Genomic DNA, 60,948 nt, shown 5'->3' on the forward strand with positions numbered 1-60,948 from the left:
TTTCAAAATCGGATCCGGTGTTTGTTTCAAGTGGAAAAATTACGTATGCATCATGAACTGTGTCTAAAAATGCAACTGCTTCAAAGACTGCTCCAAAGACTGTATTTGTGAAAGATTGTGGTGCAAAACTTTCTGAATTTCAAAATGCACCAAGACGAGTTTTTCGACCTGTTTGCCATCATTTTGGTGTTGTTGGGTATATAAGGTCAAGGTGTTTTAGATTGTTGAGGGAAAGGAGTCGAATGGAGAATATTTATGATATTAGAGTTCATGGTCCTACATGTTATCATTGTGGAGTTCAAAGACATATTAAAAGGAATTGTTTTAGATTATTTGAGAGTTTAAACATGGAGGCTAGGTCTAAAGCACAGCAAGATTTGGGTTAAAAAATATGAGTTCTATGGAGATGATGTATTAGGCTATCAACCGCATATTGCAAAGCGGGGAGAATTTCCAATTAGTTTTGACCATGTTGTGACTCATTCACGGGGAGAATGAAGATGTGTTTGGTGATGTTTTTAAGAGTTTGGACTGATGAGTTTACAAGCATAGTCAAAAAGGGGGAGAATGAAGATGTATTGGTCTGTCTGATGTAGTGTCTGTGTGATACAAGAAGTGATAAATGATTGTTATTTTTTGTTTGTGTATAAAGATTCTAGAAGGTTTGAGAAGGCAAGATTGAAGGAGGGTTTGAGGATGAATCAAAGAGGAAAGTTACTATTTTATTGGTTGATGAAAGTGGAGTTTAACAAAGAAACAAAAAGTGTAAAAGGAAAATTACTTTTCCTTATGAAATATGGAAATATGGAAATATGGAAATCTTCTCCTAAGGTGATTAGGGAATTGTGTTGGCTATACAAGAAGTAGTTGGACACATCCTTGAGAGACAAGAGAGCTGAGGCATAAAGGATAAAAACCCTAGAGAGCTTTCTCATTTTGTGCGGCTTAGTTTTGCGGTTTGGTGCTTGTGTGATCAAGCTTCTTTGTTTGTCGGTGTAACGTGTGTGTGAAGGTTGTTCCAGAGACTTGGAGAGCTGAAGTCTAGGCTCAGGGGGAGTTTAGCCCAAGGTTATGTTATCTTGGTTTAAATCTAAGGCTCGATGTGAGTTTAGTTAAGGGTAGAGATCTATCCTTAAGATTTCATGTTATAGAACATAGTGGTGAATTAAGAGGATTGTGCTTGATTTACACGTTTGCGAATAGTTTATATTTGCTTTCTTGTTTTAGTAAAATCGAAATCTGGACGTGGTCCCGATGAGTATGAAAAACCGAACCTCGTTAATAAAATTCTTGTGTTTTTTACTTTCTGCACTTTATTATTTGTACCTCATCCGCATTAATAGTCACAAGTTTGTCAAGCGGAGAAGAAGTCACGATACGATCATGTCGTGTGCCATGTTTCCAAGTCACCATATATATCAGCACAAATTTGCGGTAGTGGTGCTGTGAGAATATTGTCAATGATCTTACGGATAAGAGTTATATGACTATTCCTGCTGCGATAAAATCCCCAAATACCACTTATCGAAACGTCCGAAACCATATCTCCCCGAGAGACACAACGTTCATGGTACCTCTTTCACCTATCACATCAATTAATATCTCCATTGGCAGCCATAAATCAGACCACATCAGAGTATTTATCCTTCTCTTGATTTCTACTTTAATAAATTTAATAGCCCGTTGACCAAAATTTAAGAAGTTTAGGCCATGCCCAAAAGGCCATGAGTCTGGATTGGTCCGTAAGACCACTTCCGAAGCTAGTATATAATCTAAGGGTTTTAACAATATTTTAATTATAAATTGTGTACTTTTTAAAATTAAGAATGTTTTAAGATTAATTAAAATTATATACCTCTAATGGTAAAATTCTAATTGGGTTCTTAAGAATAAAAACAAAAAAAAATTAATTTTGTAAAACAATAGTATGTGTTTTGTGTTAAAACAAAGAAGATGTACAATCATTCATATGGTTCTCAATCATTCAAGAAGAAAATGTACAACCAAAACAGAAAATTAGTTACAAGAATGTGAGAAGATGATATGTTTGACACAGAGAGTCCAACTCCATTTCCAAACCTGAAAAGCTGAGAAGATGCTATGGTTAACACAGACAAACATGTGATGACAAAGTCTCGCTAATCGTAGAACTGAAATTGACATAAACCACATATCTGCTTTTAGAAAAGCCGGATGTAAGACAGAGGACCTTTTACCAACTTTCTCTAGAAGCTCCGAAGCCAAGACTTTACCAGTTGCTGAAATAATAAAAACAAAGAGAATAAACCAGCCAAGACTGTAACATTATATGTACGACCACTCATCCATTCTATTGGCTTGATGGATGCAAACACATAAAAAATATATGAACATTGATAAGGGAATGTCACGGAGAAAAATATAGGTTGGCTCAATAATAATTCATGATCTCATAACCTAAATATGATCATAGATGCTCTATAATTCATGGAAACAAACTATGGCAAGGGTTACAGGGCACATGATCCATAGTTTCACAAACCAAGCACATACCTAAATAATATAGCTTCCAAACAGTGAAACAAAACAACCAAAGTATTAGAGCAAAGAAGTCGAGCTACATGAGAAATTGTTAGGACAGAGGATATTTTCTATATCTTAGGCAGAATATATTATATAAATATTCTATACTTGTGCATCAAGTCTTGTGTAAACTATATATATTATAGGTTCATGAATAATAAAGACAACAATTTTCCTCTAAGATTTACATGGTATCAGAGCCAGTAAACAAAACCCTAATTTTCTATTTTTCTTAGCCGGTCTCTCTTCTACCCTAAGAACACACGTTCTTTATTTTTTCTCTACAAATCTTCTACTACCTAAACTATGAGTAATACTTCATCTGCCCTTTCTACTACTTCTTCCACCACTAAGGACTCCATCACGTCCTCTCCTTACTACCTCTCTTCTAACGATCAACCACATCATGTTCTCACTCCTTTTCTTCTTACCGGCGAAAACTATGAAAAGTGGTCTAAGATCGCCCGAAATAACTTAGCAGCCAAGCATAAACTTGGTCTGGTTGATGGATCTCTACTCAAACCCGATGTTAGTTCTTCTGATTACCAAAGATGGGTTCAGGTTAACTCGATGTTGTGTGGTTGGCTATATGCAAGTTTGGATCCCAAGGTTCAGAAGGTAATCTCGTTCGTCGATAATGCCAAAGTCTTATGGGATAATCTCCGGGTTCGGTACTCTATCGGGAATGCTTCTCGGATTCATCAAATTAAAACCTCTATTGCTAGCTGTGCTCAAGACGGACAAAGTGTTGCTGACTATTTCGGCAAGCTCAAGGTTATGTGGGACGACCTTGATGATTTTGAGCCTTTCATTGATTGCTGTTGCAGCTCTCCGTCTTGTCCTCAACGTCTTAAGCAGCAACTCCGCCGAGATCTCGAGCGTATCCATCAATTTCTCATGGGTCTTGACGCCTCTCGTTTTGGAACTACACGCACTAATATTCTTGGTCGTCTCAACCGAGATGGCGACATGACCCTTGATCAAGTTTACTCTGAAGTCATTGCTGAAGAAAGACATCTTATCGTTGCTCGCTCCAAAGAAGAACGACTAGATGCAGTTGGCTTTGCCGTCAAAACAAGGGTCAATGCTATTGCCTCCGTTACTCGTGTCAACCACGGACCGTGCACACATTGCGGTCATACTAATCATTCGGTTGATACCTGTTTTGAACTTCATGGGCTTCCAGATTGGTGGATCGAGAAGCATGGTGATTCCAGAGGAGGCTCTCGTTTTGACTCTACTCGTGGTTGTGGTCGTGGTTCTAACCGCGGTCGTGGTCGTGGTTGCTCCTTCCCTTCTTTCCGAGCTAACAATGCTCAAGCTGCTCCTGAAGCTGAGTTTCCTGATCTTCCTGGTGTTACAAAGGAGACGTGGTCCGCAATTGTCAACAAGTTGAAATCTGATCAATCAACTAGTCATGACAAACTATCTGGTAAGAGTTCTTGCGTTGAGTTTTTACTTAACTCCGGTGCATCACACCACATGACCGGAGCCGATGATCTTCTTGTGGATGTCCATGACATTCCTCGCAGTATTATTGTTCTTCCTAATGGGAAACACACGTTTGCCACAAAAGAAGGAACGATGATCCTTGGTGATCATGTTCGCCTCCACCGTGTGCTTTACGTTCCCGATCTCTCTTGCACCCTTATCTCGTTAGCATGTCTTTTACGCGAGATGTCGTGTTTTGCTTTGTTCACTGACACGGTTTGTGTTCTACAGGACCGCACTTCGAAGATGCTGATTGGCGCAGGTGAAGAGAGAGATGGGGTTTATCATTTTCGAGGTGCAGTTTCAGCAAAGGTTCACAATGTCAAGAAATCTACCAAGACTCTATGGCATGAGCGTTTGGGGCATCCATCTACGAAACTTCTATCAAGTTTTTTATCTACTTTACAAGATTTTGAACACAATACTAGTGATAGCAATGATTTTTGCGAAGTTTGTATTCAAGCTAAACAAACAAGATTGGTTTTTCTCGAAAGTACTAATAAAGCAGAAACAGTTTTCTCTTTGATACATTGCGATGTTTAGAGACCATACAAACTTGCTTCTACTTGTGGAGCACAATATTTTCTTACTATTGTGGATGATCATTCTAGAGCCGTGTGGACTTATCTTCTTCTCGCCAAAAGTGAAGTTGCTTCTCATCTCAAACAATTTGTGGCCATGGCTCTTCAACAGTTTGGTAAAAAGATCAAAGTTGTTCGCAGTGACAATGGGAGTGAGTTTCTTGCTCTCCGTACTTTCTTCAAAGATCATGGCACTCTCCATCAAACCTCTTGCGTTTATACACCGCAGCAAAATGGAAGAGTTGAGCGTAAACACAGACATATTCTCAACATGGCCCGTTCTTTGCTCTTCCAAGCTAACTTACCACTTAAATTTTGGGGAGAAAGTGTACTCACCGCGGCATATTTTATAAATCGTACGCCTACTCCTCTCCTTCACGGCAAAACTCCGTATGAGGTTCTCCACTCTACATCACCATCCTTTGATCATCTCCGCGTCTTTGGTTGTTTATGTTTTGCTAAACGACACACGGCTCATCATGACAAATTTCAAGAGCGCGGACGTAAATGCATTTTCCTTGGTTATCCTCACACTCAAAAGGGTTGGTGTGTTTATGACTTGGAGAGTCATGATATCTTTGTTTCTCGTGATGTCCTGTTTCATGAAGCCATGTTTCCATACTCTCCGGCTGTTGCTTCTACTCCCGCGCACGATACTTCTCCGATTGTGTTGCCGGTTCATGGTTCCGATGACGAGTTCGTTGCTGAGCTTTCACCTCCGCCTCTCGAAAACAGGGGGAGTTCAACATCTGATTCCTCTGTTGTAAGTTCCCCTGTTTTGTCTCCTTCTCCTGATTCTGCTCCTACCAATGATTCCGCTGCTCCTACTACTGATTCTGCTACTACTATCGACTCTGCTTCGACTGAGACTGACGGTATCTTCGATCTTGGTACTGAACCACTTGGTCGAGGTTGTCGCAAGAAAACAAAATCTACTCGCTTAGAACCTTATGTTACTTATTCTGCACGTCATGATGAAACCCTCATCTCTCTCAAGCCTACGACCTCTTCATCATCTTCTGGTACGTGTTTCTATCCTCTAACACATTATGTATCGGCTGACAAGTTTAGTACTGCACATCAGAAGTTTCTTGCAGCTGTGACTATGGTCGATGAACCTGTCACTTATAACCAAGCTGTTAAAATTCTCGAATGGCGTGATGCGATGCGGAAAGAGATTGATGCTTTGGAACTGAACGAGACCTGGACTCTTGAACATCTTCCACCAGGTGTCAAAGCTCTCGGTTCTAAATGGGTTTTTCGCCTCAAGTTTAATGCGGATGGTACGCTTGAACAGTATAAGGCACGTTTGGTTGCACTTGGTAATCATCAAAAAGAGGGAGTTGATTTCTCTGACACATTCGCACCCGTTGCCAAGTTACCAACGGTTCGTACTCTGCTTGGTGTGGCTGCCATTAAGAATTGGGAACTTCACCAAATGGATGTTCACAACGCCTTCTTACATGGTGATCTTGATGAAGATATCTACATGAAACCACCTCCGGGCTTTCTTCCTGCAGACCCGTCTCTTGTTTGCAAGCTCAAGAAATCCATCTATGGTCTACGTCAGGCCCCGCGTTGCTGGTTTTCCAAGTTGTCTACAGCTTTACTTGACTATGGGTTTATCCGATCTCACAAAGATAACTCTCTCTTTACATATCGGCGCGGCAAGATCTTTCTTCATGTTCTCGTCTATGTTGACGATTTAATCGTCTGTGGTGATGACTCGGTTGTTCTTCAATCTTTTAAATCTTATCTGAGTCATTGCTTCAAGATGAAAGATCTCGGTATGTTAAAGTATTTTCTTGGTATTGAAGTGGCTCGCGGACCTGATGGCATATTTCTCTCTCAACGAAAGTATTGTCTTGACATTATTGATGAATGTGGTCTCTCTAGTTCATGTCCGGCTGAGTCTCCTTTAGAACAGAACCATACATTGTTGTCTTCTAAGAGTGCTCCGTATTCTGCTCCGGACCAGTATCGTCGTCTAGTGGGGCGACTTGTCTATCTCACGCACACTCGGCCTGAACTGAGTTATGCTGTTAACATTCTCGCTCAGTTTGTGCAGAAACCACTTGTGGATCATTGGGAGGCGGCTCAACATGTTGTCCGTTACTTAAAGTCTTCACCCGGACAAGGTATTGTTTTATCGTCTACGGCCTCACTCCAAGTTAATGCCTATTGTGACTCTGATTACAATACATGTCCTGCTTCTCGGCGATCCTTAACTGGTTATATGGTTATGCTTGGCAATTCTCCTCTACATTGGAAGACAAAGAAGCAGAAGCGTGTCTCTCTTTCTTCCGCAGAATCTGAATATCGCGCTATGGTTATGACTTGTACGGAACTTCTTTGGCTTAAGGAGATTTTACAGTTTCTTGGTGTCGACCACAGTCATCCTATGCGTTTGTTTTGCGACAATGAGGCTGCTCTGCATATCGCCGCCAATTCCGTCTTCCATGAACGCACGAAGTATATCGAGAGTGACTGACACTTCATTCGTGATGAGATTACTTCTGGTACTATTGCCACTGCTTATATCAACACTCATGAACAACCCGCTGACATTTTCACAAAAGCTTTGGGTCGTGATCAATTTCAGTACTTATACTCCAAGCTGGGCGTTCTCAACTTACACGCTCCATCTTGAGGGGGAGTGTTAGGACAGAGGATATTTTCTATATCTTAGGCAAAATATATTATGTAAATATTCTATATTTGTGCATCAAGTCTTGTGTAAACTATATATATTATAGGTTCATGAATAATAAAGACAACACTTTTTCTCTAAGATTTACAGAAATCACCACTTAATACAGATGGAAGCCGATGAAAATCAGGTCCTTAATTCATATCACACAAACAAACTCATGATTATCGTTATCAAAGCCAAACATTCATCCAATCATGGCGGAAGAAATCACAATCTACCGAAGATATCTATTGCTCATAGGCCATAGCTAAAAAAAAACTATCGCAATTCAACAAACTCCAAAATTCAAAATTGAGGAGAGAAGATGAGACAAACTTCCTGCGATTGTTACAGCCGGCAACAGCACGACCCAACCAACTCGTGACAGGTATCTAATAAGAGCTGGTTCAGAAAAACACTAAATAAGAATTGTTTCTTGTATATTTTGCATCAATTCTGATACTCGGTAAATGCACTAAAACGCATTCACACCATAGTAAGTAGTAACCTATTAATAAATTTAAATTTGAGCAAGAATGGTGACGTGGCAGTCATTCGTAATTATTTCAGTAACAGAGCAACACCTGTGGAAAAAAGAGAAATACTGAAACGCAGGTGTAATAAGTCTGAGTGAGTGAGCAAAGCACTCGATCGTCGCCTTCTTTTTCTGTAGTAAATATTGTATTGTCTTCTTCACGAGTCTTGTTCCCATTCCCGAGACATTTTTTTTATTCCTCTTTGTGACTCCTCAGTTTCTCAGAAGCCAAAGGGAAAGGACTCTTGATCCTCTTTCTTCCCTTATCTTTTTTTATATGGCAGCTGCACCGGTTGAGCCGGCGGTGACGACGATGTTCCCTGGCTTCAAATTCTCGCCGACGGACATCGAGCTTATTTCTTATTACTTGAAGAGGAAGATGGATGGTTTGGAGAGGTCTGTTGAGATTATACCTGAGGTTGAGATTTACAACTTCGAACCTTGGGATTTACCTGGTTCGTTTTCTTTACCCTTCTTCTTACAAAGTTAATCTTCTTGTTCTGTAATTTTGTTTTCCTCAAGTTCGGTATACTAGGAATAATTAGGTTATATATTCTTGTCGGAAGAAAAACAAAAACAAAAAGAGTGGACCTTACTATTTTCGGATCATGGGAATTTCGTTATAAAATACGACCACTAGACTAGGTTTGCTTAAAAGGGGATCTCGGGTTACAAATTTGGTATTAATTGTAGCATTTTCATGTGAATTTCCATTGAATCTCGAGTTCCATGTGAACTTAAAGTGGTATGTCAACTTTTGAAGTTTAGCCGTTTAGGTGACATGTTTGATAGGTTTCATCCTCTTTAATAGTACTTTTTTCTTGATTTTGTATATGATTGTACAAGTTTCCTGGATTGTGAAGGTTGCTTATTATACCCATGTGTCTATGTCCATATATTCGGTTGAATCTCTAGTCATGTGGTTAGTTTCTACAAATTTTGTGGAAATCAGTGTATCAGAGCAGAAGTTAAAGAGTTAAGAATGTAATTTTTTTATAAATATGAACTTCTTTCTCCTCTTGAAATTGAGGTTACATTATTTGGTATAATATTTATTTTTAATTTGTTGAAACACCAACTAAGGAAAACGTTGGATTGGTTTGAAGATGTGATAGCTTGGCTTGTGTTGGTAGCTTGTTTAAGTATAATATTATCACATTAGTTAAATGCATCTACGTATGAAAATACCTTTGTGTTTCAACGTATGCTTGATGTCTGCCCCTGATTTGCTCCTACTTGTAGTTATCTCTTTTGTGGGTTGAACCGCTACGAACTGCTTTCATTTTGTAAGTATTGACATGGAATGAAATTTTATATTTGCATAAACAAGTTCGGGCCTATGAAAATTGAGGTACTTGTTGGCTTTGTTCAACGAAATCTTCATGTTCATTGTCGGAGAAAAGTTTATGTTTCATCGTCCTTTTTATTTTCTCGTCTTGAAAATATAACAAGATTTTCGAAATGTTTTTTTCGCAGACAAGTCCATTGTAAAATCTGACAGCGAATGGTTCTTCTTCTGTGCTCGTGGTAAGAAGTATCCCCACGGTTCGCAGAACAGAAGAGCAACCAGGATGGGATATTGGAAAGCCACAGGAAAAGAACGTAATGTGAAGTCAGGTTCTGAGGTGATTGGAACAAAGAGAACGCTTGTATTCCACATTGGTCGTGCGCCAAAAGGCGGAAGGACCGAATGGATTATGCATGAGTACTGCATGATTGGAGTATCACTGGTAAACTATTTTCTGATTCTTGATGTTTTTCTTGGCCACATAAGAGTATATTGTAACACAAGGTGTTACAAAAACAGGATATTGTTATGGTTATTGAATATCTCAAGTGTTATATAGGATGCTCTAGTTATTTGCCGACTTAGGAAGAATACCGAATTTCAAGGAGCTACAATTCAAAAGGCACCACAGCCAAGTATATTACCTGACAAGCACGTAGACACTACAAGAAAACATGGATTTTACGACTACAATTGGCGACTATATATGTAGTCGTCATTTTTGGCGACTAAGTAGTGACTATTTAGCGACTATTTTACGACTACAAATATTTGGTCATATATTAGTCATTTTTTAACGACTGCATATGTTAGTCGCTAGTTTAGTCGTAATTTAGCGACTATTTTATGACTATATTGCACACCAAAATATGTAGTTGCTAAATAGTCACCAATTTAGCGACTAATATGCGACTTATAGTAAACGGTCGCTAAGAAGTCGCATATCAGTCGCTATTTAAGAAAATCATAATTTTCAAAATTTAATCCCAAACCCTTAACCAAACCCCAAGACCTAAATCATAAACTCTAAATCTTAGAAATTAATTCATAATTCATAAATTCAAAACTTAACCCCAAATCATAAACCTATACACCAAACCCTGTACTTTAAACCTTATATCTTAAATTTTAAACTTTTATAATGTATAGTATATAGAAATTAAATTATAAACCATTTAACCAAAATATAACCATTATGTGTATAAAATTAAATCTAATCTAAAACTATTTAGTGTATATATATAATTTAATACTTCCAAAAACTATTTACTTATAAAATTTATTAAATTAGTCATTGTAAAATCTGAAACTAATTGTTGATAAAAAAAAAACATAAAACTATATCATTTAGTCTGGGCTTTGAGAGGCTTTTGTACCACTTTGGATTTTGATATGAATTGAAAATTGGCCAACAAAAAAAAGAAATAAAAATCAACAAACAAAGAAACCTTCACCAACCTGTGCCTCTATTCCTCACACTACACTTAGAAAAAAAAAATCATCATCACTCTCGAAACTCTTTCGGAGAAACTCTCACTCTCATTTCTTCGAATCGCGATGACTCTGTCCGGCCAAACCTCCGACCGTATCTCCAGATCTAGAAGGGAAACTGGTTTCCGTGGGAGAAGGTTAGTTTGTTCTATCTCTATTTCCCCCTTTAAATCTGATTTTGGGATTAGGGTTTCTGGTCTACGTTTGTAATGACCTTAATCTTCGAATTGGTTTGAAGACGACATATAAGAAGCAGAAGCTGAGAGGTGAAGCGGAGGAAGACGGCATAGAAGACGAAAAAGCTAAGCCGTGGATTTATCGACGAAATTAGAAGTTGGGATCTCAAAACCGGGAAAGATCTGCTTCGATTCAAGTCGTGTGCTTCTCCGGCGCACAGCCGAAAACTTGGGTCGACTAAAGAATCAATTTTTCTATCAAGCAACAATGGGTCAAGTTCTCTTTTGCTCTCACACCTATCCTCTCCGACGTTCTTGAAGGCTTAGTAGTTGCTTTCATTTGTTATCCCTTTTTTTTTTTTTTTTTTCTTGTTCCGCTGTAGGAGCATAGATTTTCACTTTGATTCTGCTGAAAACGAGTTTGATTTATCTGCTTGATATCGGTAGCCAATGCTGATGTGATCCACTTAGTTGCCTTTTCGCGTTTCTCATCCCCTGTGTGATTGCAGATGAGGGAGGATAAGAAGTAGAAGAATGATGAAGGAGAAGTGAGGGAAGGAGTAGCGCATCAATAGCTTTGTTGCCACGCGGGTATATCTCTTGTCATTTCTTTCAAATGTCTAGCTCCATCTGTTTTGGTCTCCATGGAGGTGGGTTTCTTTTCTTTCAAAAATCCTGGAACTGCTTTGTTATTTCATCTTTTCAGAATTCTTGAGTACTTATGTGCAAAATTGTTTTGTTTTTTTTTTGCTTTCTTTGGTGGGTTTCTCTCAGATCAAGTGTCAGCTGTTTTGGTTGAGTCTTGTGGCTTAAAGAACTTAAGGCTCAACTCGGCTCTCCTCAGTGTCACCAAAGTCACCGAAGGTACTCAAACTAAGCTCTCTAAAAGCATATCACTTCTTTCACAGAGTCACCTCAGTTTTGGTGATTTTATATGATAAAATCTGGTATGTGTGTGTGTTGGTGTTTGTGTTTGTGTCTTTGAAGCTTATGGTTTGAACATGTGATTTTTGTTTACTATATTATTTTGTTGTTTGTGATCAATAGACTGGATTTGGAGAAGCTTGAAAGCGGTTGGCTGGAAGAAGATAGGTAAAACCCTTATGTTTATTTTATTACTCTTGTATTACTCTTCAATTCTTTGAAGTCACATTGTTGCATGCGTAAACCATCTGATTCAGTGTCCTATTGTTCTTAGGTCGAAGATGATGTTTGGCTTACAGAGAAAGCCACAGCCAAGCACACTCTTAGACAGAGCTCATGATGTACAACTTTATTTCAGAGCGTAAGGTAAACTTTCATTGGTTAAGACATTTTCTTATCCTATTGTATCTTTCGCTATTAAGGTACAATATATATACTTTGCTACTTATTGTTGTGAGACTTTTATTAAATCTGTCAAAGAGTCATTTGTTTAGAAGCCTCTGTTGTAATTTTTGTGAGGCTTTTTGTTGAATTTGTCAAGAGTTATTTGGTAATACCGATCTCTAGACACCTGTTTTATATGCACTCTTTAACTTGAGTCACCATTGTCGATCTTCTTACTCACACTCACGTTTTTAAGCTAGAAGACATGTTAGTTATAGTGAATTGCTTGTCCCGATTGTTTCTCATTTCTAGTCTCGATTTTGAAATTGTGTTATATTGATAATGGGAAATGAGTCCCCATGATACATTTTTTGTTTGTTTGTTCTGAAGAAATGAGTTGCTCTTGGAACATTAATGGGAACTACCTAGGCTTCAATGATGGAATACAAAGCAATTGAGAATGTGCTACAAACCATTTATTATGTAGTTTTTCATCTATTCTTATTTTTAGTTATGATTTTTAATTTTATTTTGTAATACAATTTTTTTGTAATCATGGTTTATAATAATAAATATAGTACTCAAAAAATAATGTTTTAAAACATTATTCATAATTTAAATATATTTAAAACAATTAATAAAATATATGTAATTTGTATAAATACTGTATAAATACAATAATGTATAAATACTTGAATACAACTATAGTCAGTAATTAGTCGTTAATTAGTCACTAAATTTGGTGACTACATTATGACTATTTTGCGTTGTCGTAAAATAGTCGTAACGTGGTCGCTAAATTTAGTGACTATATTATGACTAAATTTACGACTACGCAAAATAGTCGTAATGTAGTCGCTATTTGGCGACTAATTTTACGACTATTTATTTTAGCGACTCTCGATTTACGACTACTAGTTTTAGTCGCTATTTAGTCGTAACACACCGTTTAGCGACTAAATAGTGACTAATAGTGCAGTCGCTATTTGCCTGTTTTCTTGTAGTGAGACACGAATAACGCTATTTCAGAAAGTATATCTGGTTGGGAAAATATGGTTGACTTTTACTTATCAAGTGAGTCAGGGCAGGAACTACTGAGTGAAATAGCAGAATCTTCACAATCTTCACAAAATCCACAGGTTGGTCCTCTTTTATTTAGTTCTATATATATATATATATATATATATATATATATATATATATATCTTATATAATATGAGAAGGTTTTCTCCTAATTTGATGACACGACGACATTTGGCAGCGTATATTTTCGACACATGTCTTCACTTCTCAATTATTAAATTCTTTTAGTTCATTTTTCTCAAATTACATACATTATTTTTCATATGCACTAATTTTAAATGATATTTCTGTACTAAAATAATATATTGACATTTATATATGCAATGTCCTTTTTGTAATTATATATAGATATCATTTATCAATATATTATATAATTACCATAACATAATAATTTTGCAAATAAGAAAGAATTTAATATTAATATTATAATTTTGGACAAAATATTTTCAAAAATTAAATATTTAAATATTAATATCATAATTTTGGAACAATATAATGTCATAGTTATTAAATTCTTTACTAAATTCAAGCTATACAAATATTATAATATTATATTAATTATTTGTTGATAAAAAATCATATTATTTTTTCACAGTTTTTGTGCTAAAATATTTTAAAGATATAAAACAATATGATATATATATATATATATATTTTTAATAGTAATCATTAACACAATTTATTGCATATTAATTCTTTAAAATGTAACTCCCATGATGTTTGAATTTTTTTTTAAACAAATCTTTCATCATATGAATACACTTTAATGTATTAATTGCATTACAATTTGTGTTTTACGAAAAAAGAGAAAAAACACAGACAAAACCTATAGTATATTTATTCTTTCTAATGTAACTATAACTTCTATGATGTTGGCCCAAAAAAAACGGAAAAACCTCTCATACTACTACAAATTTATATATAAATAGCTAGACAAAGTCTTCATCAAACATCATATTCTACTTCTCTCATAATTTTCAACATTTTGTAATATTTAACTTTTTCTTTATATAACATTTGTAGGTTTTGAAATACATAAGTTGAGTCAAAATTTTGGAGAATATATAGAAGTGAACATGTGAAATGTGATTATTCATTAGAAAGATTTAGATGAAGAAGGTTTTAGGCACATAATGCATTCTCACTTGTATATATATATTTTCTGTTTGTTAACATTGTTTTATACGGGTATGTTGCGAGTTGACATGATCTGATTCCCATAAATTTATCCATATTTTAAGGTTCCTAGTGAAGAAGATTTCTATGCGGATATACTGAGGGATGAAATAGTGAAGCTAGATGATCCGGCGGTCTCCGGTAATACACTTATCAATGTACCGAGGCTTCAAACAGAGTCCAACACCACAAGAGTACTTCCTTTACCCAACATGGTAGACAAACAAATGCAATCATTGCTACAGAAACTGCCATTACAAAATGACACTGGAGAAGAAAACAACATATCCATGTCAAATTGCTTTATCGGTATATACTCGATTAAGTCTATAAACCGAGCGCGGTGGGACGTCGTTGTTTGGGCGCTTGTTATGATAGCCGTGTTGGTATTTTATCTAGTGTGATGCCATAGAAGACTTTTTCTAGGCAGTTTGCATGGTTATGTCTTAATGTTGAGAGAGATCTTGTAACTGTTAGGCTTAGTTTACGTTATCATTCTCTCCATTATATATTAAGAATTGTATTGTAGTGTCTATGTGTACCAAGAATATGATTCTATGAATATGAGGCTCTCGAGAGATATGTAATTCTGTTTCACGCAGATTTTATGTTTTTATAAATTCATTTTCAACCCACAATAGCAATGCTATTGCAATTATAGTGTCTCATTTTACTTGTAAATCTAACGTGATCTTGTGCTTTATGTATGAACATGTCTCTTTCCACTAGTCCAAAACAACATCTTCTTTAGGTATTTTCACTTCTACTGTTAGTATACCAATGATCACTTGGTGAATCTGATTGTTCCATTCCTCTAAAACCAACAAAACTATCCTTATCTTCTTCGTTTGTGGCATTATCTTCTTCTTAAGTAACCTCGACAGATATATTTTGTCTGCCATAAAATTTAATAGTTTTCCCAATAATACATCGAGCTTTCTTGAGTGCACTTCTTCACCTCGAGTTGCTTCCCATGGCTGGCGTAGTATTCTGGTGGGTAGAGACCTCCTTAGAAAAGGCATTGGATGGACGGTGGGAAATGGTGAGGATATTAACGTCTGGAACGACCCATGGCTCTCTCTCACGTCCCCAAGGGCGCCTTTTGGTCCTCCTACTGCCTCCTCTGCTGACTTACGGGTACAGGATCTACTTTGCCCAACTTCAAATGAATGGAACTTGGACGTCATTCGTCAAACTTTACCTCAGTATGAGGAAGATATAAGGAAAATAATTACCAGTGTGGGGCCCTCTTTGGACTCTCTGGTTTGGTTGCCTGAAAAATCAAGATTGTACTCGACTAAATCGGGTTATGCTCTAGCTAAGGAGTTCCCTGTTCACAAGGACTGCAACTCCTTTGACTGGCTCAAGTTTGTGTGGAATCCCAAAATTTCACCAAAACTGAAAATGTTCCTTTGGAAAGCAAAAGCTGGGGCCCTTTCTTTGAGTTCAAACCTGTCTAGGAGGGGTATCCCAAATGTGGCAGGTTGCAAAAGATGTGGTGCTCTTGAAGATGAACTTCATTTATTTTGGAACTGTGACTTTGCAGGTGAAGTATGGAACTTGGTACCGTTCGCATCCCAACCAAATTCTTCCCAGATCACGTCCCTGCAAGAGTGTTTACAAGAAGTGGGAAAATTGGGATGCCTCCCCCCGGCTGGTATAGTTTCAACTCCAATTGCCCCCTGGATTATGTGGAACCTATGGACTGCTAGGAACTCTCTCCTCTTCGAAGACCGCCACTTCTCTGCAAAGGAAGTCTACGTCAAAACAGTTACTGAAGCACGAATTTGGCAAAATGCTCAACTAGACATCCACAAACCGTCTCCGCTGCGCCCACCACCTCAAGTCCCTCCTTCCTCTCCTCTAGAAACTTTCACTTGCCATGTGGATGCAGCATGGAATCCAGATACAGGATTGAGTGGAGCTGGCTGGATTATTAAGGATCCCTCCGGGTTTCCCCTGTCCCAGTCGTCTTCCTCTCGTCCTTTTGTGCCGTCTGCACTCGTTGCAGAAGCGTTAGCGATCCCAAGTGCTATGCTCGACATCACCTCAATCGCTCATTCTATTCCAATCCGATCTTTATTGATCTTCTCTGACTCCCAAGTCCTCATCAAGCTGCTCAAGACTGATGGATGCCTTAAGGAGTTGAAAAGCGTTCTTCATGACATCTTTTGTCTTTCAAACGCTTTCACATCTATCTGTTTTAACTTTATTCCTCGTTCAAATAATTCAGAGGCAGATGCTCTTGCTAAATCTGCTCTCTGGTCTGCTTCTTCTGTAGTCTCTTCTCCCATCTGTGGAGTTGGACTCTGTTATTTTTTTTAATATAAGCGGTTTGATCAAAAAAAAAACAAGATGAAAACTTGGGTTCTAAAGATTTCTTTTTTTTTTTTTTTATTAAAGTGGATTCCTACAAATTTCAAATTGACATAAGCACTTCAGATTCCCCCTTTGTTTTGTCACGTTTTGTGACATGATCTTTTGTTCTCAAACATCATTTCATAATTCACCTTTTCTTTGCTAATTTACTAATATTGGATCCTTGATTTTAATGGATTTAGAAATCCAAATTAAATCATGTGTTATTCAATCATTCCTTTTAAAATCTTTATTAAAATTCTGTGTTATTGGATCTATGAATTATAAATCCTAATTAAAATCACCCCTTATTCATTATTAAAGATTTGAGTATGGATTTGATTTCATATTGGATTTGGATGGATTTGAAAAGATGTTTTACTTGTAAATATAGGAATTGGAAATCCTTGGTCTCCACCTAGTTATTTGGGTGGATTTGGAAAAAAAAAAAAAAACACCCCCTACGTATAATAGCAAACATACAGAACTATCATAATAGCAAACATATTTTTCCTCTCTACATTATCGTTATATTGATTTTAAGCCATTTATCTACACAGTCTACATGGAAGACATGTGCGCATGGCAGCTCTCTTACATCTTCGTCATCTCCATATCTAGTCAAGCAGATGCAACAGCTCTGCAAAACCAAATGCAGACAATTGTTAATAATTGAAGATAAGGACATTGTACGCCTATATACAATTGACGTAATATTAAACCAACGATAATGAAACGTAATAGCATACAGATCATGAAACGTAATATTAAACATAATATTATCGTAATATTAAATGTAATATTTCTGCATTATTGTAATAGCAAACCAACGACAAAAAGATCATGAAACACCTAGTAAAAATAATTTAACCTATAAGACCAGACATAACGATACCGAGAGAAAGAAATTCTTTAATGAGAAAGCAGAAAATGTGTTCCTCGGCCAGTGGTAGTCAGTAATAATAATTAGCACTATCACGTTACGCTTAATCCAACCATAACGTTCATCAGTGGACATGCTAACAAAGACTTCTTTCATTCCTAACTGGTGAATCACTTTGACTGCGTCGTAACGAACATTTTTTTTTCAAATTAGGAACTTCTTTGATAGCTTTCGATACATTATTTCTTTTCTTCTCGACCTCTCTTTGTTCTTACAACCCAAGAACAATAAAGAGAATATGCCAATTAGTGGAGAGAGACAATAACATCAAACATGTGGACTGATTCACTTGAGCGTGATACGTGAGAGATTATTTTTATAAATTCTATTTTCTTTTTATAAATTTTGAATTCTATTCTAGGATTTTCAAATCCACTTTCTTTGACTTTCAAATCCACATTATTTGATTTTCAAATCCATATTATTTGATTTTAAAATCCATGGATTCCATGTGGATTTCCAAATCTTATAAGGATTTCTAAATCCACTAAATCCAAGGATCCAATAACCCCAGTATTGCTTCTATGGAATTATCATACTTGTAAATTTAAAAATATATAGAGAATTAGGGGTGTTATGTTACAATTCTCAAACTATAGCTAAATTACTAAGGGAAAGAGGTCAAAAAAATTCCCAACTTTCAAATTTGGGACGTTTTAATCACCAACTTGCATGAAGCCATTTTAATCACAAACTTTTCGTTGATTTGGCCATAAAATAGCAAAGTTTTGTTGACCTCGCCGTTTTAGGCACATCGTTTATTCTCTGTTAAAGATCTCAAAAACAGAGTAAATTGCATGTTATCTGCTACCGATTAGCATAAACAACCACATTTTTTACGTCAAAAACAACATCGTTTACCAAATTGAAGACACTAAATCTCCAAATCGATTCCAATTTCACAAATACATAATCCTAGAAAGAAAACCCCAAATTATCTCTACACCATCGATGGCACACCACATTCACCTATGCAACCAGATGTGTCAAAGCTTGAGCTTAAACTCATCGGAAGAGAGAGGTTGTAGAAGAAATTTTGGTATTATAGAGAGAATTTGGGGTTTTCTTTCTAGGATTAGGGATTTAATAAACGTCGTGCCTAAAATGGCGAAGTCAACAGAACTTTGCTATTTTATGGTCAATTCAAAAAAAAGTTTGTGATTAAAATGGCATCTTGAAAGTTGGTGATTAAAACGTCCCAAATTTGAAAGTAGGAGATTTTTATGACATTTTTCCCAAATCTTATATAATATGAGAAGGTTTTCTCCTAACTTTGATGACACGACGACATTTGGCAGCGTATATTTTCGACACATGTCTTCACTTCTCAATTATTAAATTCTTTTAGTTCATTTTTCTCAAATTACATACATTATTTTTCATATGCACTAATTTTAAATGATATTTCTGTACTAAAATAATATATTGACATTTATATATGCAATGTCCTTTTAGTAATTATATATAGATATCATTTATCAATATTTTATATAATTACCATAACATAATAATTTTGCAAATAAGAAAGAATTAAATATTAATATTATAATTTTGGACAAAATATTTTCAAAAATTAAATATTTAAATATTAATATCATAATTTTGGAACAATATAATGTCATGGTTATTAAATTCTTTACTAAATTCAAGCTATACAAATATTATAATATTATATTAATTATTTGTTGATAAAAAATCATAATATTTGTTTCACAGTTTTTGTGCTAAAATATTTTAAAGATATAAAACAATATGATATATATATATATATATATATATATATATATATTTTTTTTTTAATAGTAATCATGAACACAATTTATTGCATATTAATTCTTTAAAATTTAACTCCCATGATGTTTGAATTCTTTTTTTAAACAAATCTTTCATCATATGAATACACTTTAATGTATTAACTGCATTACAATTTGTGTTTTACGAAAAAAAGAAAAAACACAAACAAAACCTATAGTATATTTATTCTTTGTAATGTAACCATAACTCCTATGATGTTGGCCCAAAAAAAACTGAAAAACCTCTAATACTACTACAAATTTATCTATAAATAGCTAGACAAAGTCTTCATCAAACATCATATTCTACTTCTCTCATAATTTTCAACATTTTGTAATATTTAACTTTTTCTTTATATAACATTTGTAGGTTTTGAAATACATAAGTTGAGTCAAAATTTTGGAGCATATATAGAAGTGAACATGTGAAATGTGGTTATTCATTAGAAAGATTTAGATGAAGAAGGTTTTAGGCACATAATGCATTCTCACTTGTAAATATTGTTTCAAATACCTATTTTGTATATCAATATTGTAATTTGTTTTTCTTTTGATCCATTTGATAAATTTTTAAATAAAAGTTTTAGTTTTAGATCATAATTCATAAATCCTAATAGATTTTATATCTTAGTCACAATATTTATGCTAGTTATTACCCATGCTATATTTTATACAAGTGTGTTTGTATGTATTACCCATAAAAATGAGTTTAAACAAATATTAACTGTTTCGAATAGTATTAATTTAGATTTGTTCCTTAACGTTACAACTGTATTTGTATGTATTCATTAACTTTATTTCCGATAACTATTTCCATGGTCCTTTATTTTATTTATAGGTTATGATTTCGGATGACAACGGTTTTGCGATTGTTTAGGGTTTAGGGTTTAGGATCGGGGAAGATTGGGACGTCTAAGTGATATATATCTCATTATATGGGTTTCCAAAGCTATGTGATTCTTCCAAATTCAGTTTTTATTTTCTTCCATGATCGATTGTTGATGATGTGATTATAGTTCTAACCCGCAAGCGGAGCAAGGCAATGGGTAAGCTAATAGTTCTTACCCTAAGCTAATCCCAATTGCATTAGTTATCTGTTTAATGAAATTAATTAAACAGAGAATGAAGGAAGAGCATGAGTTTCGACTCAAGAAGAGGTTATTCGAGAAATTCAAGCTATTGTCTCGCCCTTCTTGGAGGTGTCTGGTTTTAGAAAATATTAATGTTTTATAGATTATGTTAAAAGCGGACAAACTAACACATAATGTCCATGCTCAGTCGCATTTTATTTTATACGTAATCAATGTTCTTTTCCCCAACGTAAAAATGTTTGTACGTCTTGATTGTGCATCAAAACATGAAGAGCTCTATATATTATGAGATACAGACTAAATATTTTAAAGTAACCTTTCATATTAACAAAAAATTTCAGTTTAATGCTTAACTAATTAATAGTAATTCATTTTAAGTGACTGAGAATACTTATTCAAAATAAATAAATAAATAACAAACATAAAAATAATTTATCGAAACACAAAATATAAAATTTTAAATATTTTCTTAAATATAAATTATGTTAAAATTATTATAAAGTTATCTCGCGCAATGCTAAAATTATTATAAATTATGTTAAAATTATTATAAAATTATGTTAAAATATTTGCTTACAGGGACCCATGAGCTTTAGCTAGAGCAGCCATGAACGGTTCCATCTTTGTGATAGCATTCAGATAATACATCTCTTAGGTCTTGGTTCATGTCACTGGCCTCTCTTTGTTCATTCCTCAGTCACCTCAAAACAGGAGACCTGTCTCGTCAGTAATAAAACCAAAGTTGTTAGCTGCCAGAAGAGAAAAAGCCCCATCCATGATTCTTGTTAAAGGCTACTTTTATCAATAAAGATCACTCTAAATTAGTGTCCAGCTCCGCTCCTTTCTCTAAGCCAGTCTCGTACATATGATTTTAATCATAGCTAAAGCAAGTGATTTATATAATTTTCTTTTTCCCTACTTTATGATATGTTGTCTTTTACTGTGGATCGTAACTAAAGCAAGAGTTTTTGAATGAAGAGATATATAGTTACTTTTAGTCTTTTTACTTGATATTTTCGGCAAGAAAAGTTGATGTTGCAAAGCAGGATCGGAGAGATCCATCCTTTCTCACCAGTCTCTCTCTCTGAAAGAAAATAGCAGAAAGGCTGTAAGGCTATCTGAAAATGATTTTTGTATTGTCTTTTGTTTGTGCCACTAGGTTCCATATAGCTGGTAAGAACATATAGCTGGTAACCATAGTGTTGTTTGCTGTTGTCTCTGTTTGTTGTTTGTTTCGGTCATTGCCTTGTTGTCTCTGTTTGTTGTCCCCATAGTGTTGTTTGCTGTTGTTCTCTGTTTGTTGTTTGTTTCGGTCATTGTTTTGTTGAATATTGTTGTCTATTATTGGTACTGTGTTTTGTTTTTGTCTCTGTTTTGTTGTTGTCCCCATAGTGTTGTTTGTTGTTGTTTCTGTTTGTTGTTGATTCTGGTCTGATAACTGTCTTATGATTTGCAGATGGATTCATCATCTCCAAATTTTGATGATGACGAGAGAGAAATACACGAAGAAGAAGAGGTTCTAACACCTCGAAGGAGCAAAAAGAAACACACTCGTAATGAAGGATCCGAGTCTGAGCAGCCTGAGTCTAAGACCCAAAAGACTCTCAACCCAAGATCAAATGTATGGCAACATTTCACAAGAATGAAGGACAATCGTGACAAATGCAACTGCAACTATTGTGGGAAGGAATTCAGTTGTCCAACAAAGTCAGGGACAAAAACCTTGTGGAATCATCTAAAAATATGCAAGGCATATTTGGCATGGGAAGACTGTCAAAATCCATCCGAAGGTCAACAGGTTATTAGTAAAGATGGGAGTTTACAATCTGGAAAAGTGCCTGAGCATATCTTTAGAGAAGCATTGAATGAAATGGTGGTGATTGGAGAGTTACCATTGTCGTTTGTAGAATGTCCTGCAATGAGACATTTTTGCAACAAGGTGCCACTTCTATCACTGTTTTCTTATGTTTTTAATACATGATTCTAATACATGATGCTAATCAATTTTTTTTTCTTATGTAATCCACTTAGGTGAACCTTTACAAGCCACATTCAAGAAGGACAACAGGAAGAGACATAGTAAAGATTTTTGTTGAGAGGAAAGCTACTCTTAAAAAATGGTTTCTCACAACCAAGCAAAGAGTCTCACTCACAACTGATATATGGGTTTCCTCTGTAACTGGTATGGTTTTATGATTAATGTTTCTAGTCAATTGCAATATATTATGATTAATGTTTCTACTCAATTAGTGAAGATTCTTATCAATGTTTTTTTTTAATTCACAGGTTCAAGTTATATGGTTATAACTGCCCACTACATTGATAAGAATTGGCGTCTAAAGAAGCTAATTATAGGATTCAAGCATGTCGAAGATCACAGAGGTAAAACAATCGCCAATACACTGCTGAAATGTCTAGCTGAATGGGGAATAGAAAGGCTATTTACTATTACTGTTGATAATGCAACAGCTAATACTAGTGCTTTGAGTCAGTTTCAGTCTGCTTTCTCTTTAGTTAGTGAGGATTCTCTGGTTTTGGGTGGAGAGTTTATGCATATGAGATGCGCTGGACATATCATTAACTTGATAGTGAAGGATGGACTGACTGAGATTGATTCAAGTGTGACTGCAATCCGCAAAGTGTGACTTGATAGTGAAGGATGAACATTTGAACATTTGACATTGCTTTGAACAGGATCGGGTTTTGATCGGGTTTTGGACAACCCGATCGGGTTCTTCGGGTTTCGGGTATACCCGAACAAAACCCGAACCCGAATGAACCCGATCCGAACCCGACCCGATAGTATATAAAACCCGATCGGGTACAATATGTGTCAACCCGAAAACCCAAAAACCCGAAAACCCGAACCCGATCGGGTTCGGGTACCCGAATGCCCAGGGCTATCGCGCATCACTCACGCGAGTCTACGATCTCGCGCATCACGCGGATCGATTTTGGAAAAAAAAAAAAAAAAAAAAAAAATGGTAGGAGTCACCTGAAACATTTATACCTTCTTTGCGCATTCAGGGAACCTCAGCTCCTTTTTACATTTCTCTACTAACACAAAACTTATTTGGTGTTTTCTGATTACGAATTCGATTTTGGAAGATCTCGTATCCAGTTTCACCATTCGCGACCCTAACGGAGGAGGTGGTCAGGTCGATCGATCATGAAGTTTGGTTATTCCTCTGGTCAAATTCGATTTGTAAGTTCCAAGATCATCTTATTCGCTTCATTGGGTCTTCGTTTTTTTTTTGCGGTTGCTGAGGAAATGGGTAGATTAAAAATTGAATCTTTTTGATCTTAGAGGTTGATGATGCGTTATTGCTTAACTTTATTAATTATAGGTGGAGATAATGATTTGATTAGTAAGTTGAAATTGAATTTTATGTGTGTTTTTGAGTTGGTAGGCTTGTAAAATAGTTTAAAAGGAGATTGATTATGAATTTGGCTAATTTCTTGGGGGACAGGTGTTTTAAAGCAACTGATATAGCAATGTCGAAGCCAATCTTGCTCGTGTTTCTGCTAGTTATACTTATAGTCACCTCTCAGTTTGAATGGAGACAACCACTTGTTGAGTTAGATACAGCCACCAGCTTGTCTCAGAAACAGCAGCAAATTTCAGATAGGGAAGAAGCTGTTAAAGAGAAGGTACTGGTTTTTTTCTAACTCTTTCATGTGTTTCCCTTTAGAAGACAGAGTATTTCTAGTTGTTTGTAGGAGACCTGGACTAGCCTAGATGTTGTAAACATCAGAATAGGTGTGTGTGTGTGTGTGTGGAGTGGCTACCTTAGTCCTTAGTGTTCTGATAATTAAGCTTCACTTTCTTCTGTGCGTTGCTTGGTGTGATACTTCAGATTCTTATTCTTGCATTTGGTAAATCATTTTTTAAGCTTTGGTTTGTTGTCTTAGGAAATGTCTTCATTACCATGGGATCTGTTGTTTTTGAGTTGTCTTTATTATTTGCTTTGATTACTTTAAATGGGACTTCCTGCAATTCTAAATGTCTTCTTGGATTGGATTCTGTGTCGGGATGTCTGGAAATCTCCAATAAGAATTTTTAAAACTGTGTTCAACTGTTTGCTTGGATTGCTAAATGGGGTTTCTCTCTAATGGCATAAGATAATTGATAGAAGTGGAATACTTATAAGACTTGCTTTATGTCTGTGATTGATCTTACATTACCATAAGGATCCAGTTGGATTGATAGTCATTGAGTAAACCTCAGGTTTCCGCTTAGTCCTGACCTCAAAGTATTATCTTTCTAGTCTACACCTTCCCTTACTAATCTATTTTGAGGCAATCTTTTATCTCTGTGGATCAGGAATGAGTAGCAATGCTAGGATCACACGTTTCATATAGACTACTGCAATGAAACTTGTAATAGCTGCAAATCCAAGAGTTTAAATGAAGTCAGGTAGAACGATTAGGTAGCTTGTAGCTTTCGGCACTCAACATGATATGAGTTCCGAGCTTGTGCGTTTTTCATATTTATGCTCGTAGGATGGTTCTCGCTTAGGGACTTTTCAGTGACCATCTACAAAAAGCTGATATTTTAAAGGATCTAAAAGGCTCCCCTTACTTTAGTGTGTTTCTGTTAAGCTTGGCTATTATTGATCTGTTTTTCTCAGGGGGAACGTTAAGTCTGACCGCAAAGTTCACCGTTTTTACAGATCATCATATCACAAGAGAGACATATCCAGAGGCTAAATGAGCTTGTGAGGAGTCTTCAGTTGCAGTTGCTGCGATGCAAGGGAGAGAATGAGACCCAAAATGCCACCAAAAGCTATCATGTAAACAAACAATTCATCGAGGTCGAAAGGAAACAAATCCTGGAAGGCTAAACTCAGCTACGGAAAACATTTCTAAATAACTGAATCGGTATGTAAAAGTTGTGAAAGAAAACCACTCTTTAATTTTGTGTTGAAATGTTGTATTGAAGTGTATCTGACCCGTATCAGTGTTAAGAACAAACAAGAGATCTTTGTTGAATCTAATCGAATGGTTTGTTTACAAGCTACGAATTAGAGTTTGTAATGTAATGATAACCCAGCTCACGCAGGAGCAAACACAAAACACCAATTCAATTGGATAACCCTCTCTCACGAACCCCAGTCTCTCCTTTTATACTTGAAACGTCTTCACTCGATCACAGCCTCTTCTCTCTTGCCAGCTCAGCATCTCTATATGCCACATCAACTTCCACATTCAAAAGATCTTGCTCGAATTTGGAATGTATTGTCTAGGTCCTCTAGGAGGACTAACAACTTGTGTTGTATAGCCAACACTTATGTTGCCACATTTGTTTTGATGATCGATCCAAACCCAAACTTTTAACTAATAAATTATTTAAGATAGTGACCTTTTCCCCTTAAAGAAATATTCAAAGAATTTGAGATTTACGACACGATTTACATACGCAAAAACACTTTAAAAGTTTGGACTCTTGTTATCCATCAACTTGAGACTTCCCCCTTTTTGTAGTCCATCCAATACTCCCAATTGACTTAAATAATAATATTTGTTGGATTTTGATATTCGTTGTAATATCGGCCACATGTAATTGGATTAATATTTGTTTTTATCTAACTAATTTCTGTGTATTTTATACAAACAGAGAAAAAAAACAAAAAAAAACGTATTTTTATAAAGGCACACACTACTGTACTTGTTTATAAAATTAGTACTACCAAAATGACTTGCACTGGTTTACAATTTGTAGATATGTTTTTTGTTTGTTTTTTATTTATTTTTGAACCACACAAGTCAACCCAAATAGCTTAATTAGTTATATTTAGTTATTCAGTTACATATACATCTCTATAAAGAAAAATACATTGGTTTTGGTCTTTTGGATATGAATCATATAATCTTCCCCCCAAAAAATGGAAATTCACTGAATCCAAGATTTATACATTCCCTTTGTGTAAAAAGCAAGCATACATATTAGTGTATATATAACATATGAACCAATCATACAAAATACTAACAATAAAATATTAAATACAATTAATTTTCTAAATAAAAAAACTTGCAAAACAAACAAAAAAAACTCCTAAGTTTTATGTTTGCTACAACATAATTAATATTCAGTGTATAGCATCATTAGAAAAATGTATACTAATAAATAAATAATTAGTTATTAAACCCAGTAGAGAGAGTGGCCAAGTTGGACCGAGGAGGAATCAAGTTACGTTACAGGGAGAGTCAAACACAACTTGACGCGTTTCTCTCGTCCCACGTCTTCTTCCTCGCAACTCCTCACTCTGTTTCTCATTTGTCATATATATTCACAACACACACTGGCTCTTATCCCCAAATCATAAACTCAAACCTTTTCTAAATTCAATTTATTCAATGGCTATCACCAAATCGAACAAAGATCACAAACCATGCGGTGGTGGCGGCGTCGTCACCACCGTCGTGACTCGCGAAGTCTGGGCGGAGAATCTCGAATCTGAATTTGCACTAATCAGCGAAACCATCGACGATTATCCATTCATCTCCATGGACACTGAGTTCCCCGGCGTGATTTTCAAATCCGATCTCCGATTTACAAACCCCGGCGATCTCTACAGTCTACTTAAAGCCAACGTCGACGCGCTCAGCTTAATCCAAGTCGGTCTCACTCTCTCCGACGCCAACGGTAACCTCCCGGATCTATTTGGTGACGGACGGCGGTTCATTTGGGAGTTTAATTTCCGAGACTTCGACGTGGCGCGTGACGCACACGCTCCTGATTCCGTCGAGTTGCTTCGTCGGCAAGGTATCGATTTCGAGCGGAACCGCCGCGAGGGGGTTTGTTCGGAGAGGTTCGCGGAGCTGATGATGTCGTCGGGGCTTGTTTGTAACGAGGACGTGAGCTGGGTGACTTTTCATAGCGCGTACGATTTCGGTTACCTGATGAAAATCCTCACGCGCCGTGAGCTGCCCGGCGCGTTAGGGGAGTTTAAGCGCGTGATGAGAGTTCTGTTTGGTGAGCGCGTGTACGATGTGAAGCATATGATGAAGTTTTGTGAGAGGAGATTGTATGGCGGTTTAGACCGGGTTGCGAGGACGCTTGAAGTTAACCGGGCAGTTGGGAAATGTCATCAAGCCGGTTCGGATAGTTTGCTCACGTTGCACGCGTTTCAGAGGATGAGAGATTTGTATTTTGCTCAAGATGGGCCGGAGAAGCATGCTGGGGTTTTGTATGGGCTTGAGGTCTTTTAAGGGGTGTACTGAATTTTTTTTTTTTTTTTTTTTTTTTTTTTAATATTCAATTGATTAACTCAATTAGTCCTTGTAGCTAATGTTCTTTTGGTAAGAGGAAATATATAGAGAAATATCTTAAAATAGCACAATTCTATGTTTTTCTTCCAAAACTAGCATATATGCTCAACCTTTCCAAAATTAGTATTTTTATTTTATTAATATTTCCTTAAGATAATTATTAAATTTATAACAAAAAAAGAAAAACATATTTTCACGAGCTTCTTCTTCTTCACCAAACAAATTTGAGATTAACGATGAATATGCAGATCTGGAGAAGCTGTAAAATTGGTAAATCAAGCTCAGATTTATAAGCAGAGAACTAAGATTTTGGATTTCTCTACGCATGTGTCTGATCTCGAATCGGAGTCATCAGATCTCCGAGAACTTGTCACCAAGAAAGATAAATAAATTGCCAAGCTGCAATCTCATGTTGATTCTCTCCATGCTTCTCTCTCCATTGCGTTTCAAATGCTTTCTCTCGCCGATGGTGAAAAGGTTAGACCCGGTTTTGACTTTTTTTTAATCCGATGTGTTTTTTGATTTGACTATCTTGTTCTTCGGAAAATTGGAGGAGAGTTTGATAAGAGTGAATGCTTCATTGTCTAATATTATGAAGAGACTTCAAATAAGGTGATTTGAATTCAATTTCAAATTTGACTTGGGTCTCTTTGTTTCAAATTTTGGGAATGAGTTTTGTGAATTATGTGCAGCTTGAGAGTTTTACGGAGACATTTATGATGTCTCTTCAAGATGATGACCAAAATGTTTGGATTTATCTTGGGGGTTTATAACAGGCAGACCCGATTTATCTACAGATTATTGGCAGGCATAACACAAAACATTTGAGGTATTTTAGTGAAATCTTGTGTCAATCTACTAACATGGATGGTTAATATTGTCTGCTTTTATCAAATTTTCATGTGATGACACTCCATTAAAAGTTGTCAAGAAAAGAGAGGGACAAGCTAGTGTTCCTGGTAGAGATCAGTTTGCTTATTGCTTTGGAATTTCATTCATAGGTTAATATCATAGAGTTTCTCACACAAATATTGATTGAATTACGCCTTTGTAAAAAATTTAGGAATCATAGTTGAACCTTTAGGAAGGGACCCTTAAATATTAAGAAGGCCTTCCTAAACGGATTTTATGACATCTCCTTATAATTTTGGGCAGGTATATGGTAATGATGAATGGTCTTACGGGTATTGTGAGGAACTATGTATTCAGCTGTCCTGTGGTACGAATCCAATGTACACATATCGTGAGAAAATTGTTCTTGGGAAGACAGATTGCACACCCTTCATGGTAAATCAGATCTTGTGTGAGCTCAGCAGGGAATGGCCAAGATAAACTTATGATTTTCTGTCAAAAAATTGCAATCACTTCTGCTATGTACTCTGTGACAAGCTTGATGTGCCAAAGATCCCATGTAAAGCCATAATTTGAGGATTAGAGTAAGTATGTTTATGTGTGTTGGCCTTCAAGGCTCATGTGACTGCTTAGGTTCTGTCTCTTAACAGGTTGGGTGACTCGCTTTTCTCATGTTGGTGACACAGCCTTGGAAGTGGAAGAAAACACAGCAATGTATACACAGCTGAGTACATAATATGTAATGCTACTAGTCTAAAGATGGCGACATTCTCGACAAAATGTAGAAACAAAAATCATCGTATGTTAAGGATGTTAAAGCCTACGGGCAAAGTTTCAAAGACATGTCAGCTTGTGTATGATTAACTCTTATGCCGTGTGTGTCTCTACCCAAGAATACACATAGCTAGGTTCTTAATTACTTATACATTTTGTTAACATATTGAAAGAAAAAAGTTACACTACATGTAAGATCAATGCTTTTAGCCACATAGATGCTGGTTTCAAATATTTAAGACGACCTTTATAAAATTCAAGGAGTCTTCCTAAACATTATGGAATCCTTCCTAAACTTAGAGATATATGTATAAATCTCTTTATTTATTTTTTGTTCCAATATATCACAAATTACTTCATTAGTAAGGGGTAATGTATCACAAATCTCTTCTTTTGTTCTCAATGAAAGCCTTCCTGATTAGAGAAATCCTTACTAAATATGTAAGAATCATTCCTAATTTTCAAGAAGTCTTTCATGAATTTGAATTAATGTTTTTACAATCTCTTGTAAGTTGTTTTGGCCGATTTTTATAAAATTTTAATTTCTTAAAACTTTTTCATGAAAGTCTTCTTGAATTTATAGGTGTCTTTCATGAATATTACTGAATATTTCCTAAAACATAATATACAACGATATAAAGGGCTAATATTATTGAATCCATCCAAGAATATAAGTGAATCCTTCCTTAGTTTTTTCAGCCATTATCATGAAATTTATTCAGATACACTTTTAAACATGTAATCTTCATATAATATTTTGAGACACTAATTTCAGGCAGACCCTCTTGAATTGCAAGGAGTCATTCCTGAATATTATTGAATCCTTCCTAAGTTTTTAAACATAGTGTTTTTTACAAGTCGATCAAAGTAAAACTTGAGTGGAAAGAATATGGTCTGTGAGCTACTTAGCACTGTGCAATGTGTCGTTTAAACATAAAAATAATATAATCATATATTTGACATACAATGGGTTCGGCAATTTCGATTTTGAGTAATGATGTGAAGATTTAAAAGACACATCAAGTCACGTAGATAGTTATGTTTCACTTCATTTTGACTAGTGAAGTAGTAATTATTATTTTTGGCAAATGGGTTCCTACTAGACCATAAGAGTATAACAATGTGATGTTGGTTTCTAACTCCAAGTCTCCAAATCTCAATCCAACTATTACTCTTCCGAGCATGATGATTTAGTCATCAATTCATTAGACAAACTACAAACATACATATAAGGTTTGTAAACTAACCACTAACCATTGCACAAAGACAAAGTTTCTTCACCATAGTAACCAAGATCTTGAAACACAGAGACTGTAAAGAAAAAAATTAGAAGTTTTATCTTACAATTTAAATGAAATGCCATTATTACTAGTGAGTGTTGTGTAAAGCTGCAAATGGGACAACAAACAACACCATTCTCATTACACTCCATACACTTGACCACTACAGCATCACTTCCCCATCCTTCCACCACTTTACTGCTCCCATTACAATCCGGCAAAAAACGATAAACCCCCGCCAAACCGATCTTTCTTCCTTGGAATCCCTCTAAGGAAATTACCAAGCAAACTTTCTTTCACCAAACTCATCACTTCTTTTGCCCCGCCAATGTACTTCCCTTTCGCTGAATGATCACCACCGTTGTCTCTTCCTCTGGCCATGATATTTAAAAGCTCTTCTCTGAATCCTCTATCCATCAACACATCTCTCTCACATACCACCACAGCAAAGCTCTCAATCTCAGCACTCACGGCGTTACACGCCTCAAATGTTTGTTCACACCGTGCAACGACATCGTGTTAATCACAACGAGATCCTCTCTGCTGTCATACAATCTCACGGTTTCAAAGCTTCATAATGGCTCCTCGGATCGGATCTCTAGGGTTTTTTAAATTAGGATCTGAGTTCTCTTTGTTCACCATCATCATTCCACCACCACCACCGGATACATCACAATTCACCAGAATAGGACGGCAAGTATCGCCGCCGTCGAGACCTGACATCAGCTCCTAGAAATTAAGAACCTCTGTGGGTTCAGATTTACCAACCATCGTCTCCTTACCACTGATAGTGAATCTCTCAGATGGAGTCATCAGAGATATAGAATTGAGGAAGTGTCGAGATTGAGAAGTGAGAGAATTGAAATATCACGATTTTGATATTATTTTATTTTAATAAAATATTTAAATTTGTGCTAAATTTGGAATAAAAAGGAGTCTGTGCTAATTTTGGGAGAAAAACTTAAATTAGTGCTATTTTTGAGAATTACCCAAATATATATTAAAAAATAATAAATAATGATACATTTTAAAAAATCAAAAAATCCTCATATAAAAAATAAATCCATGTGGATTTGGAAATATATTTTTGAATTATATAAATTCATGTGGATAATAAGTTACTTTGAAACAGAGCTAGCAACATTAACAGAGTGAAACTTTGTTGGTGACAAAAAAAAAAAAAATAGTAAAATAAGTAGAAACTTTTTATTTTGTCAAAAAAGTAATGACATGCATTTGTCTATACTGATCTGTATATTGCGTCTATGAGAACACATTAATTCCTCTTCACTTCAATAAAAGGCAAAAGAAAGTTAGCCAAAAAGAAGGACACGAAAATGTCTATCTCTCTTTGTTTCCTTTCCTCTTACTCTTTCCTCTCGTTGTACTCTCTTTGTGAAGCTTGGAAAGGTTCTTCACAAAATCTCTCAAGAATATATGGACCGTTGGTGCTTTCTCCACTTCGGGGTAGTCCCTGTGATCGTAGTCTCCTCGAAAGAGTCAAAAGATCAATAAGTGTCATGTTGGATATGATCAATAAATACACAAAAGTCAATTCATTTAAAGTCACTTATGACCATCTCAAAAGGAGTCATGTCTGTGAGTACAAATGCCTTTTGTATAACAAGATTATTATACTTGGGAAGGAACTTAACTTAAGATATTGAAACTGGTTGATTGGTGAGGACATTCAAAGAATACACTAAGGGGTTGAAGTGTTTCAGTGAGTTTCTGTAAGGACTAAACTGGAGGAGACAAATTCAAATTGATGCTGGGACTGTCTCAAGACGATCGAGTCTCTTCAAGAAAGGAAAGAAAAAAGTTTGTGTGTATCTAGCTTGATACACAACATCTCAAAGTTGGTGTGAGAAGCAGAAGCTGAAAAAGAATGTCCTAGTAAGGAGAGATAAATGCAGGAAGTTCGAAGTGCATTTTGAGGGACAATGATGAAGGCCTTGAAATCGGTTGTCAGCATCAGGTGAAGATTACATAACTGTCTGGATAGTCTAATGGCGATGGTACTAAGTTCTGGTGGAGTTTCGCATGATTGAGAAGCATTGCAGGTTGAGGTTACGTACAGCTAAAAAGTGCATCAAGTAGCTGTTCACGTTTTTATCATGGTTAAACACAAAGTTATGCTGATATGAGACACGATAGGAAATCGAACAAGGTTATGTTCAGGCTCTCTGGTTTATTGAAACAGGTTGTTGTAAGGTTTAAGTGGTTCTTAACGAGCTGATGAGATTGACTGCAAGGTTGAATCAAAAGGGTTTCAGGTTGTGAAGCAAAGAAGGTTCAGTTTCTGCAATATTTGATTCAAGTGATTCAGAGGATTTTGATCTCAGTGCACATGAGTAAATCCTAGAAGCTAGCAAGGGAATCATGTTTTGCAGAGAAATAACTGGTACATCAATCACTGTAACATGCTTATGGTCTGAACAGAGTTACAGAGAGGCCATGGTTTTAGGCAAACATTTTTTTTTATTTCTTAATCCTTAGTTACTCCTAATCAACTTTAAAAGAACATAAAATATATCTATGTATGTATGAGACTATGATGGTAATTAATTGTAAGCTTCTTTTGTCAGTTTCTGTGATTCGTCTGCCAAATCAGATAAAATGGGTTGATTTGTTTGTCTAACCTTCGTCTTACAGTTACATGAAAGTGAGAGAGAGAGAGAGAGAGAGAGAGAGAGAGAATAAAACTGATGTTAATGCTGAGAAGGACTGTTTGTGTTGGCTATGAGTACTTGCCCACATGACACTTCACTAACTACGTATTTTTTTTGCCTTTACAATGATCAAATTAATCCGGTTTCAGGTGAGAAGACAAAGTAATTGATGTAATGACGTGGATGGTGATCTTGCTCTAAGTATGGCAGCTAATACTCAATTTAAGTGGTCCAGTAAGCACATAATCTCAATTGCAGAGAAACCATATATACCCTGAGTGAGTGATCCAGTTGCAGAGAAACTTCTAGTCTTGTTTTATGCTTCACTACCATCTTACACAAAACATGTCTTGAGATAATTATAAAAATTTTAGCTCTCAAAGAGACTTGATTACTAGGGAAAACAGACACTGGTTTTGAGAAACTTTGTCAAGAAAGAAAGACAAAAGTGTGGAACTAAACAATAAAGAAAAACTCATATTTTCATCAAAATCTGGTACAAAAATATACATTGGAACAATAGAAAAAAAACTCAACTTTTCATCAAAATTAAATCGAATACAAACAGATACATTGAGACAATACTAACAGGAAGAGAGATGTGTTGTTGTCTAACACTAAACACATCAAAGCTAAGGGTACGTAAGGACTAATTAAGCAGTGTTTTCCTTGAGATTTAATACATACATAAGCTAGGCCCATAGCCAAAATCACCAAAAGGAGGAAACCCAGGAACAAAGATCGGATTTAGTAGCGGATACGGCGGTGGTGGTGGAGGTGGACCGTAGCATCTGGTCATCACTGCAAGGTGGATCTGTTCTTGTCTGTGCTTTAGACGATCAGAGATGATTCTACAGCCGAGTCCATAAACAAAGCCTTCAGCCTCTTGCACATCGTGGAAGATGTTAGTCATCTTAACGAAAACCCTAGCGGTTAATTCGCTATCTGAACCGGCGTGGTGAGCAGTACCAACACGGTCAAGTCCCAACGCATCTGCTAGATGCTCTAAACCTAAACGGCAACCAAGCCCTTCGTATCTACCCGCGATAGCTTTCAGATCAAAAACAGAGCCGAGGGTTCTAGCTACGGCTTTCGCAAACATCGCAGCAGTCACGGGTAAAGACTCTCCTCTGGTGAAACACTTCAACATATACGCGATATCATACGACCCGTGAAACGTCACCCAGGTGATGTTCCTCGTCCTCTTCAGAATCCAAGAGAGATCATTGAAGAAACCGTCGATTTCAATTCCTTGTGCCCTAATCTTCTTCAGATCTAGACCGTTGCGTTTTAGGAACTCGATGGACTTGTCGTTTCTCGCGTCTTCAGCATCTCCGAAATCACAGAAGTTGATCTCCCAAGTTCCACCGACTCTTCCGTTACAGTCGAACAGAGTTAGACCTAATTGGATCAGTTTCGTCCTGTCTACGCTGAACCTCATGTCGGTGTAACGTTGATCATCCGAAGCGTGTTGTGGTGTATATCCCTTAAACTACCTGATACTCTGTATCAAACGCGATAAAACGGTATTTTCTTACACAATCTTTGATCGAACTCATCTCTTCGTTACGGTTCCAACTCCAAATCTCACGGCAATTTTTCATCGTACTCATCTTTTGTTTTTTTTTTTACGAGCATAGAGAAAAATACTATTATCTGAGAGAAAAACAATATATATAGTTTGTAGTATTTTTGGAATAAAGGAAAATTTCCTTTTTCCAATATTGTTGATTTTATTATTCCCCTTTATATGACCGTTTGAATTTTTTTTCTTTCTGATAATTACATATACTTATGATACCAATTTCTCTTTACAAAACCATACTAATTGAATGGAAGTAGGTTTAATAGTTATGATCAAAAATATGACCACGCTCAAAATCAAATTCATGTCCGTTGAATAAACAAATTCAATTTCTTGCTCTCTAACTCATACAACCTATATTTGTAATCTACTTTAAAAAGATAACAAAATCTCCTAATTTAAATAGCTGTAAAATTTCCCTTTTTTTATCCAACAAAATTTTCCAAAACCTAAAAGGAATCAGCTAAGATTAATTAGTCCCCTCTATAAAATAAAAACACATCTTATGTTACATTCATAATTTCTTTTCATTAGAGAATTTATTTTCCATTATAGAATTTTGGACATCTTTATTTATTTTTGTTTTGGTTATTAAAATATATAAAAGTCAATTAAACCATTTTCTCAATATATATGTCATCACTTTGAGTGTCACAAGACATAAAACTCAACATAATAAAAACAATGCTACAAACTTAGATTACTATTTAGTATCGTAGAATTTAGTTATGTAAATATGTTTATTTTATCTATAAAATTTAGGTTGTCATTTATCCTACAATCAGTTTTTTTTTTTACATATTTGATATATGTATGTTAGTGATTAATTATAGTTTATAAATATTTAATAATAAATAATATATATATTTGATAAAAATTTCACATATTATTTTTATATGAAAATTGTATCTTTTATCTATTAGGATTGATATATAATTAAAATATGATTTTTTATGATGTAATATAAATTTAAAATGTACTGCAAGGTGAAATAAGTGATATTTAAATCCGTAATTTTAAAAAATACCAAATAAAATCTAAAATCAATATGCATAGATTACTTAAAATTCAATTAGTTTCAATAAAATGTAACATATAAATTAAGCTTCACGATGGATAACGAATATATGCATCATTTGATAAACTCAGAAACCTCTATGTAAGTGAGTTGGATGAAATGTGTGTGTTGTGGATAAGACCATCAATAAAAAGTTTATTGCTTAATAATATAGTTTTTAGATGGAATTTGAATTCAATTAGTTTTTTCTTTGTTTAGTTTTTGGATAGGTTTGTTTTAGGTAAAACCGTAAAAGTAGCCAAATTGAACTGAGACCAAACATATTTCGTATACTGAATAAAACTGGTGAGTATCCAAACCATTCATAAAATATGCTCAGTCCATATTTTGCAATGAGATAATTAATTGCAATTTTTAATGATACAAAAAAAAATGTAACCAGTTAGAATGATCATATGGAGTATAAAGGGTAATGGAGTCATGGCCTCATTAGTTTTAAGTTGGTGGGAGCGGTGATGGAATTTTGTATCGAACTCATCTCTGTTTTTTTTTTTTGGTACGAGCGTGGGAGAAAAAACAAAAATATATGACAGAAAAATGTAAACAAGTCATTGGAATACCAATATATAGGTTTTTCCTTGAAATTGTTTTTTTGAAATTTGGATTTTGGAAAAAGGAAATTTTCTTTTTCAATTTTGTTGATTTATTATTTCCTTTTATATTGCTGGATTTTTTTTTTGATAATTACATGAATACCAATTCTCTTATATAAAAACAGATAGGGACGTTCGAAACTTTTTTATTTTCGTTAGTTACAATCAGAGAATTTCTTTTCCATTATGGTATTTTGGGCATATTATTTTTTCATTATGGTATTTTGGGAAACAATTTTCTCAATATATGTCCTCACTTTGAAAGTCTTGCATTTTTGCTCAGAAAAAGTCATCAGGTTTTCGATTAATTTATTTATTTTATTTAGTTTTAGCTAGAGAGAAACAGAGTCAGAGAGTAAAAGCTGAGAAAAGAGAAAATAGTGTAGTGGAGTCGTGGGACTCAAGTTTCTTTATGTCCTCACTCCTCATCCTCAAAAGTCAAGAGTCTAGGATTTGCTTTATGTTCAGATTTTTGAAAAAAAAAAATCTTTTTTTTTTTCTAGTTTGGAGATTTATTATTGCCTTTTACAAAATTTTCTGATAATTACATGCACTTTTCAGATCTTACTAATTCCTTTTTACAAAACCAGATTAAATATTCGAAACTTCTTTTTTTTTTTGCCAATGGAGATTATCTGTTCTTTTATGGAATTTTTCATTTTGGACATCTTTATTTATTTATTTGTTTTGATTATTAAAATATATAAAAGTAGATTGAACAATTTTCAATGTATATATATGTCATCACTATGAGTGACATAAAACTTACAACTCAAAATCATAATAAACAATTCTACAAACTCAGATTATTATTTTCTATAACTAAACCAGAATTAAACCTATTTTCAACATATTTTATCACTAGCTATCTTAGTGTAATAAGACTCTACATGTTAACGGAGGAAAAAACCCAAACTTAAACCTTTTATTTTCTCCTTTTTAATATTAGTTAAGATGAAGGGTCTTTACAATGAAATCTATTTTTAGATGAACATCAAAAATTGATACTATATATGCAAATGTATGTGTAATGTTATTACGGTAGAATTTAGCCTATAAAATTGAGGTTCTCATTTATCCTAAAATCGAAACATTTTATATTTACGTAATTTATATTTGTATGCTAGTGATTAATTTTTGTAAATATCAATTGCAAGTATTAACAATTTCTTCGACATCTGAATTTTTTTCAGTTCAATTGATTTATAAAATATTTTGCCTACAAGCATAAAAACCATAGAAATATGTCAATATTCCTTTTCTGAAAAAATACTTGAAACAAAATTTTGGACAAAAAAGCACTCGAAAATATACACACTTTTTATCCTAATTAACGACTTATGTTTAAATTAATGATTAAATATATTCATATCATTAGATATAAATATAAATACTCATAAAATAAGATATTGACAACTATATATTTTAGAATTTTTTCGTCATTTCTACAATATTGATGATGTTATCCATATCTCGATAAAAGATTATTTATCAATAAAAAATATGTGAGAAGATTAGATTAGGAGGGAAAAAAAACCAAGACATGCTTGTTTTGAGTGCTCAAACAACCACTAATTTCTTAATCTTGATAAATCAGAACTAAAGATAGTTAAATTCATTGTAAATTAATTGGAAAAAAGAAATTAAAGAAGAGCATAATTGAATAGAGAAGACTCTGTATTGACTAGAGAGTTTCCTGCCAGCTTAGACGCTACACAGATAGAAGAATAGAGCCAATTTAATTAAAACTTTACATGAAAAAAAAAAAAAAAAAAAGAAAGATGAATTGTGTCTTTAGTTTGGTAAGACAAAATCAAACGAAGGCTTCAATAGTGCATGACTTAATTGCAACGTCACTAAAGTAACAACAAAACGTGGCAAGTAGTATGAGTTGAGTTGGGGCGAATCTGAAATCATTTTCTTTTTCCCTTTAAGCATCTCTAAAATTAATCTTTGTTAAAGTTTTTTTCGAACAAAAGAAAAAATAAAAGCACTTTTTCTTATCCGTTCCAGAACGAACTTAGCTTTTGCCAATGTAATTTTTCTCTTATTTAAATGAAATTTAGATTTCAGAAAAAAAAAGAAAAAAAAACAACGAAAGTAAAAAAAATGTCATGCGTATTGCACTAGAAGGTGTGCAAATGTCACATGACCACGATTTTTTCACCACTCCCGTGTATTAAGTCATCAATATGTGCATAAAGCTCTTGAATCGATTTACATACTTTTATTATAAACCATAAAACCTAACTAATGTACTAAAGTGATGATAAAAAGAGATGTTCCACGAATTACAAGTTTCAATACAGTAATATATACTTGTACAAGTCTCTCTTCCCTCGTTTGTTTGTTCAATAATCAAGCACAAAAGTTCATAAAGACCGGTGATCGATTAAAAATAATCCAAGGTTTAATCAATTTCAGAACAGAGATTTTTGAAAGTAGATTTACTTGGGAAGTTCACACGCAACTGAAAAAGAGAAGACAAAAGTCTTTTAGGTTAGAAATTTAGTTGACCCAAAGCTGCTTACTTAGTACCAAGTGAATATATATGATCTTGTCATGTCCCCAAGAAACATGATCCAAAAATTATGCAAAAGTCACCTCTTCAAGAAATATACACAAACAATGCTAGAAATGTTAATCAATTTATTGTTGATTTTGATAATTAGACGATGGAGAATATTTTTTTAAAGATCCAATTGTTTACTTAATACTTGCACAATTGTTGGATTTAGCATGTAAGTTTTCCGAAGACTTGTGTGGGCCTACTAATTATTTTGTTAAAACTTAAATATCACAAAACAATATTTTTTTTTATGGATAATAACATTTCGAAGAATTTAATTAAACTAAACACTAAAAGCACAACAAATTAAAGTAGTCTCTCTAAAGAATAATGATGATCCCTTTGCTTAAACGTCAACAGCACATCGCTGGACAAGCTGATACTTTACGCCCGGACCCTCACCAGAAAACTGTCCCGCGACTGTAATGTAAGCCGGACAATTGACGTGGAGGCGGTACCTACCGGAGATCCACGTTCCCACTTTCCATCTAACCCAACCGTCGATCTTGATATTCAGAAGCACCATCCCCGCCGTTAGATCTTGGCTTAACGCTGGCGAAAGGTATGGTGCTACCGGCACGGTTGTTCCGTATAGAAATGGCGACCATACCGTCACATCAAGGTGGCCTTGATAAGTCGCCGGTAATAAAGTCGCCAACGTCACCTTATAACAAGAAAAAAATTAATTGCTTAAAAAGGAAAAACGCGCGCTGAGATTGGTCTACGAGACTACTACCATGATTTCGTCGGTCCATTTGTATTTGATATTATATACTTTGTATAACATAAAAAACTATATTATTCGTCGGTACATTCTTTATAACACTTTCTAGTAAGTGCTGAATCGCGAAACGCTAGTAAAATCTAGAATACCTGTTGGTTGCGGTAAGAAGCGTAAATGTCAAGGCGGTCATAGAAGATTCCGATCTTGTCATTCGGATTTCGAGAAGAGAGAGTGACCTGAATGTTGGAAGTGAGATAGTTTGGCTGAGAAATGTTGAACGCGTAGATTGTTGCGTCTTGAAGAACAAATCGCGGCCCGTGCGGGTGAAGTATCGCCCACACCAAGAAAACAACAAAAAGAACAGCTGCGAGAAAGCCAAGCACCACCGCTCCTATGCGTTTCCGCATCTTCTCATCTTCATCATGGTGATGCTCACATTCCTTCTCCGTCATCTTGGCGGTTGCGTTTAGCGTTTAGCCGCGACGAGGGATTAGTGCGTTGCGTTGAGAGCCAGAGAGAGAGAGAGTTACTATGGAGTTCAATGGTGATGAGACATATATAAGTCTTTATGCGATATGATAAATTAATGTATATTAAATCAAGAAAGAAAAAAAGAAAAACAATTCTTATTGCAAATAAGAAAGCGTAATAATAATAATAATAATAATAAAAAAAAGAAAAAGAAAGCGTAATATGTTTTTTTTTTTTGTCAACGATCATATTATTATTTCAAGAAAACCAATATTCTTGTACTTTAGTTTGTAGGTCTTTTAGCTTTACCTTTAATGCAAAATTAAGGAACATGTTTTTATTCCTATGAAAATTTTGCAATGTTAAAAAAAAAACTTTCTAAGAAGTTTATAACAGATATAATTTGTAGATGAAAAAGCTTCAACCAGAGACAATCACTGTAAAGCACGTTGGAGGTGGGTGCAGAATCTTCTTTCCGCAGCGTCGTTACGACATTGTCACATTTGTATATATAAATGTGAATATATTTTGCTAGTGAATCTAAATACAATTCTTTTTCTTACATAGTAAAAAATAAAGTCTCAATAACATCAAAACACATTGAAATGAAAATTCTAATATCGTACAAATTGCGATATGTCCATTAACAAAGCTAAATTACTAGGGACGTTTGCAAAATTAGACACCTTATTTGAGTCAATTGCAAAATTGGACCCCTCTTTTTCTCTCTCCAACATTTGCCACTTTCTCCCTACTAAATCCTCTGCCATTCTATGTATTCACATAAATGCCATTATTTCTGATTTATTTGAATTTCTTGCGAAAATGTTTATTACATCCATATCCTCATCTTCTTCTTTTATTTACAGTTGTGCCACCGCCATCAATTTTACAACCACCATGAACAACCAAATTTGAAGCTCTTAATGCTTCAACAACCCAAATTTGTGAGCTTAAATAACACCCAATGCTATGAGAACTTCATTTTCTTCCATCTCCTCTCCATTTTAATCTAAGAAAATTTGCAAGTGCATTTATCTTGTTATATGTCATGATTCTTGGATAGTGATTAAATTGGTGCTGGGTTTCTTATGTGGTGACTAAAGACGACGTCCTCGGTGCTTGACATTGCGAAACAACCACCGATAAGGTTATTTTCCGGTAGATTTCATGATTTTCCTTGATTTTTTTGCGAAAGTAGACTTCATTTGTTAGTCTAACCGTCATAATATCATGTAAAGTCTACTCTGTGGTCAATTTTGCAATTAAAAATTTATCGAGTTTCGAGCCCGTAGACTGCAATTTCAGTCTCCTTAATTTCATTTGAAAACAAAAAAATATGGTTCAGACTGCATTATAATCTTTCCGTCAGATACTTCATTTGCAGTCTACTAAGGTGTATTTTTGCAATTGACCAAATTCTTGACTTTTTAGTTATGACTGCCGGACGAAGTCTTCTTACGATAATAAACGAGTAGACTTCCATAGTGACTATTTTTGCAATTGACCAAACTATTTAAGCATTGACCGTAATATTAATATATTAAAAATATATTAAAATAATTAGTTGACTGCAAAAGAAGTCTACTATTTAAAAAATGCAATTGTTGGTCAATTGCAAAAGTGACCACGGCAGACTGCAAACGAAGTCGTCATTAATGTAGACTTCATACGAAGTCTACTTGGCGAAAGTCAAACTTGGTCAATTGCAAAACTAACCACGACGAAGTTTACTTTTTCTGGTTGACGGATAGTTAAAGTCTACTTAGTAGACAGAAGTCTACTGTAAAGTCAATGGGTTGGTCAATTGCAAAAATACCCATAGTCGACTATATTTGAAGTTAACCGGTTGAACTTTCCATTGAAGTCTACCTTGTTTTATCTATTTAATTGCAAAACTAACCAAAAAATTAACAAAGGAAGACCACAAAAGAAGTCAACCGGTTATGGTAGACTTCATTCGCAGTCTGCTTTGTAAAATTGTAATTGCAAAAATAGACCCCAAGAAATAGACTTCATTTGAAGTTATCCTCGTATAGTCTTTTTTATGTCTACTCGTTGATGTGAACATGAAGTCAGCATTATTTGAAAACCAAATTATTGCAAATTGGTGAATAATTTTTAAGATTTTTTTGTTGTATTCTTTGATATATGTTATGTACTTGCTTCTATATGTTTTTGACATGATTATATATTATACATATGGAGGAATCAAGTTTTTGGTTTTCTTAGGCAGTTAGGTCATTAACTTAGACTTATTTTTGAAGTCAACGTGTTGGAGTTCTGTGTGAAGTCTGTATAATTGAAAAAGTCTTTAATTGAATTTTTTTTATCTTTTATAAAAAATTTATATTCATTTTCTTTTTCTATTGATATTTAAGTTAAACTTTTTCTACAACAATTCTATCTCTAACTTTGCGATTGACATGTGCGTGGGGAACTTTGCGATTGACATGTGCGTGGAGAACTTTGCCAAGTTCAGTGCTTGCTATAGCTGGAGTTAAACCTCCTATTTGCATGAAGTTTCTCTCAGCTTCAACTAATCATAGAGTCGACAAGTTCCTGAATGGATCCTCTTAGGATTTTAAATGCTCAATGTGATATGATCTGTTGAAGAAGTAAAGTGTAATGATGTTTCAATTTTGGCAAAATGTGATAAAAGGTATATTGTCTTGATCACTCAGTTTAGATACATGAGAGACGGTTTGTTTTTGTTGTATTAAAATGAGCAGATTATTTATACATAACTCCGTGAACACAAACTATCGATTAAGCAATGATGAATCCATTATCCAATTCTTGCTTTGTGCAATGTAATCATCGGTCTCGTAGCAATTTGAGAATTTCAGAATTCAATGAACATTCACCATATCCATAAACTCCAATTTGAGAATTTCAAAATTCATACATAAAGGGAACCAAATTAACCAAATTCATCCATAACACCACCAATAATGCAACATAAAGGGAACCAAATTAAGAAAATTCCATTAAAATTCTCTGGAATTCTCAGTTAGTTCTCAAAGACGAAACTTTTACAATAAAATGTGTATCGTGTGTGGACCTTAAAATAAGAAGATTGAGGTTTCTTGCTTTTTCCTTCCCATCTTCACCACCAAAACTCTACAGCTACCGGAGAAGCAAGTTGATGAAAACCAGTTCAAGAGAGAGAACATTTTTCTCATATCCTCCTTCACTAGCTTCAGCTTCATTAAAAATTCTTGACAACCGTTGCTATGTCAGTTTCAGAACCTGCAAGTTTGAACCATGGAGCATCAGGTGAGACGTCTAAGACATGAGTCGTGATGGGTAGCCTACTTCTCTTGGGAGCTTTGTTTCAGCTGCAACATTCAAATGCCCTCCTATGTTTCCCAGCTGAAAATGTCACATAAAAAACAAACCCACACACAACTTTGACAAAGAAAGGATTTGTTAAATCATATAAATGATGAAGACAAGACTAAAAAGTCTAAACCTAATTAACTAGATGCATCAAACTAACTATTGACCATTTTTAAAAATCAAAATGTCATAAAATTGCAGGCCAAAGCTCTCAGTCTCTCTCACTTGTAACAAAGCCACTTAATCTTTAAAAGATATACTACTATGTAATAACTCCCCACCTAGTAGCTTCTCCAATGGGAGAGCAAGCTCCATGGCTGCAACAAGAAACATCATCAAATTATTTATTTCAACTTACAAATAAATGGAAATATCACAATCACTATGATAGGTTCTAATGAAACCACAATCGTCTCTTCAGTTATAACATTAACATCAGACCAATCTCAAAGACCTCCCTCCCACTATGCTTGTTCTGTAGACCAAGGAAATAAATGGTGTTATAAATCAAACCTCAGACGATGGGGTTTATGAAACAAAACACCAAACAACTCAATAATCAACACACTGCAACAAACGATAATGATGCTCTAAGCTTCACAACTAGCCTTCCACACAACACAACAAAGAACACCACGACAACAACCAAAAGATCCAACCAATGCTTAAAGCACCGGAGGACCACAAGCCGAGGAGAGATCTTACCGGAATGAACACAAAGTCCATTGCCACACCGGAGAAGAACCAAGCCGCCACTCGCTCCGATTCAGACTGCACCACCAGCGACCCACACTAGGAGCCGTGACCCAAAATTGAGACACGACATCAAAAAGACCACGACGGCAAACCGCAGAGAATCAGCCCCGGAATGCGCCACCTTAACCAACCTTCGAGCTCCGCCATGACACGAACAACGAGGAGACGAGACCACCGGCGAAAAGCAGATCTGAGATTAAACCGACGGTGCACCATCGGGAACCAGATCTGAGCAAGAGACCCGCCGTAGGAGAAGCGCAGACCCGTCCAAACACCTCAACAAAGCCATTACCAGTCTAAAACTCGAGATTAGGGTTTGGACAGCTAAAAGGTCGATCTCTACACCATGTATGATAGAGAGAAGAGCTGTAGATGGCGAAGATGAAGAAGAAAGGTGATTACGAAGATGATTTGATGAGTGACAGATTTTTTCAGTTTCAGAATCGCTTATCGCCGCCAGAGAGAGAGAGGCAGAAGTTGGAAGAGAAAGAAATGAAAATTATTAGGGTTAGGGTTAGTGAAAATTAGGTATATATAACTCGGTTAATTAAAACCGATTGGTTATGTGTCTCGCCAAACCGAACTGGGAATCGAATTACCAAATTAATTTCGCCGATCGGTTTGTTGATCCTCTCATAGATGCTGTCGAAAACCGAACATCTCGGTTTAATCGGTTCGGTTCTCTCGATTCTGACCGAACGCCCAGGACTAATTATTAATAGTTGATGGCATAGAAAAGTCAACCACCAATAGTCTACAGAGAAGTCTACTTAAGGAAACCCTAAATCAAATAATTTTAACCTAATCAGCTTTACCTCCCTTAATTTTACTAGTTTATATGTAAAATTATTTTATTACAATGCAGGAAGTCTATGTGGTTATTATTTCATCAAACGGTTAATCAAATTATTTTTTATAATTTTTAAAATTAATATTTAACCTATAATTAAAAAGGAGACTTACTTTGAAGTCTCCCTTTTGACGTCAGTTTGAAATCAAGCTTAAAGATATCTATTGCAGACTTCATCGGGTTAAATCTGTCATTTTGGCTTCTGTTTTTTGTTTGGTCGTGAGGGGGTCAACTGTAATTTCAGCATCCTTAGTGGTTATGTTTCTTGAAAAACGAATATAAGGTCTACGTTCTCTTTAAATGCAAATAAAGGTACTAAAAATGCAATTGTCCCAAATTACTATCGCTGAAAAAAAAAATGACCCAATCAGCAAGGCATCAACTTTAGTAAGGGATTTAAAAAATATATATATTTTAAAGAACTTTAGTAAAGAATTTGCAACGTAACTTTCAAATTTACTAGTCATTAAATCTTTGGTAGTGTCAAATTAAGTGATAGCTTGACTATAACTTCATTACCTTTATGAGGGATATGAACAAGACTTCGTAAAGAGATAATGTGGTGGGTGAGACGAGAAAAATAAACTAAATGTAAATCTATTTATTTGGTGATCTTTAAACGTCAATTTAGTTTGTAACTGAGTTCTAACTAGGTTAACTACCTACATATTGGCAAGAAATTTCTTTAAACCAATTTATATATGGTGTTAAATGGTTAAATATTGATTCTAAGATTAAGATTTTTTGGATAAACCCTTTAACAAAACAAAAAAGATTTACTGGATCAAAAATTGAATTCTTCCACTATTATTTCAATTTTATTTGATTGCCCATAAGAATTTACAGCAAATGAGATCGAATTCTGAATAATAATTCTTGATTAGAAGAATATTCGCCCCAACGTAATGTTTTTTTTAACCATTTTAACTACAAGTTTATAATATGGAACATACTTTAGCATTTTTAAAATAATTTTAAATTTACAAAATTGTGAAATGGGTGGGCGTTTGAATATTCGTTCGAGGTTTAGATCAGGTACTTTGAATATTTAAGTATTTATAGATTTCAGGTTCGGATCGGGCATTTCGGGTTCGAGTTTGGATTACTCAGAATTCCTAAAACTCAAAATTTTAGTATCCAAATATGTCCAACTATAAAAAATATTCAAATAATTCAAAACTTCGATATTTTTTTTGAATTTACTAAAAAATAACTACTTATTTCAAAACCAAAAAAAAAAACAGAAAAAGGTCATTAATTCATTGTTATTTATAAAGAAAATAGCTACCAAATAATTCATTATAAAAGTTAAGAACAGATTTTTAGATTTTTTTCATTAGTAAAGACCGATTTTGTTTTTATATTTTTTTATCTAGTCAAACAAAATTATTTACGTACAGATTTTTGTGGATCACCCTACAAAAATGTGCCACTATAACTATCTAGAGACTTATTTATATATATATATACTAGAAGTAGACTCGCGCGATGCGCGAAATAACTTTATAATAATTTTAACATATTAAAATTTAAGAAAATATTTAAAATTTTATATTTTGTGTTTTGATAAATTATTTTTATGTTTGTTATTTATTTTTTTCCGAATAAGTATTTTCAGATACTTAAAATGAATTACTATTGATTAGTTAAGCATTAAACTGAATTTTTTTGTTAATATGAAATGTTACTTTAAAATATTTAGTCTGTATCCCATAATATATAGAGTTCTTCATGTTTTGATGCACAATCAAGACGTACAAACATTTTTTACGTTGGGAAAAAGAACACTGATTACGTATAAAATAAAATGCGGCTGTGCATGTACATTATGTGTTAGTTTGTCCGCTTTTAACATAATCTATAAAACATTAATATCTTCTAAAACCAGACACCTCCAAGAAGGACGAGACAGTAGCTTCAATTTCTCGAATAACCTCTTCTTGAGTCAAAACTCATGCTCTTCCTTCATTCTCTGTTTAATTAATTTCATTAATTAGATAACTAATACAATTGGGATTAGCTTAGGGTAAGAACTATTAGCTTACCCATTGCCTTGCTCCGCTTGCGGGTAAGAACTATAATCACATCATCAACAATCAATCATGGAAGAAAATAAAAACTGAATTTGGAAGAATCACATGACTTTGGAAATCCATATAATGAGATATATATCAGTTAGACGTCCAAATATTCCCCGACCCTAAACCCTAAACAATCGCAAAACCTTTCTCATCCGAAGTCATAACCTATAAATAAAATAAAGGACCATGGAAATAGTTATCGGAAATAAAGTTAATAAATACATACAAACACAGTTGTAACGTTAAGGAACAAATTTAAAGTAATAGTATTCGAAACAATTAATATTTATTTAAACTCATTTTCATGGGTAATACATACAAACACACTTGTATAAAATATAGCATGGGTAATAAGTAGCATAAATATTGTGACTAAGATATAAAATCTGTTAGGATTTATGAATTATGATCTAAAACTAAAACTTTTATATTAAAAATTTATCAAATGGATCAAAAGAAAAACAAATCATAATATTGATATACAAAATAGGCATTTGAAACAACATTTACCAACATTTACAAGTGAGAATGCATTATGTGCCTAAAACCTTCTTCATCTAAATCAATCTAATTAATAACCACATTTCACATGTTTACTTCTATATATGCTCCAAAATTTTGACTCAACTTATGTATTTCAAAACCTACAAATGTTATATAAAGAAAAAAGTTAAATATTACAAAATGTTGAAAATTATGAGAGAAGTAGAATATGATGTTTGATGAAGATTTTGTCTAGCTATTTATAGATAAATTTGTAGTAGGATGAGAAGTTTTTCAGTTTTTTTTGGGGCCAACATCATGAGAGTTATGGTTACATTTCAAAGAATAAATATAACATAGGTTTTTTCTGTGTTTTATTCTTTTTTTTCGTAAAACACAAATTGTAATGCAGTTAATACATTAAATTGTATTCATATGATGAAAGATTTGTTTTAAAAAAATTTCAAACATCATGGGAGTTACATTTTAAAGAATTAATATGCAATAAACTGTGTTAATGATTACTACTTAAAGAAAAATAAAATATCATATTGTTTTATATCTTTAAAATATTTTAGTACAAAAACTGTGAAACAAATATTATGATTTTTTTGTCAACAAATAATTAATATAATATTATAATATTTGTATAGCTTGAATTTAGTAAAGAATTTAATAACCATCACATTATATTGTTCCAAAATTATGATATTAATACTTAAATATTTAATTCTTGAAAATATATTTTGTCCAAAATTATAATATTAATATTTAATTCTTTCTTATTTGCAAAGTTATTATGTTATGTTAATTATATAAATATTTAATATTTATATAATATTAATATTTAATTCTTTCTTATTTGCAAACACGGAAATATATGTTTATAATAATATTATTATAATATTAATATTAATATTTATTTCTTTAGTAATATTATAATTATAATATTTATTATTATATATATGTATATATATATTATAATTATATTATAATAATTATAATAATTATTAATATTTTTTATTAATAATAATAATTCTTTATTAATATTATAATTAAAATAATTATAATATTTATTAGTAATATATATATGTATATAATAATATTATTATAATATTAATATTAATATTTAATTCTTTATTAATATTATAATTACAATATTTATTATAGTTATAATTATAATATTTATGAATTCTTATTTGCAAACACGGAAATTATTTATTATAATATATGTATATAATAATAATTATAATATTAATATTTAATTCTTTGTGGATCGATGTTTAACTCAACTTTTTATGGTTTTACTTTCTTTGTTTTTAGTCGAAAATGAGCAAATCTCTGAAACTAGTTAGTCTCTCTATTCCTTACAGTTTATAGTATTACACTCTTGTTTTAGTTCTTCTTGAAATGGAATTATATTTATTTGTTCTAAGCTAAAGAAAAAGTAACCTGAATTGAAGTTTCATTTATACTAGGCGGGAACCCACTCTACGCTGCTAGTATTTTTTAATGTTATCATTTGTTCCAGTTTTAAATTTGTACTAGGATATATCCCGTGCTTAAAGCACGGGTCAACATTTTTAAAAAAATTATAATATAATAATAAAAATTATTATTTTTAAAAAAATTATTTTGTTTGAGATACTAATTGTTATGTAAATCTATTAGTCTATTTGAATACTAATTATTTTAGAATATTATAGTATTTAATTTTTGACGTATTATTACAGTTTTATATTGTTTATTTGTTGTACTTGCATCATATTTTGTGAAATATAAAATAGTAATTTTAATATTATAATTGTGAGTAAATAAAAATTATTAATTTATCATCTATATAAATTTAGTTTTACCAACCCGCCAATGTGGAAATTAAAACACACATTTTCATACATTGAGTAATATATCTTTTTTTTAAAAAATTCAAATCACAACATATGCAGAAAAATATGCATTTTATTAATTATAAGTATTATATGAAACTTCTAAACAATTTGTAAATAAAATAAAATAAAAATGATAGGAGAATTTGAAATCTTAACAAAATCTTCGAATTTAGTTATTAAAAATAATTGTATTGTATACTTGGATATAAAATCTTAGTTTTTAAAATTCTGATTGGTTTATATATTTAAAAAAAAAAAAATTAGTAATTTCGTTCATAATTTATTAGAGAGAGAAAATATTTTTTTAATTTTTTTTAGATTTTTTAATATTTGATATGTGAGTATTTTTTATTTTTTATTTAAATTAGTTAATTAAGCTTAATTAATTTAGTCTAATGGCAATTGAATGTAATACATTATAAGGTTAGTTTCATATTTGTACTTCTCAATTAATATAGTAGGATGTGTTCAATCTTATATCTTTGTCGATCGATCTTTAAGTATTCCTCGGTGTTCCATGCACTTGTAGATTATTTAAGGTTTCATAAATTTAAAGCTCAACTCACATGTCCATTCTCTAGTGTTGGATTAAATTAGCGTGTAAAACTAAGTTTCCTGAATTTAACCAACACTAGAGAATGCAATAGAAGTCTATGATGTTCTCAGAGTGAACGGTAAAAAAAGAAAAAATACGGGAATGATATTGGTTCATCGGGTGTACAAGATCTCCCACCAAGATAGTATTAACAGAGTTGAGCTTAGGCAAGGTGTTGCGTAGTTGATTCTAGTATCTTATCTGAAAATTAGTTTAGCAAATCACCGGGTAACTTGTTTGTCGTGAGGAGACCAATGCCAGATTCACTAAAAGAACCAAATGGAGTGTCATGACATGATTCAGCTATATCCATATCGTTGATTTAGATGAAAATGTTGCAACAGTCAATGAGTCAATTATAAACAGAAAGATGAAGAGGAACAAATAATCAACCAAGAATCCCAGAGTCTCTATATACAATATTGGAAACACTTAACATCGATGACGATGGCTGTACTTTCAAAATTTCGAAAATGGATGTGTTCATTGAACAATTTTTTTTTTTTGTTGTTGTTGTTTGTGATTCTTTTTACTGAGTGAATTGTTACTTTATGAAAATATGAACTTTATAGAAAACAAGTAACAAAGAAGAGAGTTTGGTTGAAAATGCTTGTATGTTACTTTACCTTCATGATACATTTCTGGAGCTGCCACTGTTATTATTATTGATGTCATCGATCATCATTCCTTTCAGACTCTTTGCCAACCAAATAGCGGTTTCTCTAGGTGAAACTTTGTTCTTCCCGAACGGCTGCAACACAATGGCTAGCTCTTCGAGCCTGCTCTGTTCCAGCAAATCCGCAGATAGTTCCAATAGACCTTCAAGCGCCTCTGCTCTCTGTCTGAACGACTTGATGTCCAATGTCTCTTTCACAGCTGGAGCCGGAGTTGTTTCCTCATCAGGCATGAATGAGTTGGGTCTTGTCTCAGCTGGTGAAGAATCAGAGCAGGAGTTAAAGCTCTTTGTTTCTGAGTAGTTGGTGATGGGATCTGGTACTTCAGGGCGGGTCTCAGTTCTTGATTCAGGCTCTGAGATGATGGATCTAGTGGTGGGTGATTCCGAGGGAGTTGCTACTTTTCTCACCTCCATTTCATCTCTCACAACGTTTATGAGTTTCCCCATGTCGACGGTCTGTACACCGACTTCAACACTTTCCATGACTGGCTGGTCGCTCCCTACACGGAAGCTGCTGTGTCGGATAACATGTATGAAATCATCAACAACTGGATGAAGATGGGAAGGATTGTTGTTCTGCTCAAGAGCTGAGTTCTGAGACACAAGGCCTGTTTTGTTATCCGAGTGGGAACTCGCTTGCACTTGGTGGGAGCTTGTTTTGTTATCTGAGTGGGAATTCACTTGGTGGGATGGTCCTGCATGCAAAGGAATTGGTGCAGCAGCAGGAACAGAGGAGATGAATTCTTTGACTGTGAATTTGTCATCACCGTGGTGTCGTTGTGATGCATTAGGCTCGTAGCTCTGCATTGTTGCAGGTCTATCATCTTTCTGCAGAGTGGCCGAGCTTTCTTCTGAATGATGACGATAGGCAATAGTGTTTTGAACATCGGAAACAGTGTCCGGAATTTCAGTGAGCCGCATACTGGTACTATGTTCCTCTCTGCGGATCATCATCTCTGAGGATATTTCTGGAAATGAAGATGAGTATTCACTGTGACAGGATCTTCTATGGTCATCAGAAGTTGTATGTTCTGACGTGTCGATATATGGGGTCGAAGCATCATCACAGAGCTCAAGCGCCTGCATGGACAACGAAGACGATATTGAGTTGCTGCTTTCACTCTGCATTCCTTTGGAAGATCCAACAGAGGTTCTCTTTGGCTCCGGCGTATTCACAGGGGAAGCATGGACACGGAATTGATGAGAATTAGTTTCAGATTCTGATGGAACAGATGGATGTTGCTTCATGGTGTCCTTAGCTGCCATATTTGGAATATCTGCTCCTAATTGTCTTGACGGCTGCGCTATCAAAGACGTTCTTCTTGGTAAAGTAGGAGGTGTTCTTTGCCTTCGCTTAACTGACATTGCCTCTTCGGCCTCGTGTTTAGCAGCAGGAGATGGTGAAATTCTGTCGCTTCTAGGCTTAAGTTTTGGAGAAGAGTCAATCACTGGCATCTGCAACACGAATTTGTCAAACGAAATCCTTAGAAAATCAACAAAAGTTGGGAACTAGAGAGCGAGATAGAGAGAGAGAGAGAGAGAGAGAGAGAGAATATACATGATGCTTTGGCGGTATTGATCCTGGAGTCCTTGCCGAATCAGGAGCTAGCTTTGAAGGTGGGATAGGCGTATTTACATTAGTCTTGGAGCCATGAGCAACGTCACTGAGTTTTGGAATCTTTGATGGAGTTTCAATATTATTCTTCTGAGTTGGTACACTGGAAGGTCTCCCTCGGTTAGATCTCATGGGTGAACCATTTTCTCTAGCTTTCTCTTCTTTCAAAACCATCATGATGTTTCTGATAGTTTTTGGGTGCCTTGGTTGAATAATGTCTGGTCGTTGGTCACTGTGTACGGGCTTTAAAATCCCATGGCCATCTGGTTTTGTTGCTGAAACACTCTGGACATTATCATTTTCAGCTGGTTGCTGGAGGATGTCTTCATCATCGATAGAAGCTGAATCTGTCTCAGTGACTTTATTACCATTACTTGGAACCACATATCGGATATTTTTGTCACTCACATAGAAGTTATCCTTTTCACTTGAACTATTGCTGTTCTGGCTTTCAGCCATACTCCTCCGGCCCTCGCGAGAATTAAGAGGCTTTTCTGGAGTTATAGACGCTGCAGAAAGGGTTGGACGGTACTGCTCAACATATGGCTGCAAATAAGGATGCTTCAAAATATCGGAGGCCTGAGCAGAAATGAAGGAAAAAAAGTTATGATTAGTTAATTTCCATTCTGGAGGATGAATGCCATCAAGCAGACAGTTTCTGGTCCTAGAAAAACTCATACGTTTGGCCGATACTCGGGGTTCTTCCTTAACATCCCCTTGATGAGTGCTTTTCTGCAATATCAAAACAGAGCAAAACAAAAAAGGAGAGAAATGTTATATAACATGTTATTGTATATCTGCCATGTTATAAAATATTTCAGAGTACAACTACATATTTATAAAAGCTCATATCTTAGGGATGGTATTAATGGACAAGGCAAAGTGTCAAATCAAGAAATATAGAAGAACAGACTAGGCTTCAGATTAATAAAAAGAATCTTACAAAGATGGTGAATAGCACGGTGGCAATGGACCTATTGAGGAACGATTAACCTTACTTATAAGCCCTGCCATATCCTGAAACCATATATCACATAAAAGCAAATGCCATAAGGTACTTTGAAGAGATCAAATGCAGGGGTTTCTAGATCTGTTTGACGCATAAACTTCAGTAATACACACAAGTCCATATTATAGCTCTTAACAATTTTCTGCTCTTCAAAAGACAGAAACTTCTCGTAGGAATGTTACAAACAAGAAATATTTAGACTATCTAAGTGAAATTAAAAAATACTTACAAAAGCTTTGAAAGCAGGCCGATATGCAGCCATTTCATATATACAACAGCCTGTTCAATAACATAGAGTCTTAGCTTCAATGGCAATAACAAAATTCTTAAGCGTTACAGAGGATAGAGTTGCATATACCTAGCGACCAGATATCTGATTTAAAACCATAAGGGATATCAGCAAGCAGTTCCGGGCACATGTAGTTTGGAGTTCCAACAACCTACATATAAAATCCCATGAGTCATAAACATCAATGCTGTCACACCATGTATCAGTTCAGAAGCTTGAGAACAATCCTAAGAATAACCATTATATTCTTGCGCTATGCAATGAGAGAAGTAACCCGTTACTGTTGTAAACCTTAGTAACATGCTATCTCTTTTGATGTAGAATTCCTAATATTCATTTGGTTGAAATGAAGCAATAGATATCTTGATGCATCAAAGTTTGTTGGCATAACCGCATAACCCATATCCAATGTGGTCAATTTCTAATGTGCCATAAATACAAGCTGTATGCTAACAACGCCGAAAGCTACGCATTACCAGGACTAATTCGTTCTCCTAGACCATATTTTACATACACAAATTACAGAGACTTTTACAACATACCGAGGAAGTTAGGTCATCCGCCTTCATTGTTTTGGCAAGGCCAAAGTCCCCTGCAGACAACACATGAACATAATTATGTTAAAATCCGCTTACATTCTGTTGCAGGTCAAGTTAGGTGGATCATAAATCTAAAACGTACCAAGGCGGACGTCTTGATCTTTTGTAAGGAAAATGTTGGAACACTGGCAAGAACAGACTTGACAAATAAGTCCATACATAAATTAAGCATAACACAGTGATTCAGACAACAACAACCATTGCCATAGGTTTTTTTACCTTAAGATCACGATGAAGAACATAGTTAGAATGCAGATACTCAACAGCTAATAGTAATTGAGTAAACCACTTGCAGAGTTTCTGCAAAAAAGAAGAAGAAAAAACAAAATCACCATGACTACTACTAATCAAATCAATCACCGAAATCATATTTATTAGAGAAACTTCCAGGTGAAAAAGTACCTCCTCAGGAAAATAAACACCATTTGACTTTTTCATCAACTCAGCCCTGTAACCGAAACCATTTGATTTTAAACATATTCTTTGACTTGTGTGAACTAAACAACAAAAAAAAAAAAAAAAAAAAAAAGGAGAAAAAAAAGGACAAGTTAACTAGAAAATCTTTAGAGAAAGTAAAACTCACATGTCTCCTCCTTCACAGTATCCAGTGACAATACAAACATAGCAACCCTGCATTTCCCAAATCAAAGCTCATGTCAAAAATAAGTAAATATCCTTAAAATCCAGAAAAAAAAATTCAACTATAAACCTTACCTTCTCAACCCAAGCTTCTTTAAACTCCACAATATAAGGATGTTGAACTCTTGCAATCAAAGCCATCTACATGAAAACTCACCAATGTTGTCAAAAACACAAAAAAAAAAAAAAAAAAAAAAAAAAAAAAAAAAAAACAAGAACTAAATCTCGAAAAAGACGATTCAAATTTCACCTCTTGATGAGCAGATCTCCGGCAACGCTCCGTTTGTCTAGCTAATCTGATCTTCTTCAAAACATACCTATAATAAACACACACCAAAAAAAAAAAAAAAATCAAATCTATCTTCAAAGAAAAGAGTTATAAAAATTTTAGATACAATGGAGGAAAATCTCAAATTTACTTTTTTCTCTCAGCTTTATGATGAACTAAAATGGCGGCACCAAACGCTCCTCTCCCGATCTGTTCCATAAGCTCATACTGATCCATTCGTGACTCCATCGCTCTACCAAACCAACAAACGGAAACTTTGAATCGCGATTTAAGAACTTTCTTCTCTTCTCTTTAACGTAATCTTAAGCACTTGTTGTTTTCCCCTAACCTACACGCTTCGTTTTTCCCAGAGATTCGAAACTGCTCGATGTTTATTAAGCATTGAACTTGAACCGCCGCCAAATCAAAAAAAAAAAAAGTCAGATCCAAATTGTACTGAAGCTTTCTCTCTGATTCTGGATTCTGGATTCGTCGTCTCGTCTCTTTCGTCTTCTGTGTTTAGTTCACTTGCAGAGTACGAATCTACAAGGGAACAAACCAAAACCAAAAAAAAACATGTGATTCAGAGTTAAATAAATATATTTTTTGTTTTTTTTTTTTTTTTTTTTTTTTTTGTTGTTGTAGGTTTGACGTGACGAGACGAGATTAGGAGAGTAGTTAAGTCAATTTAAGTTATTTTGTCAATAAGTTGGTAAGTTAAAAGTAAATTAATCAACGTGTTTTCTCTTACTAATTAGATTTATTCATTACATCAATAATAGATTGACTTGATAATTGTAGGTTTTCATTTAAAAATAAAAATAACCATATTTTGACATCTTTTTCTTTTTTTTTTTCCTAAATTAACATAAAATTTATGAGACCTTTTATATAAAAAATCTGATGTAAAAGAAATTTCTATAATAAAAATATAAATATGATAATTTTTGAAAAAAAAATAATAGATATTTTAAGGTACTTGTCAAAACTCAAAATTTCTATTAAATTAATAGTATTTTAACTAATTAAGTGTTGTATATATTTATCAAAAGTTTAATATTTATCTGTTGTAAGAAAAAAGTCTATCTAAAATTAAATTTATGGTATTATTGGGGTGTTTCTCAAAGGGGATGTTTTACAAAATGTAATATTTTAACTAACAATTGTTAATTTAAGTTATGATCAGTTTAATACTTTTAGATTGAGTGTGTTTAACATTTAGAATAACTTAAAATATTTAATCAAGATGATAGAAACTTTTGTATACTTTATTGAAAACTAGAAAATGCAAGATCATGTTAAAATACTGAAATGGTGAGGATTATTTGTTTTATTTCCATACCTAGTATGTTTTTAAAAGAAATAAAAATTTTATGTGAAATAAATACAATAATGGGAGTGAGAGCCGACAAATCCAGCTGTATTAATGGAAACGATACCTGCTTATCTGCTTGTCTCTCTATACCACTGTTACTAGTAATAACAATAATTGATTTGATATTATTGTATTCTTTTAATGACGTGGCCGATCTCTCAACGTGACAAAATCCTTTATAGTATTTCTTCCTTTCTGTTCAATATCTAAATTAATTTTTTTTTTTTTTGGTAGGAATATCTAAATTAATTTGATTATACACCTCTGGCTCTGTTCCACTATATAAGATTTTCTAATTAAAAACATAAAGTTTAATTATTACCATTAATTCTATTTTTCTTAACATCATTTGTATTTAATATTTTAATTAGAAAAAAATTCAACCAATAAAAGAAATACTGTAGAATAATACAAATCATAAAACATCTAATTAACTCAAGTTAGGCATTAAACTTGGAAAAAAAATCTAATAAAATGGAAAAAAAATAAAACATCTAAAACATCTTTTACAATGTGACATGGAGTCATATAAATAAGAGCTTTAAATCAGTTTCTTCTTTTTTCTTTTCTTTTCTTTTCTTAGATTCTTTACAAACTGTGATAGATCATACGTAGATATGTCATGTTGATTGAAACCAAAAGTTTAGGATGTATTTGGGTCAAGATATTTGGATTTTGAGGTCAAATCCATATATTTATATGTTTATAGGTTAAGCAGATTGATTCATGTGTGGGTTGTAGACTTGTAGTCTTGTAGCCTTATAGGTCATATACATTTGTCATTCCATTCAACCTCGTATGTTTATAGTTGTTTTATTTATTTATTAATAAATTTAAATTATACGAAGGAAAATAATAGTATGGGAGAGAAGTAATAATAGATATTTTATTTTGTTTTCTTCTAATGGTAGTAGAACTAGAAGTATTACGATCCAACAAAGACGTTCTATTTATAGTACATATATATAGAAAAATATTATAGGATTTTTACACGCTAATGTCTTTGACCTTTGTAATACTATTTTTTTGCTTCAAATTTGCAAATCCTTGATTATTTTCACAATCTAATTTTTTTTATTTTCCTAAAAATCATATCAGTAAATATGTTGTAAATCAAAAGTATTGATTTTTTTTTATTTTTTACTGTTGACGGTCTACTCTCTAATCTTTTGTGAAAGACTTCTAGTACTAAGATCATTTTGAAACTCGACATCCCCTATATATTAATAGAGGAATATTTTGGCAAAAAAGCTCAGGTGTCAGCATTACAGAGCTCAGGACATTCTTTCCTTTATTTGTCATCAACTTTTAAAAATATTTACATTTATTTATCATTGTATTTTTCCAAAAATACAATTAACACTCAAAATTAAATTTTTATATTATCTTTCTAACTTAATTATATCATTTAATTATATTTTTATAAAATATTTAAAATAAATTTTAAGAATCCTTTGTTCATATGATATAATAGTATAAGATTGATATTATAATAACTCTCACGAGTTAAATTTTAATTATTATACAAATTTCTTTTATAGGTATATACTATACAATCGTATTTTAAATATTTCAATTATCCATAAATATAACAGATTTTGTAAATAAAAATTACAGTAAAAACATTAAATTCCCTATATATTAATAGAGGAACATTTTGGCAAAAAAGCTAAGGTGTGAGCATTACAGAGCTCAGGACATTCTTTCTTTTATTTGTCATCAACTTTTAAAAATATTTACATTTATTTATCATTGTATTTTTCCAAAAATACAATTAACACTCAAAATTATATTTTTATATTATCTTTCTAACTTAATTATATTTTCATAAAATCTTTAAATTGAATTTTAAGAACCCTTTGTTCATATGATATAATAATATAAGATTGATATTATAATAACTCTCACGGGTTAAATTTTAATTATTATACAAATTTCTTTTATAGATATATACTACACAATCGAATTTTAAATATTTCAATTATCCATAAATATAACAGATTTTGTAAATAAAAATTACAGTAAAACCTCAAATCCCCTATATATAAATAGAAGAACATTTTGGCAAAAAAACTGAGGTGTCAGCATTACAGAGCTCAGGACACTCTTTTCTTTCTTTGTCATCAGCTTTTAAAAATATTTACATTTATTTACCATTGTATTTTTCCAAAATACATCCCCTATATATTAATAGAGGAACATTTTGGCAAAAAAGCTGAGGTGTCAGCATTACAAAGTTCATGACACTCTTTCCTTTATTTGTCATCAGCTTTTAAAAATATTTACATTTATTTACCATTGTATTTTTCCAAAATACAATTAACACCAAAAATTAATTTTTTATATTATCTTTCTAACTTAATTATATCCTTTAATTATATTTTCATAAAATTTTTAAAATGAATTTTAAAAACTCTTTGTTCATATGATATAATAATATAAGATTGATATTATAATAACTCTTACGGGTTAAATTTTAATTACAATTTTTATAGATATATACTATACAATCAAATTTTAAATATTTCAATTACCCATAAATATAATAGATTTTGTAAATAAAAATTACAGTAAAAACATTAAATAATTATTTTATACCGCACTATATGCGGGTTGTTACCTGGTTTTCAATTGATAGTCACTCTTGTTCCTAAATAACTGATCTAGAAAAAACAACACGTGTAATTCTTTTAGCTTTGCCGTTTTGGTTAAATGGATATACATAAATCGATTTCTAAATTATGCTTTCAAAAAAAAAAAAAAAATTATGCTTCTATGTTTTTACTTTTTTTTTGTTTCTTTTCTCACGGGACCATTTTGTCATAAGTCCGATCGTGTTCCTATTCTTTTTTATTTAAATGAAATATTTACATTTTTTATAAAGATAAATAATTATGTGTGGTAAATGTTACCAAACGGTTGAATAACCACTGTATTAACCGGGGCAGGAACGATTGCAGATAAAAAGAAAAAAAGAAAAGTCAAGAAAGATGTTCCACCTTAAGTTCAGGCCACTACTGGGCCTACATCCCAAGTTTAAAAGCCCAGTTGAAAAAATTAAGAAATTTGCAACGAGTGAGGATCAGGGGGGAGGGGAAACACGGCAGGATCCTTCCGCCGTGGGGGACGTCGCTTCTGACGTCACTCAAACACGTTAGGGCATCTGTACTGGCAGTTGCTCTTAAGATACTCACATATTAAAAAATTTAAAAGTAATAGAAAAGCAGGAAAGAGAATTAGAATCGATACTTGCTGGAGCAATTTAGGAACCCAGCTGAGTAACTCACATGACACTTGCTTTTATATTATTGGTCAACTTCTTATTTTATAATTTATTTATTTGTTTAATAATTTTTTTTTTACAGAAACATCCAACTATATTAATTAGTAAGTACAAATATGAAACTAAGTGTAAAAATTACATTCAATTGCCATTAGAAAAACTTAATCAAAATTAATAAATTAATTAAATAAATATAATTAATTAAAAAACGAAAATCAGGGGACATATTAAATAAAATAAATTGTAGAAAAGTAAAAAAAATAATCTATTAGAATCAAAACTAATATGTACTAAAAAAAATTTAACAGCTAAGATTTTAAAAATCTAATCAAATAAAACCTAAAACTACAAATTTTATCCTACTATATTAATTGGGAAGTACAAATATAAAACTAACCTTAAAATGTGTAAAAATTACATTCAATTGCCATTAAAAACTTAATTAAGATTAATTAATTAATTAAATAAATAAAATTAAGTAAAAATGAAAATCTGGGACAATCGAATAAAATAAATTGTAGAAAAGTAAAAAAAATCTATTAGAATCAAAAATAATTCGTACTTAAAAAAAATTAATAGGTAACATTTTAAAAACCAAATCGAATAAAATATACAGCTACAAATTTTATCAAAAAAATTTTTCACCACATGTTAAAATTATTACAGACAAGAAAAAAAAGCTACAGAAAAAACAATGAATTTTGTTTTCAAAGAAGCTTTTTATAACTTTTACTAGCTATATTTAGTTGTTATTTTTTACA

The 60,948-nt window shown here is 33.6% G+C and overlaps 4 protein-coding genes, 2 long non-coding RNA genes and 3 pseudogenes across 21 annotated transcripts; 4 read left to right on the forward strand and 5 right to left on the reverse strand.

The window, feature by feature from the left end:
* Positions 1–7,981: 7,981 nt before the first annotated feature.
* Positions 7,982–15,021, forward strand: LOC104710888 (NAC domain-containing protein 60-like). 10 transcript variants are annotated; one of them, XM_087463814.1, is made up of 9 exons: positions 7,982–8,316; positions 9,338–9,591; positions 9,709–10,777; positions 10,879–11,088; positions 11,326–11,466; positions 11,591–11,680; positions 11,864–11,908; positions 12,015–12,106; positions 14,449–15,021. In XM_087463814.1, the coding sequence occupies exons 1-3, from the start codon at positions 8,139–8,141 to the stop codon at positions 9,859–9,861; spliced, it is 585 nt and encodes a 194-aa protein (XP_087319940.1). In that variant the 5' UTR covers positions 7,982–8,138; the 3' UTR covers positions 9,862–10,777; positions 10,879–11,088; positions 11,326–11,466; positions 11,591–11,680; positions 11,864–11,908; positions 12,015–12,106; positions 14,449–15,021. The 10 variants fall into 10 exon arrangements, 7 of the variants coding, with proteins under 7 accessions (XP_087319940.1, XP_087319942.1, XP_087319941.1 ...); XM_087463816.1 differs by having other exon boundaries at positions 11,326–11,407; XM_087463815.1 differs by lacking the exon at positions 14,449–15,021 and having other exon boundaries at positions 11,326–11,407; positions 12,015–12,345.
* Positions 15,022–15,082: 61 nt separating this feature from the next.
* LOC147938147 (uncharacterized) lies at positions 15,083–16,735 on the reverse strand. Its single transcript, XR_015565095.1, has 2 exons — positions 16,203–16,735; positions 15,083–16,127 (listed from the first exon to the last, which is right to left on the reverse strand). It is a non-coding gene; the product is annotated as an uncharacterized LOC147938147 (long non-coding RNA).
* A 6,855-nt stretch (positions 16,736–23,590) lies between these two features.
* On the forward strand, positions 23,591–25,588 carry LOC104710886 (uncharacterized). Of its 3 annotated transcripts, none has more exons than XM_010427541.3 (3): positions 23,591–23,726; positions 24,039–24,219; positions 25,242–25,588. In XM_010427541.3, the coding sequence occupies exons 2-3, from the start codon at positions 24,064–24,066 to the stop codon at positions 25,410–25,412; spliced, it is 327 nt and encodes a 108-aa protein (XP_010425843.1). In that variant the 5' UTR covers positions 23,591–23,726; positions 24,039–24,063; the 3' UTR covers positions 25,413–25,588. The 3 variants fall into 3 exon arrangements, with proteins under 3 accessions (XP_010425843.1, XP_010425841.1, XP_010425842.1); XM_010427539.3 differs by having other exon boundaries at positions 23,604–23,773; XM_010427540.3 differs by having other exon boundaries at positions 23,706–23,843.
* A 1,157-nt stretch (positions 25,589–26,745) lies between these two features.
* LOC104715220 (putative CCR4-associated factor 1 homolog 9 pseudogene) lies at positions 26,746–27,911 on the forward strand (annotated as a pseudogene). Its single transcript, XR_015567051.1, has one exon. The product of XR_015567051.1 is annotated as a putative CCR4-associated factor 1 homolog 9 pseudogene (transcript).
* Positions 27,912–28,029: 118 nt separating this feature from the next.
* On the forward strand, positions 28,030–29,654 carry LOC104710883 (uncharacterized). Of its 2 annotated transcripts, none has more exons than XR_015567053.1 (4): positions 28,030–28,317; positions 28,533–28,669; positions 28,996–29,276; positions 29,379–29,654. It is a non-coding gene; the product is annotated as an uncharacterized LOC104710883 (long non-coding RNA). The 2 variants fall into 2 exon arrangements; XR_015567052.1 differs by having other exon boundaries at positions 28,096–28,317; positions 28,996–29,251; positions 29,343–29,654.
* A 968-nt stretch (positions 29,655–30,622) lies between these two features.
* On the reverse strand, positions 30,623–31,618 carry LOC147938148 (uncharacterized protein At5g39865-like; annotated as a pseudogene).
* A 2,305-nt stretch (positions 31,619–33,923) lies between these two features.
* LOC104715219 (putative CCR4-associated factor 1 homolog 8 pseudogene) lies at positions 33,924–35,031 on the reverse strand (annotated as a pseudogene).
* Positions 35,032–39,469: 4,438 nt separating this feature from the next.
* Positions 39,470–40,707, reverse strand: LOC104710882 (NDR1/HIN1-like protein 1). Its single transcript, XM_010427538.2, has 2 exons — positions 40,117–40,707; positions 39,470–39,907 (listed from the first exon to the last, which is right to left on the reverse strand). The coding sequence occupies exons 1-2, from the start codon at positions 40,417–40,419 to the stop codon at positions 39,590–39,592; spliced, it is 621 nt and encodes a 206-aa protein (XP_010425840.1). The 5' UTR covers positions 40,420–40,707; the 3' UTR covers positions 39,470–39,589.
* A 10,275-nt stretch (positions 40,708–50,982) lies between these two features.
* LOC104710881 (serine/threonine-protein kinase Nek5) lies at positions 50,983–56,214 on the reverse strand. Of its 3 annotated transcripts, XM_010427537.3 has the most exons (15): positions 55,879–56,214; positions 55,681–55,782; positions 55,512–55,578; positions 55,337–55,402; positions 55,206–55,252; positions 55,025–55,070; positions 54,842–54,922; positions 54,705–54,747; positions 54,566–54,615; positions 54,093–54,174; positions 53,964–54,013; positions 53,669–53,742; positions 53,406–53,457; positions 52,669–53,304; positions 50,983–52,565 (listed from the first exon to the last, which is right to left on the reverse strand). In XM_010427537.3, the coding sequence occupies exons 2-15, from the start codon at positions 55,776–55,778 to the stop codon at positions 51,063–51,065; spliced, it is 2,895 nt and encodes a 964-aa protein (XP_010425839.2). In that variant the 5' UTR covers positions 55,779–55,782; positions 55,879–56,214; the 3' UTR covers positions 50,983–51,062. The 3 variants fall into 3 exon arrangements, with proteins under 3 accessions (XP_010425839.2, XP_087323533.1, XP_087323532.1); XM_087467407.1 differs by having other exon boundaries at positions 54,842–55,070; positions 55,879–56,048; XM_087467406.1 differs by having other exon boundaries at positions 54,842–55,070; positions 55,681–55,924.
* Between the last annotated feature and the right edge of the window lie 4,734 nt (positions 56,215–60,948).

The sequence above is a fragment of the Camelina sativa genome, chromosome 9 (genome assembly GCF_030686135.1).
Source record: "Camelina sativa cultivar CO46 ecotype springtype chromosome 9, ASM3068613v1".
NCBI classification, from domain to species: Eukaryota; Viridiplantae; Streptophyta; class Magnoliopsida; order Brassicales; family Brassicaceae; genus Camelina; species Camelina sativa.

Coding starts and splice junctions, on each gene's coding strand:
- LOC104710888 (XM_087463814.1), top strand. CDS start 8,139: ATGGCAGCTGCACCGGTTGAGCCGGCGGTGACGACGATGTTCCCTGGC. Junction 8,317..9,337: donor CGAACCTTGGGATTTACCTG/GTTCGTTTTCTT, acceptor TTTTTTTCGCAG/ACAAGTCCATTGTAAAATCT. Junction 9,592..9,708: donor GCATGATTGGAGTATCACTG/GTAAACTATTTT, acceptor AGTGTTATATAG/GATGCTCTAGTTATTTGCCG.
- LOC104710886 (XM_010427541.3), top strand. CDS start 24,064: ATGTCGAAGCCAATCTTGCTCGTGTTTCTGCTAGTTATACTTATAGTC. Junction 24,220..25,241: donor AAGAAGCTGTTAAAGAGAAG/GTACTGGTTTTT, acceptor CCGTTTTTACAG/ATCATCATATCACAAGAGAG.
- LOC104710882 (XM_010427538.2), bottom strand. CDS start 40,419: ATGACGGAGAAGGAATGTGAGCATCACCATGATGAAGATGAGAAGATG. Junction 39,908..40,116: donor CTTCTTACCGCAACCAACAG/GTATTCTAGATT, acceptor TCTTGTTATAAG/GTGACGTTGGCGACTTTATT.
- LOC104710881 (XM_087467407.1), bottom strand. CDS start 55,778: ATGGAGTCACGAATGGATCAGTATGAGCTTATGGAACAGATCGGGAGA. Junction 53,743..53,963: donor GGCCTGCTTTCAAAGCTTTT/GTAAGTATTTTT, acceptor ATATGGTTTCAG/GATATGGCAGGGCTTATAAG. Junction 53,305..53,405: donor ACCCCGAGTATCGGCCAAAC/GTATGAGTTTTT, acceptor ATTTCTGCTCAG/GCCTCCGATATTTTGAAGCA.